At 42.3% G+C, this 72,089-nt stretch overlaps 1 protein-coding gene and 2 long non-coding RNA genes across 3 annotated transcripts in view; 1 reads left to right on the forward strand and 2 right to left on the reverse strand.

Annotated features, from left to right (window-relative positions):
- Positions 1 to 14,268: 14,268 nt before the first annotated feature.
- On the reverse strand, positions 14,269 to 32,387 carry LOC117515024. The gene is made up of 4 exons (XR_004561999.1): positions 32,376 to 32,387; positions 27,060 to 27,069; positions 17,190 to 17,195; positions 14,269 to 14,341 (listed from the first exon to the last, which is right to left on the reverse strand). It is a non-coding gene; the product is annotated as an uncharacterized LOC117515024 (long non-coding RNA).
- Positions 14,272 to 33,661, forward strand: LOC117515023. Its single transcript, XR_004561998.1, has 3 exons — positions 14,272 to 14,367; positions 22,396 to 22,405; positions 33,652 to 33,661. It is a non-coding gene; the product is annotated as an uncharacterized LOC117515023 (long non-coding RNA).
- A 37,542-nt stretch (positions 33,662 to 71,203) lies between these two features.
- Positions 71,204 to 72,089, reverse strand: part of met (MET proto-oncogene, receptor tyrosine kinase) — a 258,333-nt gene continuing 257,447 nt past the window's right edge. The window contains exon 22 of the mRNA XM_034175737.1: positions 71,204 to 72,089. This exon is cut by the window's right edge and continues 889 nt beyond it. The gene's annotated coding sequence lies outside the window, so the exon portion shown is untranslated.

The raw sequence follows: 72,089 nt of genomic DNA on the forward strand, positions 1-72,089 counted from the left end.
GTATTGATTGATTGATTGATTGATTGATCGATCAGAATTGTTCAGACAGTGACACACATTCACACCTGGAAAGTTCCAACTACAACCAGTCTGATCTGCTTGTCAAATACTTCTGCTGGACCATCTTTGTTTAGAGATTAGAGGTTAAATCTCCAGTCACAAGTTACCCTCTCTGACCTTTATATGACCTCTGAAATCATTGATAGTTCTCACAAACAACATATGTGCAAAAGTGTGGCAGTGCACAGAGCAGATGGAGTAAAACGTAAGTGGCAGAAAAATGCCAGCAGAGCTCACACTGAACTCTTTGCTCACCCAAAGCCCACAATCAATGACAATATTTAACTAATGTCCCCGTCTGTCTCTCCTGCCTGTGGAGGACATTGTATTCACTTGTATCTTATCTGTTTGCTGACTGGGGGTTGAGTCACTGAAACAGAGTTCTATACACTCAGTAACAGGTGAGAAAAAGGCTTACAGCGTCATCTAGTGGGAACAGACAAGACATTCGTACAGTACTTATCAATTCAATGGGAAAGTGTATCCAAACTATTGACTGCTAATGTACATAAATACATAGATAAATGCAACTAAACCAAAACCCTGTGGATGACAGGACTTCTCCAAATGTTTACAGAGATGATGAAGAATGAGAAGATGTTCTAATGTTACTAACTGACACTGGTTCATATTAGTTTACATAAGTCAGCCACACAGACACTGAGGACTGTTAAGGGAGGTGCTTCCATAGTGTGAAGCAGATAGGAGTCTGAGACTCTCCCTGTACAGGATGCCAGTCCACCACAGGTTATTTCCCCAACGGAAACTGACACCCATTTAGAACTGTGTGAACTGGAACAAAGCTGACGTGTTGTCTTCTCCAAGGACATAGACAGGTAGCCTTAAGCACAAACCTGGAATCAAACCTAAGTCTATATACTGCTGACCAGCCTCCTCCCCCACAGAGCCACCTGCTATGTTCATATTAAACACCTTCATAACTTCATATTCTGTGTCTGTGTATTTACACTCAACAAAAATATAAATGCAACACTTTTGGTTTTGCTCCCATTTTGTATGAGATGAACTCAAAGATGTAAAACTTTTTCCACATACACAATATCACCATTTCCCTCAAATATTGTTCACAAACCAGTCTAAATCTGTGATAGTGAGCACTTCTCCTTTGCTGAGATAATCCATCCCACCTCACAGGTGTGCCATATCAAGATGCTGATTAGACACCATGATTAGTGCACAGGTGTGCCTTAGACTGCCCACAATAAAAGGCCACTCTGAAAGGTGCAGTTTTATCACACAGCACAATGCCACAGATGTCGCAAGATTTGAGGGAGCGTGCAATTGGCATGCTGACAGCAGGAATGTCAACCAGAGCTGTTGCTCGTGTATTGAATGTTCATTTCTCTACCATAAGCCATCTCCAAAGGCGTTTCAGAGAATTTGGCAGTACATCCAACCAGCCTCACAACCGCAGACCACGTGTAACCACACCAGCCCAGGACCTCCACATCCAGCATGTTAACCTCCAAGATCGTCTGAGACCAGCCACTTGGACAGCTGCTGAAACAGTTGGTTTGCATAACCAAAGAATTTCTGCACAAACTGTCAGAAACCATCTCAGGGAAGCTCATCTGCATGCTCGTCGTCCTCATCGGGGTCTCGACCTGACTCCAGTTTGTTGTCGTAACCGACTTGAGTGTTCAAATGCTCACATTCGCTGGCATTTGGCATGTTGGAGAGGTGTTCTCTTCACGGATGAATCCCAGTTCACGCTGTCCAGGTCAGATGGCAGACAGCGAGTGTGGCGTCGTGTGGGTGAGCAGTTTTCTGATGTCAATGCTGTGGCTCGAGTGGCCCATGGTGGCGGTGGGGTTATGGTATGGGCAGGCGTCTGTTATGGACGAAGAACACAGGTGCATTTTATTGATGGAATTTTGAATGCACAGAGATACCGTGACGAGATCCTGAGGCCCATTGTTGTGCCATACATCCAAGAACATCACCTCATGTTGCAGCAGGATAATGCACGGCCCCATGTTGCAAGGATCTGTACACAATTCTTGGAAGCTGAAAATGTCCCAGTTCTTGCATGGCCGGCATACTCACCGGACATGTCACCCATTCAGCATGTATGGGATGCTCTGGACCGACGTATACAACAGCGTGTACCAGTTCCTGCCAATATCCAGCAACTTCGCACAGCCATTGAAGAGGAGTGGACCAACATTCCACAGGCCACAATTGACAACCTGATCAACTCTATGCGAAGGAGATGTGTTGCACTGCATGAGGCAAATGGTGGTCACACCAGATACTGACTGGTATCCCCCCCAATAAAACAAAACTGCACCTTTCAGAGTGGCCTTTTATTGTGGGCAGTCTAAGGCACACCTGTGCACTAATCATGGTGTCTAATCAGCATCTTGATATGGCACACCTGTGAGGTGGGATGGATTATCTCAGCAAAGGAGAAGTGCTCACTATCACAGATTTAGACTGGTTTGTGAACAATATTTGAGGGAAATGGTGATATTGTGTATGTGGAAAAAGTTTTACATCTTTGAGTTCATCTCATACAAAATGGGAGCAAAACCAAAAGTGTTGCGTTTATATATATATATATATATATATATATATATATATATATATAGTATTTTTTTTTCTCAGCAATAAATAAATTAATTGTTCTCTTGTTGAGCCAGTTCTTGGAAAAAAAACTGTCTGAACCTGTTTTTAAAAAGATGCTTTGATTCGAGTATTAGTTTTGTGCTGAGCAGCTGTAAATTTAAAAGAAGTGACCAAGTCATTCAGGTTTGTTTATTCACTATATTAAACATATGATTTAATTTTAATTAACTTTGAGCTCAACAGACAACATACTGACCATTCTAAAGTCGGCCAGGCCTATGTGGGTCCGGGGGTTGTGCAGAGAGGAGAAAGGGAATGATCTTGTTCTGCATAATCTGCAACCTCCCTTGATTACACTTGGTCAGGCCAGAATACCAGGCTGCACTGGCACAGTCCATGTGACACTAACTACAGTTACATGGACCAGAAGTAATCTGACTGAACAATCAGATCAAAATCACATCATGTAAACAGCTCCATCTGATTAGATTCTGTATCAAAGCTGATGGAAGAAGTTTTTCATATGCAAATCAAAATCTTTGGCCTGTCTGTATAAGAACTTTAATTTTGCATTTGACTTGCTGATCACTTTGTTAGCTATAAGATCGCCAGATAAGGTCTGATCTAAGTCAAGACCAATATATTTTACACAGGATTTACTCATAATTTTATTACCAGCACGTGTCATATTTAATGTGTAATTGTCAAGGATAAAACAGTCTGGGCCCGTATGCATGAAGCAGCCTGAGGCTAAAAATAGCTCCTGGTGACACTATTCTAAGAAAAATCTTAGAATTTCTCAAATTCTTAGACAATTTTCCCTTGGTAAGATGAAAGTTGTCTGCAAAGCACCTTAGGCCTTAAGAGAGCTCCTAAGGTACCAAACTGGTAAAAGTACTGAGGAGGACTTTTAAGAAGCCAACGCGTGTCTTAAGAAGACAAGCTTGTGGAAAAGACAGAGAGCAAGCAGAGATATTCTCCGTATGTAGGATGACAGTGATTCAGTAACACACTACCAGCTTGATCTACGTAATTATTTTATGTTAATTTACTGTCTTAATGTATTTATAAATTGTTTAGGTTCTTGTTATCATATTCACACATTAATATTATCATTATTATTATTATTATTATCAATGATATTAATATTTTATTTTATTATTCTATTTTGTAATTTGATTTTTAAATGGGCAACAATGGAAATAAGTGTTTTCACTTTCCTGTGTGATACATGCAATTTTAATGTATTTACAATTATATTATGTACTTACATTGAACTTATTAATAAACTCATGCATCATGCACACTTTTAATATGTAGATAATTGGCATGTGAATGAGATATGTTCAAACATCTTCAAGCATGAAATAATGAAAGACAAACAAGAGTCTTTTTGGCAAGCGCCACGCAGGGCATAACTAATGTTTTTGTTAGCAGATTAGCTTTTCAGATAACTTTTAAAACCATCAGCAGACCAATTATCTTCTGATAAATTTAATTCCAATAATTTTCAGTCCACTAACATTTTTTTACTGGTAAAGTGAGCAAAGTTTAACGGTGAAAAACATTTGTAAACCCTAAAATCAAACATTTTAGTCAATTTTTCACGTGCACAACACAGTGCGAGCATGTGGAAAGTCACGGACACAGCAGCAGAGGAAAAACATTATCATTCTGCTATTGTAGATAATATTAATAATTAGTGTTAGTAATAAATTATTTTATCTATTTATCTATGTTCGGTTTCAGATGCTACTTTTAAAATGTGTTACGTGCTTTTGCAGCTTTAGTTTTATTGAAATGTTGCTGAAATTTGTATTCCCTGAACTTTTAAACAACAAAAAATTAAATTATTGACAAAAGGTCAAGTTCAGCTATATGATTTATCATTTTGTGTTTCTTTGAGTGTCTGTTGGCCCCTTTAAGTTCACCAGCAGCACGAGAGGGTGAATAATGGCGCCGTCTCACATTTGTAACAGTGATGATGTATGTGGGAGGATCAAACTCTAGGATTTGAAAGCTTTGTAATCTGCCCTGAAGTTGGATGGTCTGCACTGCTGACATTGTGTTGACACTGGCGCTACTCATCACCTCTGGCGACCAAAGTGGGCATTCACAATTAGCATTGTGTGCTTGTGAAAAGGGGCCGCTATGTGACTCAGCCTCAGCCACTCGGATACTCATTACAGTGTTCCCGCTTAGGGAGTAATCACCCAGAGAACTCAAAAGACACAAAACCGCATGGAAGGATGTGAACTATGTAGCATGTCTTGTGTGGACTTGTATCTTTGTGGACAGGCTGTGCTGAGTGAGTGTGCGCCGCTCTCCTCTGTCCAGCAGAGTATGAATGTGAGAAATGTTTGCTTGGCAGTGCATCAAAGTGCATGGAGGCAGTAATGCCACGGGGACGGCTGAGACGGTATTTCCACATCTCCTGTTAGTATCTAATGAGGTCTGCTTTGTGACACCTCAATGCCGCTGTGCTGAAATGTGAGCAGAGATGACACAGGTGGAGGTCGAGTTACACTTCTGAACTTTGGTAATGATTTCCTTCCTGCAGGGAGGAGCACGAGGACCAGGTCAGGGGCATAGAGTTGGATCAAGCGAAACTAGAGAGTGCACTCCCTATACTGCTAACGTAATGCTGCCGTGCCTTCGTGGGGGCATGGCCACCATTACCAAAGAGGGCAAAAAGAACACGAAGTACCCGGATGTGCAATACAAGTGTGTTGTGAAAGTGTAGGTACACGGACCCACAACAGGGGGCGCTAATGAACGGACAATGGAGGAAGTCAAATCACAAAGCTTTACTGTTGTGAACATGCACAACAAACACAACAGATTACAATTATAGCGGTAAGCCGAATTCCAATGGTGTCGTGTGGGCAGGCTCGACGATAGGAGACGTCTGTCCGAGTCGAACCGGAACCACCCGATTTCCTCTGCCACCAAACCCCGGGAATACTGGAGCCGCCAAGTCCCGAACTCCCAGGTGGCCACTGCCTCCGCTCGTTGGATCCGGTACTGCTGGCAAGGAACAGAAACAGTCAGGTGTGGGTGCGGCCGCACCCAGCAACACACGGGGTGGAAACACCACCTCCACCTCTACTCAAAATAGTACTGTAGGATTGGAATGTGAGTACTTATCCTACTTCGTCCAATACGGTCTTCAGCTGACCTAAGCACAAGCAACACAGTATTAATTCTCAGAATGATACAACTGGCTGAGTTCGTTACCTCCTTAGTAGAGCGATATCTCAGCAATGAGGTGGAGATGCCGTCCTGCTGATATACCTCCCTGGTGATTGACATCAGCTGTCTCAGGTGATGGGTGACAGCTGTCACCCTGGCTGCTCCTGTGAGGCGGCAGCGCCCTCCGATGTCTGGAGCCCGCACTCCAGACAGGGCGCCCTCTGGTGGTGGTGGGCCAGCAGTACCTCCTCTTCAGCGGCCCACACAACACAAGTGTGTGTGTTAATTGAATGCGGAAGTCAGAAAACCAGAAAGAAAACAAAAAGAACAAATATAAAAATAAAAACCCAAGACAGACTTTTTGCCCTCTTTGGTAATGGCAGTGCATGCTCCCTGACGGCACACAGCCAGGCGTGAGTCCGCCCTCTAGCTTCGCTATATCCAACTCTATCGTCAGGGGATTTTATTTTCTTTCATAATTTACATATTTGTGATCTTAAATATGTGCAGGGGTGGTGGCCAAGTGGTTAATGCGCTTGGTTTCAGTACAGAAGGTTCCCGGTTCAAATCCCACCCCTGCCACATTTCTCCATGTAATGTGGAGTTGCGTCAGGAAGGGCATCCGGCGTGAAACCTGTGCCAATTCAACATGCAGATCCACCTTGGATTTGCTGTGGCGACCCTGAGTGCAAACAAGGGAGCAGCCGAAGGGACTTACTTTACTGTGATCTTAAATACTGTGACTGGTGGTTGGCTCTCACTGCGGTATTGTATCACTTCCTGTTCCGGAGCACAGTGGTGTTTTGCTGTATCTGTTAGCTGTTTAATCTGCGCAGTTAGATTGATCTAGTTAACTAGATAACGATTTGTTTCACAGTGTAATCTTCACGTGCCTTAACTAAAGCACTCCCTCTGCTGAATCACCTCTAAATTATTTACACATTATTCACTTTGTGTGTTTTTAGGAATCCGCTAGCTTAGTGCAGCTACTAGCTCTTCTTCTTCTTCTGTCTCTCCCGCACTTCTCTGCTCTGGGTGTGAAATGTTTAGTTATTCCTCGGCCTCCTTTAGCAGTAATGGTACTTGTAATAAGTGTAGCTTATTCGTAGCTTTGGAGGCCAGGCTGGGCGAATTGGAGACTCAGCTCCGCACCGTGGAAAATTCTACAGCTAGCCAGGCCCCTGTAGTCAGTGCGGACCAAGGTAGCTTAGCCGCCGTTAGTTCCCTTCGAGCAGATCCTGAGCAGCCGGGAAAGCAGGCCGACTGGGTGACTGTGAGGAGGAAGCGTAGCTCTAAACAGAAGCCCCGTGTACACCGCCAACCTGTTCACATTTCTAACCGTTTTTCCCCACTCGGCAACACACCCGCCAAGGATCAAACTCTGGTTATTGGCAACTCTGTTTTGAGAAATGTGAAGTTAGCGACACCAGCAACCATTGTCAATTGTCTTCCGGGGGCCAGAGCAGGCGACATTGAAGGAAATTTGAAACTGCTGGCTAAGGCTAAGCGTAAATTTGGTAAGACTGTAATTCACGTCAGCAGTAATGACACCCGGTTACGCCAATCGGAGGTCACTAAAATTAACATCGAATCGGTGTGTAACTTTGCAGTGCTTTCAGAAAGCACTCTAACTAGGTTTAAGGATATGATTCCTTCTTTATGTTCTCTAATGCCATATACCAACACAGTGCAGAGTAGCTACCTAAACTCTGTGAGTGAGATAGAGTATCTCGTCAATAGTTTTACATCCTCATTAAAGACAACTTTGGATGCTGTAGCTCCTCTGAAAAAGAGAACCTTAAATCATAAGTGCCTGACTCCGTGGTATAACTCACAAACTCGCAGCTTAAAGCAGATAACCCGTAAGTTGGAGAGGAAATGGCGTCTCACTAATTTAGAAGATCTTCACTTAGTCTGGAAAAAGAGTCTGTTGCGCTATAAAAAAGCCCTCCGTAAAGCTAGGACATCTTACTACTCATCACTAATTGAAGAAAATAAGAACAACCCCAGGTTTCTTTTCAGCACTGTAGCCAGGCTGACAAAGAGTCAGAGCTCTACTGAGCCGAGTATTCCTTTAATACTAGTAATGACTTCATGACTTTCTTTGCTAATAAAATTTTAACTATTAGAGAAAAAATTACTCATAACCATCCCAAAGACATATCGTTATCTTTGGCTGCTTTCAGTGATGCCGGTAATTGGTTAGACTATTTCGCTCAGATTGTTCTGTCTGAGTTATTTTCATTAGTCACTTCCTCCAAACCATCAACATGTCTATTAGACCCCATTCCTACCAGGCTGCTCAAGGAAGCCCTACCATTAATTAATGCTTCGATCTTAAATATGATCAATCTATCTTTATTAGTTGGCTATGTACCACAGGCTTTTAAGGTGGCAGTAATTAAACCATTACTTAAAAAGCCATCACTTGACCCAGCTATCTTAGCTAATTATAGGCCAATCTCCAACCTTCCTTTTCTCTCAAAATTCTTGAAAGGGTAGTTGTAAAACAGCTAACTGATCATCTGCAGAGGAATGGTCTATTTGAAGAGTTTCAGTCAGGTTTTAGAATTCATCATAGTACAGAAACAGCATTAGTGAAGGTTACAAATGATCTTCTTATGGCCTCAGACAGTGGACTCATCTCTGTGCTTATTCTGTTAGACCTCAGTGCTGCTTTTGATACTGTTGACCATAAAATTTTATTACAGAGATTAGAGCATGCCATAGGTATTAAAGGCACTGCGCTGCAGTGGTTTGAATCATATTTATCTAATAGATTACAATTTGTTCATGTAAATGGGGAATCTTCTTCACAGACTAAGGTTAATTATGGAGTTCCACAAGGTTCTGTGCTAGGACCAATTTTATTCATTTTATACGTTTCCCTTAGGCAGTATTATTAGACAGCATTGCTTAAATTTTCATTGTTACACAGATGATACCCAGCTTTATCTGTCCATGAAGCCAGAGGACACACACCAATTAGCTAAACTGCAGGATTGTCTTACAGGCACAAAGACATGGATTACCTCTAATTTCCTGCTTTTCAACTCAGATAAAACTGAAGTTATTGTACTTGGCCCCAGAAATCTTAGAAACATGGTGTCTAACCAGATCCTTACTCTGGATGGCATTACCCTGACCTCTAGTAATACTGTGAGAAATCTTGGAGTCATTTTTGATCAGGATATGTCATTCAATGCGCATATTAAACAAATATGCAGGACTGCTTTTTTGCATTTGCGCAATATCTCTAAAATTAGAAAGGTCTTGTCTCAGAGTGATTCTGAAAAACTAATTCATGCATTTATTTCCTCTAGACTGGACTATTGTAATTCATTATTATCAGGTTGTCCTAAAAGTTCCCTGAAAAGTCTTCAGTTAATTCAAAATGCTGCAGCTAGAGTACTGACAGGGACTAGAAGGAGAGAGCATATCTCACCCATATTTGCCTCTCTTCACTGGCTTCCTGTTAATTCTAGAATAGAATTTAAAATTCTTCTTCTTACTTATAAGGTTTTGAATAATCAGGTCCCATCTTATCTTAGGGACCTCATAGTACCATATCACCCCAATAGAGCGCTTCACTCTCAGACTGCAGGCTTACTTGTAGTTCCTAGGGTTTGTAAGAGTAGAATGGGAGGCAGAGCCTTCAGCTTTCAGGCTCCTCTCCTGTGGAACCAGCTCCCAATTCAGATCAGGGAGACAGACACCGCCTCTACTTTTAAGATTAGGCTTAAAACTTTCCTTTTTGCTAAAGCTTATAGTTAGGGCTGGATCAGGTGACCCTGAACCATCCCTTAGTTATGCTGCTATAGACTTAGACTGCTGGGGGGTTCCCATGATGCACTGAGTGTTTCTTTCTCTTTTTGCTCTGTATGCACCACTCTGCATTTAATCATTGGTGATTGATCTCTGCTCCCCTCCACAGCATGTCTTTTTCCTGGTTCTCTCCCTCAGCCCCAACCAGTCCCAGCAGAAGACTGCCCCTCCCTGAGCCTGGTTCTGCTGGAGGTTTCTTCCTGTTAAAAGGGAGTTTTTCCTTCCCACTGTCGCCAAGTGCTTGCTCACAGGGGGTCGTTTTGACCGTTGGGGTTTTTCCGTAATTATTGTATGGCCTTGCCTTACAATATAAAGCGCCTTGGGGCAAGTGTTTGTTGTGATTTGGCGCTATATAAATGAAATTGATTTGATTTGATTTAAATATGTAAATTATATACTCATGTTGTAAAAACATGCTTAATCACAACATTTACATCAACCCATCAGCCCTCCTTACAGCCATCAACACATTGTCATGAAAACCCAATAATCAAATGGAAAAAACCCAGTAATGGCACCACTTATTTAATTATACGTTATGCTGGACTGAAATTCTCTGGGCCTTCTCTTTCTGTCCTCATCCAGTCTCTTTCCCCCAAAAAGGAAAGACGTCATCATGCAAACCTTTATGCAAAACTACCATTATGCAAATTTGGGGGAGCTGTGTGATCTGTAACAGTTCAGAGGAACGCAGACGCAGGAACAGTTTTCATGTTATTATATCCAACCCCTGAAAAAGTTGGAACGGTATGCAAATTTAAAAAACTCTGCAGTGATCTTTACCTTAAAGTCTGACTTCTGTTTCATTGCAGACAATATGAATCCGAGATATTTCATGTTTGTGTGGTTAACTTCACTTCATTTGTTGTTATTCACCCATTCCTGCATTTCAGGCTTGCAACACATTACAAAAAGTTATGAAGGGCCTAATTTAGGGCTAAGGAAAAACAACGTCTTTCAAACAAGTGATATCAACAAGTGATTCATTTGTAACCATGAGTTAGTACAAAAGCAGTATCCATTAAAGTGAGTCCTTGATTTTGAGCAGAGGATCACCAGTTTTTCAACACATGCATGAGGAAAATTATTGAAATGTTGAAACACACTGTTCCTTGAAGGGATTTCCATATTTTCCCCTCTACAGTGCCTAATATTATTAAGCGATTCAAGGAATTTGGAGGCATTTCAGTGGCGTAAAAGGCAAGGGTGCAAGCGGAACACCTTGATCATCAATCCCTCACATGGCACTGCATCAAGAACCATCATTCATCAATAGATGATATAACCACATGGCCAAGGGATTATTCAGGTTGCCACAAATTAAAAAAATGAAAATCAGTCATACTGTTTGGACAGGATGCCAGTCGATCACAGGGCCACACATAGACAGACAAATTTAGTCTTTCTCTCTCTCTCTCTCTCTCTCTCTCTCTCTCTCTCACACACACACACACACACACGCACGCACGCACGCACGCACGCACGCACGCACGCACGCACGCACGCACGCACGCACGCACACACACACACACACACACACACACACACACACACACACACACACACACACACACACACACACACAGTAAATTTGGAGTCACCAAAATCCCTAGAGCTGCATTATCCCGAGTGGGATAATGCAGGTCTAAGTCTGCACACTTCGACCTCATGTCTATTTACTCGCAGGTCTAGATTGAAATTAATCTTGGCTGCAATGAGTGATATTGTGTTGCTTTACCCAGTGGTTGATGAGCAATGAGGCCTTTGAGAGGGGCATTCATAGGTAATTTTAGCTACTGGCAATGACAGGGCAGGTAGCAAGGACTGTATCAGTCCCTTATGGACTCGGTAACAGTGGTGAAAATGGCTCAGTGCTCCTTCACTTTGCAAATAGTCAGTGGCTCTGAGTTGCTGAATTCCTGTCTCAATGTTCAGTGGCATTCCAAAACCACTGAACATTGTAGTGAAGAAACTTGTTCTTATGGGAGGATGCTGGAGACGCCTGCAGAACTGTAGGGTGCATAGAAGTGTCCAGTTTGTGTTTGTATACTTTTTGCATCTTACTGAAGAATCCAGCAGAATTCTGGCAGATTGCTGTCTTCTCTGTGAGTTAATCTGGCTGGACTTCAAGATCAGAGTTTTTTGAGAGAGTTTTCCTGCACTCCAGGTGGAGGACTTTCAGACATGGCCTGACTGGTGATCCAAACTGAATACAGGAGTTCATTTGGGGAGGTGATGACCTGCAGGGTTTGGAGATGAATAATCAGTTTAATTCCCTATCAGACAGGGAACTCAGTAAGATCCCAAAGTTGTGCATAGTGTGTAGTTGTACACCTTGACCTCCAGCATGGTGACATCAGTGTACCGGTGTATATATTCATTCATTTTCAATATCTGTTTATTCCAATTAAGGGTGATGGGGGCCAGTCACACAGTCACATTAAAGTTCCCTGTTACCTAACCTGCATGTCTTTGGAGGTGGGAAGAAGCTGGTGTCCCACGCAAACATGGGGAGAACATGCAAACTCCACACTACACAGAACATGATCTCAGGACCTTCTTGGTGTGAGGCAACAGTGCTAACCACTCATCCACGCCTTGGTGTGTGTGTGTGTGTGTGTGTGTGTGTGTGAGAGGCATCATTGTAAAGTGCTTTGAGTATCTGCCTCAGATGCAAAAGCTCAATAGAAATGCAATCCATTTATCACATTGAGCTACTGAAAGCTGGCAGGGATTGTGTTGGAGTCACCAGTGTTCACAGGAGGAAGTGTCGGAATAGTCAGAAAAAGAACTCAGCACAATGACCAGGATAAGAGGACAAAGTAACAATGTATTTCTTCAAGGTCTTGTGTGAGGGATGCTGGTCTCTCATCCAGGCAGCATTCATGTGAGGATCTGCTTTGCTTTCTTCATGAGGGAGGGGATTTTAATGAAGTCATCAGGGCACACACTTCAGCTGCATGGACCCACAGACAGGAAAGGTCAACAATCTGCTGTGAGTATTAGCAGCGGTACTGACTGTGTATGTTGCGGGTTTACGGTGCATCTGGAAAGTATTCACAGCACTTCACCTCTTCCTCATTTTGTTATGTTACAGCCTTATTCCAAAATGGATGAAATAAATAAAAAACATTCCTCTAAATTCTACAGACAATACCCCATAATGACAATTTGAAAGAAGTATTTTTGAGATTTTTGCAAATTCATGAAAAAACCTAACAACTAAGAAACCACATCAATGATAATTCACAGCCTTTGCCATGAAGCTCAAAATTGAGCTCAAGTGCATCCTGTTTCCACTGATGATCCTTGAGATGTTTCTACATCTTAATTGGAGTCCACCTGGGGTAAATTCAGTTGATTGGACATAATTTGGAAAGACACACACCTGTCTACATATAAGGTCCCACAGTTGACAGGACATGTCAGAGCACAAACCAAGAATGAAGTCAAAGGAATTGTCAGTAGACCTACGAGGCAGGAATGTCTCAAGGCAAGCCCTAACCCTAACAGATCTGGGGAAGGGTACAGAAATATTTCTGCTGCTTTGAAGGTCTCAATGAGCACAGTGGCCTCCATCATCTGTAAATGGAAGATGTTCAGATCCAATTTCAATTTATTTTCATTTATATAATGCCAAATCACAACAAGGTTGCCTCAAGTTCACACAAGTAAGGCCTAACCTTACCAACCCCCAGAGCAACAGTGGTAAGGGAAAAACTACCTCTGAGGAAGAAACCTCAAGCAGACGAGACTCAAAGGGGTGACCCTCTGCTTGGGCCATGCTACGGTCACAAATTACAGAACAATTCACAAAACGAATATACAGGAAATGTTGCTGGTAGCCAGGATGGTTTCCCTACCCCTACGCCTACCCCTTTAGAACAAGGGGTAAGGCAAAGGGGTATGTCAGCCCTATGAATTGAGACACCCATCTGCCTTAGGGAAAAAACTCTGCCCGACTCATGAGTTTAATGTCATCATGACGCTTAAAGTGCCATCTTCACTGTTTGTCAACATGGCAACCGAACCACAGCTTGTTGCAGTAGCCTGTTTGCTCTTTTTATTTTCTTGCCTTTCTGTGTCAATGTGAAGAAATAGAAGGAGACAGATTTATTCGATGCATCACAGTCATGTCAGAGAATTTGTGGTATGTATTCAGTGTTGATATGCCTTTTCACGGCGCTAGTTTGAGCCAACCTACAATGTTACCGCAGCTGATCAACATGATTACACAATGAGCATCATTTCAACTGCTTAGAGAATCACTCCGTTTTGCATTAATACTGACTTTAATGCAGCGTTGCTTTGTAAAAGTGTATGGTGTGTGTTATAGACATTTACAGATATATAGGTCATCAAAAAATGTGTTGTCCATTAGCATGTTAGTGCTGCACCACGCACAGACATGTGCCTCTCCTCTCTTCCTCCAGACTCGGGGACCTTGATTTCCAAAGAAAATGCAAAATTTACTTTCATCAGAGAACGTAACTTTGACCACTCAGTAGCAGTCCTTTTTTTTGTCTTTAGCCCAGGCAAGACGCTTATGACACTGGCTCTTGTTCAAGAGTGGCTTGACGCAAGGAATGCGACAGCCGAAACCCGTGTCTTGCATACGTCTGTGCGTGGTGGTTCTTGAAGCACTGACTCCAGCTGCAGTCCACTCTTTGCGAATCTCCCCCACATTTTTGAATGGGTTTTGTTTTCACAATATTCTTATTTTCTGAGATACTGAATTTGGGTTTTCATTAGCTGTCAGTTATAATCATTAAAATTAAAATAAATAAACACTTGAAATATATCAGTCTGCATGAAATGAATGTATACATTATACAAGTTTCACTTTTTCAATGGAATTACTGAAATAAATCAACTTTTTCATGATATTCTAATTATATGACCAGCACCTGTATGTATGTTATGGGCTGCATCTAGTTCTGTTAACCTTATATTTCTTTTTCAAATTTTCCCATTTTTTGGAGGCCTGGGAACTGTTGACGACTCCATCCAGCCCTATTTCCTTTAGAAATTTCCTTGACAAAAATAATAGACGTCTATGAGCACAACAGGTTATGTGTTACACATATACTGTACATGTGTGTGTATATATTTTCCAACTTACTTAACGACAATATACGCAGCATGCATCCAGCAGCATACATGTTGCTGTCATAGCCAATTGCCTGTAAAGTTTGTTGGCAAGTTATGACTTTCTAAACAGCGTACTTTGTAATGAAAGCCACTTACGACGTCTGTGAGAAAAGTATCGGACCTTTTTATTTTTTTCAAAAACCATATGGATTTGAATCACGTGTGATTGCATCAGCCAAGCTTGAACCTTCGTGCGCATGCGTGAGTTTTTTCACGCCTGTCGGTTGCGTCATTCGCCTGTGAGCAGGATTTGTGTGAGCACTGGTCCACCCCTCTCGTTGGATTTTTATTGCTAATAAATGTCTGAACAATTTGGAGCTTTGCTGCATCAATTTTTTTCCAGAAACTGTGAGAGACCTCCAGGTGGACACTGTTCGGAAAATTAATATGGCTTTCAGGGATGATTTTATGGGGATTATGCAGATTAAGGAGTGTTACTGCCGCTTTAAGGACAGCCCACAACTGCTGAGAGCGCGGCGCACTCCCAGCGCCGATCGACATGCTCAGACCCCGCTGAAACAACCAGATCATTTCCAACGTGAAGGCTTTGTTGATCCGGGACCTCGTCTGACTTTCACAAAAAGGCAGGAGACGTGGACATCAGCACTTTTTCGGCACATTCCACTATTACAGGAGTTTTTTTCGTGGAAAGAAAAGCGGAGGGACGCGCCACAGAGCCGTTCATTACGCGGGACAAAACCACCTCGGTGTTGGTCTCACAGGACGGCTTTCAGCTGGATTCTGGTTGCTTTTCAGTTGTGTGATTATCCGATTGTGATTGTGCATGAGCTGGACATGCTCCAACATGTCCTGGAAGGCTTCATCACGGCGTTGGTTTGCGCCATGCGACTCCACCGCAATGCTCCTCTTTCTTACAAAAACTCCTGTAACAGTGGAATGTGCCGTTCATTTCTAAACTGGACGCTGTCTTGATCCGGTATGTCGTCTGACTAGCACAGGAATTGTGAAAAGACGGGGACTTCAGCACTTTTTCAGCACATTAAGACAGTGGTGGAGCCGCATGGCGCAAAGCAACGCCACGATGAAGCCTTCCAGGACATGTTGGGGCATGTCCAGCTCATGCACAATCACAATCGGATAATCACACGACTGAAAAGCAACCGGAATCCATCTGAAATCCACCTGAAAGCCGTCCTGTGAGACCAACACTGAGGTGGTTTTGTCCCGCGTAATGAACGGCTCTGTGGCGCGTCCCTCCGCTTTTCTTTCCATGAAAGAACTCCTGTAACAGTGGAATGTGCCGAAAAAGTGCTGATGTCCACGTCTCCTGCCTTTTTGTGAAAGTCAGATGAGGTCCCGGATCAACAAAGCCTTCACGTTGGAAATGATCTGGTTGTTTCAGCGGGGTCTGAGCATGTCGATCGGTGCTGGGAGCGCGCCGCGCCCTCAGCAGTTGTGAGCCGTCCTTAAAGCGGCAGTAACACTCCTTAATCTGTATAATCCCCATAAAATCGTCCCTGAAAGCCATATTAATTTTCCGAATGGTGTCCACCTGGAGGTCTCTCACAGTTTCTGGAAAAAAATTGATGCAGCAAAGCTCCAAATCATTCAGACATTTATTCGAAATAAAAATCCGACGAGAGGGGTGGATCACTGCTCATACAAAGCCTGCTCACAGGCGAATGACGCAACCGACAGGCGTGAAAAAACTCACGCATGCGCACGAAGGTTCAAGCTTGGCTGATGCAATCACACGTGATTCAAATCCATATGGTTTTTGAAAAAAATAAAAAGGTCAGATACTTTTCTCACAGACCTCGTACATTTGTGTGGCTCTTTCAGCGCCATGTTTGTTTCTTCGGAGACAGCGGTAAGCTCCTCCTACCCCTCTAAACGGCATGTGCATCCAGATTCACTCCATTTGAAGGGGTTTGTAGCCCTCAAGAGACTTGGGATACCCCTCTGTCTCTCGTGCCCATGCAAAATGGAGGGTAAGGGGTAAGGGGAAGGGAAGGGCCGAGGGGTAGAATTGAGATTCAGCCTTAGACAACAAGAAACAAAATTCTCTGGTCTGATGAGACAAAGATTGGATTGTTTGGCATGAATGCCAGGTGTCATGTTTGGAGGAAACCAGCCACCATCCCTACAGTGAAGCATGGTGGTGGCAGCATCATGCTGTGGGGATATTTTTCAGCAGCAGGAACTGGGAGACTAGTCAGGATTGAGGGAAGATTAATGCAGCAAGAGACATTCTGGATGAAAACCTGCTCCAGAGCACTCTTGACCTCAGACTGGGGTGACAGTTCATCTTTCAGCAGGACAATGACCCAAAGCACACATCCAAGATATCAAAGGAGTGGCTTCAGGACAACTCTGTGAATGTCCCTGAGTGGCCCAGCCAGAGACCAGACCTGAATCTGATTGAACATCTATGGAGAGATTTGAAAATGGCTGTGCACTAACGCTCCCCATCCAACTTGATGGAGCTTGAGACGTGCTGCAAAGAGGAATGTGCAAAACTGCCCAAAGCTAGGTGCACCAAGCTTGTGGCATTATATTAAAGACTTGAGGCTGTAATTGCTGCCAAATGTGCATTGACAAAACATTGCGCAAAGGGTGTGAATACTTATGTTCATGGGATTCCTTAGTTTTTTACATCCACCAAGGATGTAATAAAGTCATCAGCGTTTATGTATTTATTTATTTATTTGGCTGTCTGTTATACCCCCATCACACATAGCCAGAATCTCGCAGAATGTTGACACGACTAATTGGCGCACATCCAAAAAGTGTCACATTTCAGTTACAAAACATTGACAGCCATCTGTGGAAGTCCACACAGTTAGTCAAAATCCAGCCCTGAGTGTGATGCACATGTTCAAAACCCTCCGGGAGCCGTCGAGATGAGACACCTATCCGACGGCGGTCCATGTGCAATCTGAGGACCATACACATTCTGACGGCATCAAAACAGCATCTGAAAAGATCTGATCGCGGTTGATTGAGCTCTGTGTTTGAATGGTCACAGCGAAGCCTGCCTACATGCTGTGCCACATTTGTCCACCTCCACTGGACCCCGGCCAGGGAGGGTGAAGGAAATGTTGATATGTAATAACATGTATGTGGCACTGTGCATGCGTCAGAGGCTCAGTGCAGCGCCCAGCAACGCAGCTGAACTGGATGTCACCACTGTAATGCATGTGTTATTACATGTTCACCTCCTAAGTCTGTAGCAGGTATGATGTGGAAATGTTTCCTCAGCCCATCACAACATAAATAAACATATAACTCACCTCCGGTACCCTGTGTTCCACAGCGCAGCACAGACAGCTGGTGAAGTCCCTTTCACCCGGCTGCGCTGTGTGCTGGCAATATCGATCAGTTGCCGAATACATAATCCACCTCTGGTATAAATAAATCCCATGTGAAGTGCCATCCCACAACAATAATCCAATTACAGTTGTGTTAAGATGCGTATCAAGTAAAATGACAATAACAACAAAAAACAGTATAAAAAAAAAGAGAAAAGAGAAAGTCCAATGGCTGCATCTGAATGTTGTGAACATGTGGGAAGTTGGTGCACTGACAGCACAGTACAACAGCACTTATGGAGTCCAGCCAGACAAATAAAATCTAGCAAAGCAAGTATATACTGATCAACAGTGGTGGGCACAGTTCAGCTAATCTGATAGCAGCTAATTATCAAAGCTAATGTTTTTACTAGCAGATTAGCTTTTCAGATAAGTTTTAAAACTGCCCAGGAGCTCTGTCTAGATACATTGAATTATAATAATTCTGCTAACCACCCCTTCGAATCTGAAAATGATCCTGATACCTTTTTCAGTGAGAATATTGTGAGACAGTGCAAATATTTTACAGAAGAACTATTCAAAAATTATAAAATCAATGAAGATTTTTCAATTATACATTTCAACAGCAGAAGTCTTTCTCATAATCTGTCCACTATTAATGATTGTTTGAAAACATCCAAAAAAGTTTTTCAGTTATTGCAATTTCGGAAACATGGTTAAATGAGGATAATAAAGATCTGGTATATCTTGATGGTTATGAATTGTTCCTGGTTAATAGGCAGACGAGAAGGGGCGGAGGCGTTACATTGTATGTAAGGTCAGATTATAACTGTAAACTCATTAACAACATGTCATTTACAGTGGACAACATCATGGAATGTGTTACCATAGAAATTACATCTATAAACTCCAAAAACATAGTTGTTAGTTGCATTTACAGAGCTCCTGGGACAAATATTGACACCTTTGAAGACATTATCTTAGGAATGTACAACAAAATCAACAGAAATAAGCATTTATTTGTCTGTGGAGATTTCAATATAGATTTTTTAAACCCTCACACTCATTCACAAATCACTTCATTTATAAACACCTTGTACTGTTTAGGACTGTTTCCAACCATCATTCATCCTAGCAGAATAACTATGGATACAACAACTCTCATTGACAATATTTTAACTAACGTTATATCCGGTAATCTTAGTGGGGGACTACTGGTCAGTGATATCAGTGATCACTTGCCAGTTTTCTCAGTCTTTGCATTGGAGGGTTGTTGTATGTATCGAAGCAATATCAAATTCATGAGTAGAAAAGTAACACCTGAAACAATTGATAATTTAAGGGAGGATTTATCAAGTCAGAATTGGTCAGATGTTTTTGTTGATGATGTTGACAGGTCATATGATGCTTTCATTTCCATTTTTTCCAGTTTGTATAATAAACACTGTCCATTTGTTGACAAAATATACAGAAATTGATATAGCAATAAACCATGGATAACTAAGGGACTTCAGAGGGCATGTAAAAAGAAAAAACTTACTATATAAACAATTCATAAAACTACGAACTAAGGAAGCTGAAAGTAAGTATAAAACATATAAGAATAAGTTAATCAATATCATGAGACTCAGTAAAAAAGATATTATAATGAGTTACTTGTCAAAAATAGAAATAACATCAAAAACACATGGAACATATTAAATGAAATAGTAAAAAAGAATAGAGTAACTAGAGATTATCCTTCATTTTTTCAGAGTAACAACTACATCACGATTGATAACGACGAGTCTATTGCTGAACACTTTAATGAATACTTCGTTAATGTGGGTAAAAATCTTGTCAGTAAAATTGACTCATCAACTAATAACCTCTGGGTAAATAATTCAGCATTTAACAAATCTGTTTCAATGTTCATTGGTGGTACTCACGAAAGGGAAATACTTGATCTGGTTCATGGTTCAAAAAGTAAGAAATCGACTGATTTTAATTATTATTATTAAAAAAGTTATTAAAAAAAGTTATTGATTGTATAGTAAAACTGTTCAATTACATTTGCAATATGTCACTAAGTACTGGTAAATTTCCTTCTTAAATGAAAATAGCCAAAGTAATTCCTCTGTTTAAAACTGGTGACAAACACACATTTTCTAATTATAGACCTATATCACTCCTGCCACAATTTTCCAAAATTTTGGAAAAAATATTTGCTAAAAGATTAAATGATTATTTACTGAAGCATAACATCATTTGTGAAGAACAATATGGATTCAGAAGGTCTCAAACTACATCACAGGCTTTGATGGACTTTGTGGAAAGTATAGCAACTGCAATTGACAATAAACAATATACAGTAGGTGTTTTTTTTTTTTGATTTACAGAAAGCATTTGACACAATTAACCATGGAATACTATTAACTAAACTGCAGAAATATGGAATCAGAGGTCTGGCATATGAATGGATAACTAGTTATTTACCTGGCAGATTTCAGTATGTTCAATTCAATAATACAAATTCTGAACTCAGGGAAGTCACATGTGGGGTGCTGCAGGGCTCAGTGCTGGGTCCTTTGTTGTTTATAATCTATATAAATGATATAAGTTGGGTGTCGAGTTCACTGAGATGTGTCCTTTTTGCGGATGATACAACTGTGTTCTGTAGCGGTGAAAATCTTGAACAGCTTCTGGACATAGTGGAGAAAGAACTGGAAAAATGTAAGGTTTGGTTTGACGCTAATAAGTTGTCACTCAACCTTGGGAAAACCAAATGTATTATATTTGGAAATAAACAGGTACCCAAATGTAAAAATTTAACTAAAAACATAAGGAAATTGAGTTAGTAAGAGAGAATAAATTTTTAGGTGTTATAACTGATAATAAACTTAGCTGGAAACCACATATAAATTATGTGAAATCAAAATTGTCAAAAACTATAGCCATTTTGTATAAAGCCAAAGATGTATTGCCACAAGAAGGGTTACTTACTTTATATCATTCTCTGATGATACCATATATGACATATTGTGTTGAGTCATGGGGAAACACTTACAAATCAAACACCAATCCAATATTCCTTTTGCAAAAACGAGCCATACGAATCATCTGCAGTAAACATTATTGTGAACCAACTCATTCTCTATTTGTGTCTTTAAATTTATTAAAATTCATAGATTTGGTCGATTAGAAGCAAATATAATTTGATTTATAGGGAATGTTCAATTTATAAGTGGGATTTATTGTATATTTGAATGTGTGGGTATGTATATGCGTATGTAGATATATGGGTAGGTGTATATGTATATATGTATATAAGTGACCGTGTATATGTATGTATATATATATATATGTATATATTTATGTATGTAAAGTATATATGTATGTTTTATAGGTATATATGGCACAGCCCAAGCAGAGGGTCACCCCCAAGAGCCTGGTCTGCTTGAGGTTTCTTCCTTACAGGGAGTTTTTCCTCACCACAGTTGCCTAGTGCTTGTTCTGGGGTTGGTTGGTAAGGTTAGTCCTTACTTGCGTAAAGTGCCTTGATTTGACTTTCTTGTGATCTGGTACTATATAAATATAATTATAAGTGAATAGTATATTGATGTGTATGTCTGTGTGTCGACATGTAGTAGTGAATTTGTATTTATGTAAATATGACTGATTAGAATTGATGGACTTGTACTAGCAGGGGTGGGTGCTAATAAGCTTTGCTTCAGCCCACACCCTTTCGGACTCACTAGTTTTGTTTATGTGTTTGTGGAATTGTTCATTTTTTTCTATTTGAATATTTTGTGTGCTGAATAAAACTTTGTTACTTAAAACCATCATTGGACCAAGTATCTTCCGATAAATTTAGTTTCGATAACTTTCTGTCGGATAACATTTTTTTTTTGCTGGTAAGGTGAGCAAAGTTTAATAGTCAAAAACATTTGTAAACCCTAAAATCAAACATTTTAGTCCATCTGTTGTGTGTTTATTTATGGCAGACTGGCTTACCACAAAACATGACTGGCTGGTTGACACTGGGAGCATTGTGGGTAGTGTAGTTCAGGTTCATTTAGGATGTTACAGTGCTGTCCCTTGCAAATCTGCAGCCAAACCCATCACACATCGTGCAAAAAGAATTATTTAAATATCTAAAGGATACTGGATTACTACATTGCATCTCAACAAATGACTATGGCTGCCAGGAGTTAAGGTTTTGTAAAATCTCAGCGATCACTCACCAGCCCGGTAGGTAGTGGTAAAAGCACCTTAAGATGGTGCTGTCTGCCATTGGATCTGAAAGAAGAAGAGGAAGAAGAAGAAGGAGTGCTATTGTCTGCTTGACTCCAAAACAAAACTAATTTTAACATTATTTATTTTATTTCTTTGTGGCTGATGGTATCACCAAGACTCGGTGGGAGAGAGGAGCTCTCACGGTGCATCTGTGTACAGACTGGGACGTTTCTTCACTGATTAGAGCGTTTTGGATAATCTCAGGACAATTATTTTTTCAGATGAATCCCACTGAAACTAACAGGTAAGAATTTATATTTACTCCGTGTGTTTTACTCTGTCAATCAGTGCATTAATGGACGTATATCGGTTGTTTAAGCCACAGGGTTCAAAGTGTGTGAATAAAGCAGAAGCTTTTACTGCTTTTGAAAGGTGATGACAGTGTTTGAGATCCTATTTTTTTAATTCATTCATTTTTCATGCGTTCTTGTGTGTTTGTGATAAGCCCCTGCGGCACTTAAAGTAAAAACTGGTTTATCAGAAGCTGACAGTGTAATTTGATGTGGCCGCGTCCAAATCAATACTAAAAGTTATCGGTTATCTGTAATAAAGATACATTTTTTAGCAGTGTATTGTCATAAAAAATAACTTTTCAGTTATCTGATTAATGGTTATCGAAGCTAACTTTTTGTTTAGCTGTGCCCACCACTGCTGATCAAACACATAAAGGGATTTTTTACCGGACTGTACAACAGCATGTGATCACTGACAGCTGCCAGCCTTTTTTTGCGCTCTCTGACTGGACAGCTCCTTTATGAACACACATACATGCAGCTGAGTGAACATTTCGGCCACACACTCGCACACTGCTTTGATCACCTGTTCTACACACGCAGGCATTGCACATGCGCAGCAGCTCATTCAGCCATTGTGAACACACATGCAGCTGAGTGGACACTTCATCTGGCCACACATTCGCATGCTGTCTGGATCACCGCGCGCCCTCCATCATGTGAGATACACACTGAGGAGAGGTCAGTATAGCGCTTGGAATGTGAGGACAAGCAGAGATTTGATTGCGTGGGTGAGTGAGTGAGTGGATGAGTGACAGCTCCAATGTTGGTGCCGTCTGACAGCAGTCTGTGTCATCTGACTGTTGTCTGAAATATGTTTGGGCTGCATCCTGCAGGTGTGCACGAGGCAGTCCGCATGCGTTCTGACATGGCTAACCATGCCTCTTTTCCTCCCAACTGTGTCGGATTATGGCAATATTTGCCGTATCTGGCATGGTTCCTCCACATTCTTGCTGTATGTGATGGAGGCTTTAGCAGGATTATGTCAAAACTACTGCACAGATTTTGAAGGTGATCCAGATTCTGGATTAAGATTTCACTTTATATACGCTTTGAAGGATTACATCAAAATTATTTCACAAATTGTCAAATCAAATTAAATATATTAATTTATATAACGCCAAATTGTGACGAGGTCGCCTCAAGGTGCTTCACAGAACATCATTTAAAAAGCAGAACAAGTTGAATTAGAAGATTAAAAACACAATAAAAGAATAAAAACATAAATAAATAAAAAGAATAAAAGAAGACATGCAGTAACATAAAATACTAGTGATAAAACAGGGAAAGTCTCCACAGAGTCTGATTGACAGATCTGTGCGGGCAGATCATTCCACAGAGCTGGGGCACGGTAAGAAAATGCTCTGTAACCCGCCAACTTTTTATTCACCCTGGGGACACACAGCAGACCTGCACCCTGCGAACACAGGGCCCGAGCCGGTACATAGGGCTCAACCAGGTCGGCCAGGTAGGGAGGTGCCAGTCTGTGAACAAGTTTATAGGCCAGTAACAACACCTTAAAGTCCGATCTCAGAGAGACTGGAAGCTAATGAAGGGATGGCAAAACTGGTGTAATATGGTCAAGCCTTCTGCTTCGTGTCAGAAGTCTGGCAGCAGCATTTTGAACCAGTTGAAGACCCCTGATGCTGGACTGAGGTAAACCAGAAAACAGAGCATTGCAATAGTCCAATCTGGGAGAGATCAAAAATTACCCCAAGATTCCTCACTTTGTCTGTATGATGTATAACACATGAACCCAAGCTAAGCACTAGCTGATCAAATTGATACCAATGTCTTGCTGGACAAAGAACCATCAATTCAGTCTTATCAGAGGTTAAAAGTATAAAGTTACTAGACATCCAACTTCTCACTGCTGCAAGGCAGTCTTCTAAGATTTTATGTGGACAAGATTACCAGCAGTTATTGGCATGTACAACTGAGTATCATCAGCATAGCAATGAAAGGCAATCCCAAAACACTGCAATATACGAGTATTCCCTCATATTCCCAAGGGGTGCTACATAAAGGGAAAAAAGCAGGGGGCCTAAAACAGATCCCTGCGGAACCCCAAACTTCATGCCCCTAAGATCAGAAGTAGTGTCATTGCACAAAACACAGTGAGAACGACTGGACAGGTATGACGTCAACCACGCAAGGGCAGTTTCAGTGATCCCGAAATGATTCTCCAACCTATCAAATAAAATATGATGATCAAAGGTATCAAACGCAGCACTGAGATCCAACAGCACCAAGACTGTAGTGGTATCCGAATCTGTTGCTCACAGAAGATCATTCACTACTTTAAAAAGCACTGTCTCTGTGGAGTGATATTTTCTAAAAGCAGAATGCAGTGGCTCAAAAACATCATTCTCAGTAAGGTGGTCCACCTTACTGAAACCACCTTTTCCAGAATTTTAGAGGAGAATGATAGATTTGATATCAGCCTATAATTTTTCAATACACCAGGGTCAAGATTGGATTGCTTAAATAATGGTTTAACCACTGCAGATGTAAAACATTTTGGAACAGCTCCAAAAGTTTGTGAAAGGTTAACAATTTCCAGCACAGTCGGCCTAAGAATGGGCCATAGATCCTTGAACAGTTTTGTTTGTATGGGATCAAATAAACAAGTTGTAGACATCACAAGTTTCATCAGCACACCTAGTGAAAAAATATTTAAATTCCATAAATCTAGGTAACACCTCACTGGTAGCCCCCACTGCAATAACTGGATGCAGTGAATGGACCATGGTATGCTGAGATATGCTCAACCTAATATCTTCTATTTTCTTCTCGAAATAATCCAGGAAGTCCTGCTTATAATCTAAAATAGCATCATGCCATGCAAGGTGGAACACCTCTACTTTGGAACTACGCCATTTCCGTTCCAAACCTCTAGCCTTCTGCCTAAAATCACGCAAGTAACCGCTAAAACCAATGTGACTGTGAAGGCATGGCCTTAATAGAGGAGGCGCAACCTTATCCAGTGTGGTTTTTAGCGCTGAATTCAAGCTATCCACAAGACTGTCCACTGACTGAACATTCACCAAACTTGAAGTTAAAATTTCAGGCAGTCTAGCTTCAAGTTCAGTCATAGTTGAAGGTTTAATGTTATGTGTCGGACGCGGTCGGAGCACCGACCCAGCGTTTGAAAGGACCCAGCACGAAATAAGCAGAGCACGGTTCAAAAGATAACAGAATTTAATAAACATAACAGTGGGTGAAGTGCTAAACAACTAAAACGTCCGCGGTCTGGTGAGGTGGAAACACAGCGCGCTCTCAACAGCGCAAACGGTCCGGAGCCACAGCAGTTCGGACCCAGGGACCCCGCCGACACCCCCCAGGTGGCCGCGACAAACCAAGTCTGTGAAGAAAGAAAACATGGAGGTGAGTCCAACTCCACACAGAGAGACACAACTCAAAGGTGCAACGCAATCAGCAAACACTTCCTGGCTTAAATCTATACATCAGCTTCTCACCCTGCAGGCACGGAATAACTCAGTTCAAATCTCCACTGCAGCAGAAGCTGATTAGACAATTAGCATAACGTGACAGCTCACTAACACAAGGTGTGAGGGACACCAAATCCACTGTCATTACTTCATAAAAGTCACCAAAACCAAATTACCTCAGGAAGTGTGCTGAAGAGCATGAGACCTCACCCAATCCTCCTTCACAGACTGTGGCGTCAAACCTGGAGCGGTCTCTGCATCCGTGATGGTGAGATTGTTCTCCTGACGTCGATCTCACACGTCTGCTCACAAGGTCGAGTCTCTGGCAATCACACACTGTGCATTCAAGGTTTAAATGCAGCAATCTCTGATCAAGACAAAATACACCACAGCTGTGAGTCCTGATGACCTGCACGTGAAAACAAGCCTCAGGTGTTCAGGGTGAGGTCCTAATGCTCAGCCACTCAGTCCTGAATGCATACCACCTGGTGGGAGAAACAGAAAACAAAAACCAAGCCAGCCAAACACCCCAGCCCACAACAGTACCCCACCCTCACGGGAAGCCTCCCGGCGACCACACTGACCTGGGCCAGAAAAAACAAAGCCCCCTCCAGGGACCATGGCTGGAATGTTGGCTGGGAACAAAAAACACCTCCTGCAGCTTCAGTTTCAGCTCCTTGTGCTGACGATCCAGCTGGGAAAGGCCCGTCTCCAGGAGCTGTGCATTACTGTGCTCTGACAACAGCTCCATCATCAGCTGCTCAACCTGCAATGTTAATTTCTTCATGCAGTCATTGATCATCTCAATGTTGAGCTTCTCTAGTTCTTCCTTCAGCTGGATAATGCACGCTTCCAGCCGCCTCTTCTCTGTCAACAGGGAACTTGTGCCGAGACTATCACTCTCATCCTGGAGCTCATCCTTTCTCACCCTGAGCCTGTCTGCAGTAGACTGCTCTGCAGCTGACACTCCAGTGCAGAGATATCCTTTGTTGACTTTAATGGTCTTGCTCTTTGTTTCATTTAGCAAACCTGTTAGAGTCTCCACCTCTGACTGCATCTTTGCGTTCATTCCTGTCGACTCTTACTTTAGTTGTTCACTTTGCATAATTTTGGCCAGGAGTTCTTGAACCTGTGCACTCAGCCTTCTTCCGACTGTGTGTTAAAGTCTGCTTAGTCATAAGACAAAAAAAAAGAAAAAAAAAAAAGACAAACACAAACAACCATACCAACCCCCCCTCCCCAGAGGACTGTCCCATCAAACCCCGGGAAGAGGAGAAAAGAAAAAACACAACCCAAACTTAAGCTTGCAAAAAAAAAAACAAAACTCATACACTCCCCCCCCGGACGACATGTAGGGACCAACACCCCCCAGAGGACATCCCGCCAGCTCCAGGAGTAATAACCACAGCCGAGGTCCCTCTGGATCCAAAGTCACCCACGGGGACTCCCAGAGGACCGTTCCATCAAACCCCCGGAGGCGCCCCCCCCCCCATGACTAACAGACCCAGCCCCGGCCGTCTACGGCTAGATGGACCCACAGTCCTTTCCCCCCCAGAGGACACCACAGTCACACCTGACGGCGGAAAAAACAAAACAAAACACAAACACAACCCCAACCCCACCCCCTCAGCGCAGTGGAAACTGGAAGTACGTCCAGTGTCCACCACCACGACTATACCCCAAAAGTCAACCGGGAGGAGTGGAAAAGCGGTAATGGCATACGGCACAAGACGGCGCCACCCCTCCGACTTTTAAACACCAGCCACCAGCTGCTGGCATATTCCACTGCCCCAAACCTCAGCTACGCCGATGGCATACGGCTCAAAGGCGCGCTGAAGCCGGAGGTGGAACAGGGAATCAACAAAAAAACAACACCCCGAACCCCCCCCCCCCTCCCGGATGCAGAGGTTATCTGGGAAACGCCCCAGCACAACCAACTGCACCACTCCAGCAACACTGACAACGTAGGCTCACACGGCTGGAGCCAGAGGAGAAAGAGGGAACAACAAAAACAAAAAAAAAAAAAGAAAAAAGAAAAACACCCAATTACCCCCCCCATCACCCCCCAGGAGGACCCGACCCATCAAACCTGGGAGGTGAAACCAAAAGAAATAAAAAAGACCACAGACAAACATAAAGTCACCTGGGTCCATGCCATGCTCCAGACAGCCTGTATTTCAACTCCAGACCACTGACAGTGCTATAATCCACAAAAACAACAAATTAACACCTGATAAAAACACCACATACTAAAACAAGAAACAGATAATAGACCAATAAAAAAAACTAACATTGGCCTACATCGTCAAGTGCAAAGAATGGAAAAACGTATTTTCCATCCTTTGAAGCTAAATGGTAATGTGACTCTGTCACCAACAGAGGGAGCCAAAGTGCCAAATAAGAAAATCCCTGTGGTAACAGAGTAAAAACCAATACAGACTGCTGTAAACGACAGCAGGTTATACCAAACAGCTTAAAGTGCAAACTAAATACCACCGGGGCTGCTACAACCAGGCGTCGGAGCCAGCTGCACGGGAGGAGACGGGGCTACAGCCGTAACAGCGGGGTGCGACGCGACCCAAGCTGTAAACTCCACCATGCGCGCACCAACGCGCACAACCCGGGCGGAGAGCACCCGCAACTGATCCCGGATCAACTCCAACATCTGCTGCAGCCTTCCCGGCAAGAATACAGTCTCTGCTTCCGCTGGTCCATTGTTAAATGGCCAGAGACTACTGTTATGTGTTGGACACGGTCGGAGCACCGACACAGCACGAAATAAGCAGAGCACAGTTCAAAAGATAACAGAATTTAATAAACATAACAGTGGGTGAAGTGCTAAACAACTAAAAAGTCCGCGGTCTGGTGAGGTGGAAACAGCGCGCTCTCAACAGCGCAAACGGTCCGGAGCCACAGCAGTTCGGACCCAGGGACCCCGCCGACACCCCCCAGGTGGCTGCGACAAACCAAGTCTGTGAAGAAAGAAAACATGGAGGTGAGTCCAACTCCACACAGAGAGACACAACTCAAAGGTGCAACGCAATCAGCAAACACTTCCTGGCTTAAATCTATACATCAGCTTCTCACCCTGCAGGCACGGAACAACTCAGTTCAAATCTCCACTGCAGCAGAAGCTGATTAGACAATTAGCATAACGTGACAGCTCACTAACACAAAATGTGAGGGACACCAAATCCACTGTCATTACTTCATAAAAGTCACCAAAACCAAATTACCTCAGGAAGTGTGCTGAAGAGCGTGAGACCTCACCCAATCCTCCTTCACAGACTGTGGCGTCAAACCTGGAGCGGTCTCTGCATCCGTGATGGTGAGATTGTTCTCCTGACGTCGATCTCACACGTCTGCTCACAAGGTCGAGTCTCTGGCAATCACACACTGTGCATTCAAGTTTAAATGCAGCAATCTCTGATCAAGACAAAATACACCACAGCTGTGAGTCCTGATGACCTGCACGTGAAAACAAGCCTCAGGTGTTCAGGTGAGGTCCTAATGCTCAGCCACTCAGTCCTGATGCATACCACCTGGTGGGAGAAAACAGAAAACAAAAACCAAGCCAGCCAAACACCCCAGCCCACAACATTTAATAGGTCGCTGCGATAATTGACAAAGTTGTTTGCTCCACTAAACGCGGCAGCGTAAATGTAAACCTAATAAGCGAGTGGTCAGAGACCATTGATGCAAGAGGCAAGATATCGATATTCATGACAGTGAAGCCACGTGCGAGAACCAAATCCAGGGTATTTCCACTAATATGCGTTGAATCCTGAATGTATTGCTGGAATCCCAATGCATTCACAATTTCCTTAAATGATTTACAGAGGGCATCAGAAGGCTTATTTATATGAATGTTAACGTCACCAAAAATCAAGATCTATCTATAAGATTTATAAGATCTAAGATTATCTGCACTAGTTGACAGACTAGAGATGAACGCACCAAATTCATCTAAGAAATCAGAATATGGGCCAGAAGGCCTATTTACAGTGACAATATAACATAACTGATTTCCATTTTATAACCCTGACAATACTTAGCATCATGAGATCAGATGCTCAAATGAATTATATTATGACCCCCAACAGTTAATAAGGTAAACCCGGTTTTATAATTACTGTAAAAGCAACACCCCTGCCTTCCTCACATCACGAGAAACGTGACTAAAGGTGTACGCCGGTGGGCAGGCCTCATTCAGAGAAAGGACAGCTGTGGATTTAAGCCAGGCAGGTTTTACATAACCCAAGCATATCTAGATGATGGACCATAATTAAATCATTCACCAGCAATGAGTTCAGAGACAATGATCTGATGTTATTGAGACCCAAACTAAGGATCTCGGTGGGATCAGCAGATTCTGGTGAAGCCATGCGCAGATTCAGCTCCTCAGCAGCCAGTGATGCAGGCACATTCAGCGGCCGAAGGAGCTCAAGTAAACTGGCTCATCTGCGGGCCCGCAGCTGACAGCACCAATGTAGAAACTTCACAGCCTGGCAAGAGGAAGCAACAGAAAGCTCCATGAAAGATGGGCACAGGTTGGGCGAGCCAGTCCGGTCCATCGGAGACGATGGTCCAGGGAAAACAGGATGAATGCAGCAGCCCCTCTTGCGCAGTGAGTGCCCCCATGCCCCAAAATATTGTCCATCCCAGAGGAGGCGAGGATCAGACACTACAACGAAGGCTGCCGGGTAGGCCTTAAATTTCACTGACACACCGCTCTGATTTCCGCACCTTGTCACGTGCCTTCTCCGGAAAGGAGCACAAGAAACGGAGCAGGTGCACCGGGACTGCTGCAAGCACAGGTGGCAGATCAGGTTGAGTCTTTCTGGACCCAGATGACAGCAGCGGCTGACAAAGAGCACTAATGTCCATAAGAGTCTGGTGGTTATAAATGACCAAAGCTGAGACATCCAGGCAAAAGACACAAAGCAAAATGATGACTGCAAACACCAAAAAAAATCCAGCGAACGAGATAGAGATGGCTGACGGCATGCCACCACAGGCACCATCTTGGAACTCCAAATCCTTAGTCAACAAATTTGCACCGCAGATAGATATTAGGACATTGATGACTCCACTGAATTTTGGATGTGATCTGAATCCAGATTCTGGATCAAGATTTTACTTTATATAGACTTTGAAGGATTACGTCAAAACTACTTTGATTCTCATCAAATTTGCACCGCAGTTAGATATTAGGGCATGGACGTGCCCACTGAATTTTGGAGGTTATCTGGATCTGGATCCGGATTCTGGATCAAGATTTCACTTTATATAGGCTTTGAAGGATTAAGACAAAACTACTTTATGGATTCTCACCAAAGTTACACCACAGAGAGCTATTAGGGCATGGAAGAGTCCACTGAATTTTGGAGGTGATGCAGATCTGGATTGGTGGACTTCAGAAATCTTGGATTGCTCATTTTTAATAAATTTGCAAAAATAATAATAATAAAAAAGACATTTTCATGTTGTCATTATGGGGTGTTGTGAGTAGAATTTTGAGGGGAAAAATTAATTAGGCTGTAACATAACAAAAATGTGGAAAAAGTGTAGTGCTGTGAATTTTTACCTTGTGCAAAATGTTTCTGCTCATCTTTTCATCAACACTTTTAGATGTGAGCATATTAACCCTGCACTTTACTGACTTCACTGTCTTCCATTCATTTTAGAATCAATTTTAAGATTTTGATATTTGTTTTTAGATCCATTGCCCTGTCCTTGCCCCGTCTTACCTGTCTAAAATTTTAACTCACCACAGATGCAGTAGGGCATAGTGGTCATCTGGTCAACTTTATCTGTAAGTCCTAAGGTCAACATATAACCTTTTGTTATGGTTATACAGAGAAAACCCCAAGGTAGTGCACACAACACAAGGGAAGCAGGTAAAATGATTTATTCACAGATTCAGAAGGACTGTGGAAGTGTGCAGGCAGCAATTGGGGAAAGGCGCAGACTGATGTCTGGACTACGCTTTCAAGAAGACTGGTGAGATAGTTTGAGATACTTACAGACAACATAAACAGGGTGGAAACCAAGCAGAATTACTCCTCTTCACCAATGTGCAGGCTGGTCAGCAGTTTCACAATCTATATTTTAAAAGCAAAGTGGCTTCTGTGTACGTATAAGTGTGCATGCATGAGTGTGTGTAACTTTGATCATGGAGAAAACTGGGGAGAGCTGACATTTGTTGTTTGGTATGCTTATGTATGTAAAGGATGAATACTGCAAAAACGTAAAGTTGATAGGACTAATATTTTGGGGGAAGTTAGGGATATTAGATAAAAACAGTGAACAATGGACATTGATATCACCGTTAATCGGTCCCTGGTAGCCTGACAAGCTCTGAACAAAGGAAATATCTCAACCTTGCCAGTTGAAAAACATGACATCAATTCAATGTGCCAAATAATAAATACAGTTATTCACAAAACTTTCATTTTCATTTCCTTCACTTTCAGTTAAAATCATTATATAGAAACTTGCACCATTTATTACCACCCTTGAAAAATGCCATCTACCTATTTTAAAAACACTGCCCAATCTAGAACCCGTGGATCTCCACGCTAGTCAACAATAATCCTCTTCACTGCAGTCAAACTTATAATTTAGAGTAATTCACTTTGTTTGGCAGTCAGGGTTCAGCAGTCTATGTCAGGCCAGAGGTCAGAACCGGGGAATCTGATTTGCGGACAATCTGTGAATGCATAACAAACACGTCACGTAAACCCAAAGTACTATATGTGGCATAAAGTGACATACCTGCCAGTCAGTACTGTCCGGCTCTGTGAATCCACAAAGACGTAGCTGCGCAATCAGGTCTCCTCCAGGACTTTTATTTAACACCAACAAAAGGAAGAGTTGCTGTTTAGCCACAACTTACACTGAAGTCTGTTTCTGTGACACTCTCAAAAAACAAACAAAAAAAACAACAAAAAAACAACCGTCTCACACCCTGAGCGGCTTCCGCCCTCCGCTCCCCAAACTCATGAACAGTTAACCCTCGCATGACAACATGCACATTAAACTCTGTGATCAACTTGTCCAAGTCCAGCACTTGCTCCAGAGGCTGTATTGTTGGTGTGAATAGTGATGCCGAAAGGCCCGACTTATTTATGACCGCAATGCAGATGCCGTGCACGCGCAACATGTGCACGATGCATTCATAATACACCCGTAATACTGCCGTGATAATCTCAATGTGTCGGATCAGTTTCCTCACTACATGCGTTATACAAGGTCTGTCCATAAAGTATAGGTCCTTTTAGTTTTTTCAAAAACTATATGGATTTCATTCATATGTTTTTTACGTCAGACATGCTTGAACCCTCGTGCGTATGCGTGAGTTTTTTCCACGCGTGTCGGTGACGTCATTCGCCTGTGAGCACGCCTTGGGAAGGACTGGTCCTGCCCCCTTGTCGGAATCCTTTGTCTGAGAAGTTGTTGAGAGACTGGCGCTTTGTTTGGTCAAAATTTTTCAAAACTGTGTGAGGCACATCGAAGTGGACACGGTTCAAAAAAATTCAGCTGGTTTTCGTTGAAAATTTAATGGATGATGAGAGATTTTGAAGTGATTCTGTCACTTTAAGGACTTCCCACGGAGCGGGACGTCGCGCAGCGCTCCCAGGCGCCGTCTTCAGCCTGTTTCAAGCTGAAAACCTCCACATTTAAGCCTCTGTTGACCCGGGACGTCGTGAGAGAACAGAGAAGTTTCAGAAGAAGTCCGGTTTCAAGCAGTTTATCCGGATACTCCACTGTTAAAGGAGATTTTTTTAATGAAAGAACGTGCGGGCGGATTCGCACGTCGGCTTGCAGCCGCCGCGATGTGCCGCCCCAGAAAAACCCCTCCGTGTTGATACCATGTGTAAAATCCAGGCGGCTTTTGATGGCTTTCAGTGGAGTGAGTATCTGAGAAATTGTTTAAACAGTCGGGCATGTTCCAACTTGTCCTTAAGGCTTCCTAACAGGAGGTGTTTTTCCTGTTGTGCCGCGCCGGCTGCAAGCCGACGTGCGAATCCGCACGCACGTCTTTCATTAAAAAAATCTCTTTTAACAGTGGAATATCCGGATAAAATGCTGAAACTGACTTCTTCTGAAACTTCTCTGTTCTCTTACGACGTCCCGGGTCAACAGAGGCTTAAATGTGGAGGTTTTCAGCTTGAAACAGGCTGAGAACAGTGCCTGGGAGCGCTGCGCGACGTCCCGCTCCGTGGGAAGTCCTTAAAGCGACAGAATCACTTCAAAATCTCTCATCAGCCGTTAAAATTTTCACCGAAAACCACCTGAATTTTTCGAACCATGTCCACTTCGATGTGCCTCACAGGTTTTGAAAAATTCTATTCTAGAATTAATAGGAAGCCAATGGAGAAGCCAATATGGGTGAAATATGCTCTCTCCTTCTAGTCCCCACCAGTACTCTAGCTGCTTCATTTTGAATTAACTGAAGGCTTTTCAGGGAACTTTTAGGACAACCTGATAAAAATGAATTACAATAGTCCAACCTAGAGGAAATAATGCATGAATTAGTTTTTCAGCATCACTCTGAGACAAGACCTTTCTAATTTAGAGATATTGCGCAAATGCAAAAAAGCAGTCCTACATATTTGCTTAATATGCGCATTGAAGGACATATCCTGATCAAAAATGACTCCAAGATTCTCACAGTATTACTAGAGGTCAGGGTAATGCCATCCAGAGTAAGGATCTTGTTAGACACCCATGTTTCTAAGATTTGTGGGGCCAAGTACAATAACTTCCGTTTTATCTGAATTTAAAACAGGAAATTAGAGTCATCCATGTCTTTATGTCTGTAAGACATTCCTGCAGTTTAACTAATTGGTGTGTGTCCTCTGGCTTCATGGATAGATAAAGCTGGGGTATCATCTGTGTAACCAATGAAAATTTAAGCAATGCGTTCTAATAATACTGCCTAAGGGAAGCATGTATATAAAGTGAATAAAATTGGTCCTAGGCACAGAACCTTGTGGAACTCCATAATTAACCTTAGTCTGTGAAGAAGACTTTACATGAACAAATTGTAATCTATTAGATAAATATGATTCAAACCACCGCAGCGCAGTGCCTTTAATACCTATGGCATGCTCTAATCTCTTACGACGTCCCGGGTCAACAGAGGCTTAAACTGTGGAGGTTTTCAGCTTGAAACAGGCTGAGAACAGTGCCTGGGAAGCGCTGCGCGACGTCCCGCTCCGTGGGAAGTCCTTAAAGCGACAGAATCACTTCAAAATCTCTCATCAGCCGTTAAAATTTTCACCGAAAACCACCTGAATTTTTCGAACCATGTCCACTTCGATGTGCCTCACAGGTTTTGAAAAAATTTTGATCAAACAAAGCGCCAGTCTCTCAGCAACTTCTCAGACAAAGGAATTCTGACGAGGGGCTGGACGACTCCTCCCACAAGGAGTGCTCACAGGCGAATGACGTCACCGACAGGCGTGGAAAAACTCACGCATGCGCACGAGGGTTCAAGCATGTCTGACGTACAAACATATGAATGAAATCCATATAGTTTTGAAAAAAAAAAAAAGGACCTATACTTTATGGACAGACCTCGTATAACCATGATTGTTCATCATATATTCACTATATATTATTAATATATCCGTAATTCATACTGGGACATTTGTCATTTTTCGCCATTTTTGTTGCGGACGACAACGAACGCCGTACTTTTGTATACTCAATTCATGCGCAATTGATCCTCTCCCCAGTGGGGACAGCCCCTAAAAAAGAAGTTACAGGTCTGTGAGAGCCAGAAATCTTGCTTGTGGGTGACCAAATACTTATTTTCCACCATAATTTACAAATAAATTCTTTAAAAATCCTACAATGTGATTTCCTGGATTATTTTCATTTTTTCTCTCATAGTTGAAGTGTACCTATGTTGAAAATTACAGACGTCTCTGTTGTGTGGGCCGCTGAAGAGGAGGTACTGCTGGCCCACCACCACCAGTCGACGCCCTGCTTGGAGTGCGGGCTTCAAGCATGAGAGGGCGCAGAGACAACAGAGAGTGACAGCTGTCACTCATTTACACCAGCTGTCACCAATCACCACCTTCCCTACAAAAGCCGGATTATTACTCCACCTCCTCGCCAAGAAATCAGCTACCGTTTAAGGTAATTCTCTGCAAGTCATACTTTTTGAGACTAATTATTGTTCTGTGTGCAGCCGTATTCCTGAGGTCTGTCATAATTGGATTGGCGTGCAGTGAGAGTCTGCGACGTCTTCGCCTCTCACTCCATCCAAGGAGCAACTGTCAGGAGCTGCACGGGTGATTCTGTATCAGAGGTGGAGGTTTTCCCTCCCTGAAGACCTGTGGGTGAAGGATTACTGGGTGTGGGATACACACTCACCATTAACTGTTTTCATCTTCTGCCAGCAGTACCAGGGTCTGCAACAGAAGACGGTGACCACCTGGGGACTCAGGACTTGGCGGCTCCGGTGTTCTTCAGGCCGTTGGTGGTGGAAGCTGTGTGGGTCCCGGCTCTTCGATCGCCAGAGGTCTCCTATCTTCGAGCCTGCCTGCACGTCACCTTGTGTTTAATTGGCATTATATATTTTTGTCTGTATCCAGTTGTGCGTTTCACAACATTAAATTGTTACTCTTTGTCTTATCCATTGTCCGTTCATTTGCGCCCCCTGTTGCGGGTCTGTGTTACGACACCTTCCCAACAGTCTCTCATCTTTCTAATTAGGAGAACTTGCACAATCAGGGGCTGAGTAAATACTTTTTGGCCCCACTGTATCTAAATATCAAAAAAAAAAAAAAAAAAGTAGAAGAGTAGAATAGAGTAGAGTAGAGCCACTTAGGTGCCTGGTCTTAAGAACCAGGGGTGGTTTTATATTCATGGTTCATTTATTTTACCTTATTATTATTATTTTATAATATTTATATATTATTTTATTACTTATTATTTTATATTATTTCAAACAATTTTATATTCATGGTTCATATTATTTTATACGCAGGACAAACTATCGCAGCCTTCGCTGCAATAGTTCAGGTCGTGCTTCAATGGAATTTCACAGCTTCAGGTTGTGCTGAAGTGTATTCCAGGTGGAAGGGCCTGACAAGGAAAAAGCCTTTAAAAGAAACAAAATCCTGGGAGCGCAGGGGTGGTGGCCAAGTGGTTAATGCGCTTTGTTTCAGTTCAGAAGGCTCCAGGTTCAAATCCCACCCCTGCCACATTTCTCCATGTAATGTGGAGTTGCGTCAGGAAGGGCATCTGGCGTAAAATCTGTGCCAATTCAACATGCAGATCCACCTTGGATTTGCTGTGGCGATCCCAAGTGCAAAACAAGGGAGCAGCCGAAGGGACTTACTATTAAAACAATTAGAGAATGGGTCTATAGCAGGGGTGGGCAATCATGTGCCATGAAGGGCCGAAGCACTGCAGCTTTTCCTTGCTACCAATCACCTCAGCAGGTGATTTCATTAATGTTCAGGTGTTTCAGCAGGTGATTTCATTGACAACCAGGTGTTTATGTTCAAGGGAGAAGCTCATCAGCAACCCACCTGCTGAGGTGATTGGTTGCAAGGAAAACCTGCAGTGTCTCGGCCCTCGTTGCCCACCCCTGGTCTATAGGAAACTGTTGTTGCTTTAGTTACCTCTGCCAAGGAGGTTATGTTTTTGGTCGTGTTTGTTTGTTTGTCTGTCTGTTTGTCAGCAGGATAACTCAAAAAGTTTTGAATGGATTTTGATGAAATTTTGTGGAGTGGTTGGAACTGACAAGAGGAACAAGTGATTAAATTTTAGTGGTGATCCGGATCACGATCCGGATCCAGGAAGTTTTTAAATGATTCTTCACCATTGCGGGATAGGGGGAATTTTGACATTCTAGTTTCTAACTCCACAAAAACAAGGCAGAAAGGCTTGAAAAAAATAGGGTGTAACATGTGCTATAAAAAAGCCCTCCGTAAAGCTAGGACATCTTTACTCATCACTAATTGAAGAAAATAAGAACAACCCCAGGTTTCTTTTCAGCACTGTAGCCAGGCTGACAAAGAGTCAGAGCTCTACTGAGCCGAGTATTCCTTTAATACTAGTAATGACTTCATGACTTTCTTTGCTAACAAATTTTAACTATTAGAGAAAAAATTACTCATAACCATCCCAAAGACATATCGTTATCTTTGGCTGCTTTCAGTGATGCCGGTAATTGGTTAGACTATTTCGCTCAGATTGTTCTGTCTGAGTTATTTTCATTAGTCACTTCCTCCAAACCATCAACATGTTATTAGACCCCATTCCTACCAGGCTGCTCAAGGAAGCCCTACCATTATTAATGCTTCGATCTTAAATATGATCAATCTATCTTTGTTAGTTGGCTATGTACCACAGGCTTTTAAGGTGGCAGTAATTAAACCATTACTTAAAAAGCCATCACTTGACCCAGCTATCTTAGCTAATTATAGCCAATCTCCAACCTTCCTTTTCTCTCAAAAATTCTTGAAAGGGTAGTTGTAAAACAGCTAACTGATCATCTGCAGAGGAATGGTCTATTTGAAGAGTTTCAGTCAGGTTTTAGAATTCATCATAGTACAGAACAGCATTAGTGAAGGTTACAAATGATCTTCTTATGGCCTCAGACAGTGGACTCATCTCTGTGCTTTTCTGTTAGACCTCAGTGCTGCTTTTGATACTGTTGACCATAAAATTTTATTACAGAGATTAGAGCATGCCATAGGTATTAAAGGCACTGCGCTGCAGTGGTTTGAATCATATTTATCTAATAGATTACAATTTGTTCATGTAAATGGGGAATCTTCTTCACAGACTAAGGTTAATTATGGAGTTCCACAAGGTTCTGTGCTAGGACCAATTTTATTCATTTTATACGTTCCCTTAGGCAGTATTATTAGACAGCATTGCTTAAATTTTCATTGTTACAGATGATACCCAGCTTTATCTGTCCATGAAGCCAGAGGACACACACCAATTAGCTAAACTGCAGGATTGTCTTACAGCAAAAGACATGGATTACCTCTAATTTCCTGCTTTTCAAACTCAGATAAAACTGAAGTTATTGTACTTGGCCCCAGAAATCTTAGAAACATGGTGTCTAACCAGATCCTTACTCTGGATGGCATTACCCTGACCTCTAGTAATACTGTGAGAAATCTTGGAGTCATTTTTGATCAGGATATGTCATTCAATGCGCATATTAAACAAATATGCGCATTGCTTTTTGCATTTGCGCAATATCTCTAAAATTAGAAAGGTCTTGTCTCAGAGTGATTCTGAAAAACTAATTCATGCATTTATTTCCTCTAGACTGGACTATTGTAATTCATTATTATCAGGTTGTCCTAAAAGTTCCCTGAAAAGTCTTCAGTTAATTCAAAATGCTGCAGCTAGAGTACTGACAGGGACTAGAAGGGAGAGCATATCTCACCCATATTGCCTCTCTTCACTGGCTTCCTGTTAATTCTAGAATAGAATTTAAAATTCTTCTTCTTACTTATAAGGTTTTGAATAATCAGGTCCCATCTTATCTTAGGGACCTCATAGTACCATATCACCCCAATAGAGCGCTTCACTCTCAGACTGCAGGCTTACTTGTAGTTCCTAGGGTTTGTAAGAGTAGAATGGGAGGCAGAGCCTTCAGCTTTCAGGCTCCTCTCCTGTGGAACCAGCTCCCAATTCAGATCAGGGAGACAGACACCGCCTCTACTTTTAAGATTAGGCTTAAAACTTTCCTTTTTGCTAAAGCTTATAGTTAGGGCTGGATCAGGTGACCCTGAACCATCCCTTAGTTATGCTGCTATAGACTTAGACTGCTGGGGGGTTCCCTGATGCACTGAGTGTTTCTTTCTCTTTTTGCTCTGTATGCACCACTCTGCATTTAATCATTGGTGATTGATCTCTGCTCCCTCCACAGCATGTCTTTTTCCGGTTCTCTCCCTCAGCCCCAACCAGTCCCAGCAGAAGACTGCCCCTCCCTGAGCCTGGTTCTGCTGGAGGTTTCTTCCTGTTAAAAGGGAGTTTTTCCTTCCCACTGTCGCCAAGCTTGCTCACAGGGGGTCGTTTTGACCGTTGGGTTTTTCCGTAATTATTGTATGGCCTTGCCTTACAATATAAAGCGCCTTGGGGCAAGTGTTTGTTGTGATTTGGCGCTATATAAATGAAATTGATTTGATTTGATTTAAATATGTAAATTATATACTCATGTTGTAAAAACATGCTTAATCACAACATTTACATCAACCCATCAGCCCTCCTTACAGCCATCAACACATTGTCAAAACCCAATAATCAAATGGAAAAAACCCAGTAATGGCACCACTTATTTAATTATACGTTATGCTGGACTGAAATTCTCTGGGCCTTCTCTTTCTGTCTCATCCAGTCTCTTTCCCCCAAAAGGAAAGACGTCATCATGCAAACCTTTATGCAAAACTACCATTATGCAAATTTGGGGGAGCTGTGTGATCTGTAACAGTTCAGAGGAACGCAGACGCAGGAACAGTTTTCATGTTATTATATCCAACCCCTGAAAAAGTTGGAACGGTATGCAAATTTAAAAAACTCTGCAGTGATCTTTACCTTAAAGTCTGACTTCTGTTTCATTGCAGACAATATGAATCCGAGATATTTCATGTTTGTGTGGTTAACTTCACTTCATTTGTTGTTATTCACCCATTCCTGCATTTCAGGCTTGCAACACATTACAAAAAGTTATGAAGGGCCTAATTTAGGGCTAAGGAAAAACAACGTCTTTCAAACAAGTGATATCAACAAGTGATTCATTTGTAACCATGAGTTAGTACAAAAGCAGTATCCATTAAAGTGAGTCCTTGATTTTGAGCAGAGGATCACCAGTTTTTCAACACATGCATGAGGAAAATTATTGAAATGTTGAAACACACTGTTCCTTGAAGGGATTTCCATATTTTCCCCTCTACAGTGCCTAATATTATTAAGCGATTCAAGGAATTTGGAGGCATTTCAGTGGCGTAAAAGGCAAGGGTGCAAGCGGAACACCTTGATCAATCCCTCACATGGCACTGCATCAAGAACCATCATTCATCAATAGATGATATAACCACATGGCCAAGGGATTATTCAGGTTGCCACAAATTAAAAAAATGAAAATCAGTCATACTGTTTGGACAGGATGCCAGTCGATCACAGGGCCACACATAGACAGACAAATTTAGTCTTTCTCTCTCTCTCTCTCTCTTCTCTCTCTCTCTCACACACACACACACACACCGCACGCACAGCACGCACGCACGCACGCACGCACGCACGACGCACGCACGCACGCCAACACAAACACACACACACACACACACACACACACACACACACACACACACACACACACACACAGTAAATTTGGAGTCACCAAAATCCCTAGAGCTGCATTATCCCGAGTGGGATAATGCAGGTCTAAGTCTGCACACTTCGACCTCATGTCTTTACTCGCAGGTCTAGATTGAAATTAATCTTGGCTGCAATGAGTGATATTGTGTTGCTTTACCCAGTGGTTGATGAGCAATGAGGCCTTTGAGAGGGGCATTCATAGGTAATTTTAGCTACTGGCAATGACAGGTAGCAAGGACTGTATCAGTCCCTTATGGACTCGGTAACAGTGGTGAAAATGGCTCAGTGCTCCTTCACTTTGCAAATAGTCAGTGGCTCTGAGTTGCTGAATTCCTGTCTCAATGTTCAGTGGCATTCCAAAACCACTGAACATTGTAGTGAAGAAACTTGTTCTTATGGGAGGATGCTGGAGACGCCTGCAGAACTGTAGGGTGCATAGAAGTGTCCAGTTTGTGTTTGTATACTTTTTGCATCTTACTGAAGAATCCAGCAGAATTCTGGCAGATTGCTGTCTTCTCTGTGAGTTAATCTGGCTGGACTTCAAGATCAGAGTTTTTTGAGAGAGTTTTCCTGCACTCCAGGTGGAGGACTTTCAGACATGGCCTGACTGGTGATCCAAACTGAATACAGGAGTTCATTTGGGGAGGTGATGACCTGCAGGGTTTGGAGATGAATAATCAGTTTAATTCCCTATCAGACAGGGAACTCAGTAAGATCCCAAAGTTGTGCATAGTGTGTAGTTGTACACCTTGACCTCCAGCATGGTGACATCAGTGTACCGGTGTATATATTCATTCATTTTCAATATCTGTTTATTCCAATTAAGGGTGATGGGGGCCAGTCACACAGTCACATTAAAGTTCCCTGTTACCTAACCTGCATGTCTTTGGAGGTGGGAAGAAGCTGGTGTCCCACGCAAACATGGGGAGAACATGCAAACTCCACACTACACAGAACATGATCTCAGGACCTTCTTGGTGTGAGGCAACAGTGCTAACCACTCATCCACGCCTTGGTGTGTGTGTGTGTGTGTGTGTGTGTGAGAGGCATCATTGTAAAGTGCTTTGAGTATCTGCCTCAGATGCAAAAGCTCAATAGAAATGCAATCCATTTATCACATTGAGCTACTGAAAGCTGGCAGGGATTGTGTGGAGTCACCAGTGTTCACAGGAGGAAGTGTCGGAATAGTCAGAAAAAGAACTCAGCACAATGACCAGGATAAGAGGACAAAGTAACAATGTATTTCTTCAAGGTCTTGTGTGAGGGATGCTGGTCTCTCATCCAGGCAGCATTCATGTGAGGATCTGCTTTGCTTTCTTCATGAGGGAGGGGATTTTAATGAAGTCATCAGGGCACACACTTCAGCTGCATGGACCCACAGACAGGAAAGGTCAACAATCTGCTGTGAGTATTAGCAGCGGTACTGACTGTGTATGTTGCGGGTTTACGGTGCATCTGGAAAGTATTCACAGCACTTCACCTCTTCCTCATTTTGTTATGTTACAGCCTTATTCCAAAATGGATGAAATAAATAAAAAACATTCCTCTAAATTCTACAGACAATACCCCATAATGACAATTTGAAAGAAGTTTTTGAGATTTTTGCAAATTCATGAAAAAACCTAACAACTAAGAAACCACATCAATGATAATTCACAGCCTTTGCCATGAAGCTCAAAATTGAGCTCAAGTGCATCCTGTTTCCACTGATGATCCTTGAGATGTTTCTACATCTTAATTGGAGTCCACCTGGGGTAAATTCAGTTGATTGGACATAATTGGAAAGACACACACCTGTCTACATATAAGGTCCCACAGTTGACAGGACATGTCAGAGCACAAACCAAGAATGAAGTCAAAGGAATTGTCAGTAGACCTACGAGGCAGGAATGTCTCAAGGCAAGCCCTAACCCTAACAGATCTGGGGAAGGGTACAGAAATATTTCTGCTGCTTTGAAGGTCTCAATGAGCACAGTGGCCTCCATCATCTGTAAATGGAAGATGTTCAGATCCAATTTCAATTTATTTTCATTTATATAATGCCAAATCACAACAAGGTTGCCTCAAGTTCACACAAGTAAGGCCTAACCTTACCAACCCCCAGAGCAACAGTGGTAAGGGAAAAACTACCTCTGAGGAAGAAACCTCAAGCAGACGAGACTCAAAGGGGTGACCCTCTGCTTGGGCCATGCTACGGTCACAAATTACAGAACAATTCACAAAACGAATATACAGGAAATGTTGCTGGTAGCCAGGATGGTTTCCCTACCCTACGCCTACCCCTTTAGAACAAGGGGTAAGGCAAAGGGGTATGTCAGCCCTATGAATTGAGACACCCATCTGCCTTAGGGAAAAAACTCTGCCCGACTCATGAGTTTAATGTCATCATGACGCTTAAAGTGCCATCTTCACTGTTTGTCAACATGGCAACCGAACCACAGCTTGTTGCAGTAGCCTGTTTGCTCTTTTTATTTTCTTGCCTTTCTGTGTCAATGTGAAGAAATAGAAGGAGACAGATTTATTCGATGCATCACAGTCATGTCAGAGAATTTGTGGTATGTATTCAGTGTTGATATGCCTTTTCACGGCGCTAGTTTGAGCCAACCTACAATGTTACCGCAGCTGATCAACATGATTACACAATGAGCATCATTTCAACTGCTTAGAGAATCACTCCGTTTTGCATTAATACTGACTTTAATGCAGCGTTGCTTTGTAAAAGTGTATGGTGTGTGTTATAGACATTTACAGATATATAGGTCATCAAAAATGTGTTGTCCATTAGCATGTTAGTGCTGCACCACGCACAGACATGTGCCTCTCCTCTCTTCCTCCAGACTCGGGGACCTTGATTTCCAAAGAAAATGCAAAATTTACTTTCATCAGAGAACGTAACTTTGACCACTCAGTAGGCAGTCCTTTTTTTTGTCTTTAGCCCAGGCAAGACGCTTATGACACTGGCTCTTGTTCAAGAGTGGCTTGACGCAAGGAATGCGACAGCCGAAACCCGTGGTCTTGCATACTGTCTGTGCGTGGTGGTTCTTGAAGCACTGACTCCAGCTGCAGTCCACTCTTGCGAATCTCCCCCACATTTTTGAATGGGTTTTGTTTTCACATATTCTGATTTTCTGAGATACTGAATTTGGGTTTTCATTAGCTGTCAGTTATAATCATTAAAATTAAAATAAATAAACACTTGAAATATATCAGTCTGCATGAAATGAATGTATACATTATACAAGTTTCACTTTTTCAATGGAATTACTGAAATAAATCAACTTTTTCATGATATTCTAATTATATGACCAGCACCTGTATGTATGTTCTGGGCTGCATCTAGTTCTGTTAACCTTATATTTCTTTTTCAAATTTTCCCATTTTTTGGAGGACTGGGAACTGTTGACGACTCCATCCAGCCCTATTTCCTTTAGAAATTTCCTTGACAAAAATAATAGACGTCTATGAGCACAACAGGTTATGTGTTACACATATACTGTACATGTGTGTGTATATATTTTCCAACTTACTTAACGACAATATACGCAGCATGCATCCAGCAGCATACATGTTGCTGTCATAGCCAATTGCCTGTAAAGTTTGTTGGCAAGTTATGACTTTCTAAACAGCGTACTTGTAATGAAAGCCACTTACGACGTCTGTGAGAAAAGTATCGACCTTTTTATTTTTTCAAAAACCATATGGATTTGAATCACGTGTGATTGCATCAGCCAGCTGAACCTTCGTGCGCCTGCGTGAGTTTTTTTCACGCCTGTCGGTTTGCGTCATTCGCCGGTGAGCAGGATTGTGTGAGCACCGGTCCACCCCTCTCGTTGGATTTTTATTGCTAATAATGTCTGAAACAATTTGGAGCTTTGCTGCAATCAATTTTTTCCAGAAAACTGTGAGAGACCTCCAGGTGGACACTGTTCGGAAAATTTAATATGGCTTTCAGGGATGATTTTATGGGGATATGCAGATTAAGGAGTGTTACGCCGCTTAAGGACAGCCCACAACGCTGAGAGCGCGGCGCACTCCCAGCGCCGATCGACATGCTCAGACCCCGCTGAACAACCAGATCATTTCCAACGTGAAGGCTTTGTTGATCCGGGACCTCGTCTGACTTTCACAAAAAGGCAGGAGACGTGGACATCAGCACTTTTTCGGCACATTCCACTATTACAGGAGTTTTTTTCGTGGAAAGAAAAGCGGAGGGACCGCGCCACAGAGCCGTTCATTACGCGGGACAAACCACCTCGGTGTTGGTCTCACAGGACGGCTTTCAGCTGGATTCTGGTTGCTTTTTCAGTTGTGTGATTATCCGATTGTGATTGTGCATGAGCTGGACATGCTCCAACATGTCCCTGGAAGGCTTCATCACGGCGTTGGTTTGCGCCATGCGACTCCACCGCAATGCTCCTCTTTCTTACAAAAAACTCCTGTAACAGTGGAATGTGCCGTTCCATTTCTAAAACTGGACGCTGTCTTGATCCGGTATGTCGTCTGACTAGCCACAGGAATTGTGAAAAGACGGGGACTTTCAGCACTTTTTCCAGCACATTAAGACAGTGGTGGAGCCGCATGGCGCAAAGCAACGCCATGATGAAGCCTTCCAGGACATGTTGGGGCATGTCCAGCTCATGCACAATCACAATCGGATAATCACACGACTGAAAAGCAACCGGAATCCATCTGAAATCCCCTGAAAGCCGTCTGTGAGACCAACACTGAGGGGGTTTTGTCCCGCGTATGAACGGCTCTGTGGCGCGTCCCTCCGCTTTTCTTTCCATGAAAGAACTCCTGTAACAGTGGAATGTGCCGAAAAAGTGCTGATGTTCCCCGTCTCCTGCCTTTTTGTGAAAGTCAGATGAGGTCCCGGATCAACACAGCCTTCACGTTGGAAATGATCTGGTTGTTTCAGCGGGGTCTGAGCATGTCGATCGGTGCGGGAGCGCGCCGCGCCCTGCAGCAGTTGTGAGCGTCCTTAAAGCGGCAGTAACACTCCTTAATCTGTAATAATCCCCATAAAATCGTCCTGAAAGCCCTATTAATTTCCGAATGGTGTCCACTGGAGTCTCTCACAGTTTCTGGAAAAAAATTGATGCAGCAAAGCTCCAAATCATTCAGACATTTATTCGAAATAAAAATCCGACGAGAGGGGTGGATCACTGCTCATACAAAGCCTGCTCACAGGCGAATGACGCAACCGACAGGCGTGAAAAAACTCACGCATGCGCACGAAGGTTCAAGCTTGGCTGATGCAATCACACGTGATTCAAATCCATATGGTTTTTGAAAAAAATAAAAAGGTCAGATACTTTTCTCACAGACCTCGTACATTTGTGTGGCTCTTTCCAGCGCCATGTTTGTTTCTTCGGAGACAGCGGTAAGCTCCTCCTACCCTCTAAACGGCATGTGCATCCAGATTCACTCCATTTGAAGGGGTTTGTAGCCCTCAAGAGACTTGGGATACCCCTCTGTCTCTCGTGCCCATGCAAAATGGAGGGTAAGGGGTAGGGGAAGGGAAGGGCCGAGGGGTAGAATTGAGATTCAGCCTTAGACAACAAGAAACAAAATTCTCTGTCTGATGAGACAAAGATTGGATTGTTGGCATGAATGCCAGGTGTCATGTTTGGAGGAAACCAGCCACCATCCCTACAGTGAAGCATGGTGGTGGCAGCATCATGCTGTGGGGATATTTTCAGCAGCAGGAACTGGGAGACTAGTCAGGATTGAGGGAAGATTAATGCAGCAAGAGACATTCTGGATGAAAACCTGCTCCAGAGCACTCTTGACCTCAGACTGGGGTGACAGTTCATCTTTCAGCAGGACAATGACCCAAAGCACACATCCAAGATATCAAAGGAGTGGCTTCAGGACAACTCTGTGAATGTCCCTGAGTGGCCCAGCCAGAGACCAGACCTGAATCTGATTGAACATCTATGGAGAGATTTGAAAATGGCTGTGCACTAACGCTCCCCATCCAACTTGATGGAGCTTGAGACGTTGCTGCAAAGAGGAATGTGCAAAACTGCCCAAAGCTAGGTGCACCAAGCTTGTGGCATTATATTAAAGACTTGAGGCTGTAATTGCTGCCAATGTGCATTGACAAAACATTGCGCAAAGGGTGTGAATACTTATGTTCATGGGATTCCTTAGTTTTTACATCCACCAAGGATGTAATAAAGTCATCAGCGTTTATGTATTTATTTATTTATTTGGCTGTCTGTTATACCCCCATCACACATAGCCAGAATCTCGCAGAATGTTGACACGACTAATTGGCGCACATCCAAAAAGTGTCACATTTCAGTTACAAAACATTGACAGCCATCTGTGGAAGTCCACACAGTTAGTCAAAATCCAGCCCTGAGTGTGATGCACATGTTCAAAACCCTCCGGGAGCCGTCGAGATGAGACACCTATCCGACGGCGGTCCATGTGCAATCTGAGGACCATACACATTCTGACGGCATCAAAACAGCATCTGAAAAGATCTGATCGCGGTTGATTGAGCTCTGTGTTTGAATGGTCACAGCGAAGCCTGCCTACATGCTGTGCCACATTTGTCCACCTCCACTGGACCCCGGCCAGGGAGGGTGAAGGAAATGTTGATATGTAATAACATGTATGTGGCACTGTGCATGCGTCAGAGGCTCAGTGCAGCGCCCAGCAACGCAGCTGAACTGGATGTCACCACTGTAATGCATGTGTTATTACATGTTCACCTCCTAAGTCTGTAGCAGGTATGATGTGGAAATGTTTCCTCAGCCCATCACAACATAAATAAACATATAACTCACCTCCGGTACCCTGTGTTCCACAGCGCAGCACAGACAGCTGGTGAAGTCCCTTTCACCCGGCTGCGCTGTGTGCTGGCAATATCGATCAGTTGCCGAATACATAATCCACCTCTGGTATAAATAAATCCCATGTGAAGTGCCATCCCACAACAATAATCCAATTACAGTTGTGTTAAGATGCGTATCAAGTAAAATGACAATAACAACAAAAAACAGTATAAAAAAAAGAGAAAGAGAAAGTCCAATGGCTGCATCTGAATGTTGTGAACATGTGGGAAGTTGGTGCACTGACAGCACAGTACAACAGCACTTATGGAGTCCAGCCAGACAAATAAATCTAGCAAAGCAAGTATATACTGATCAACAGTGGTGGGCACAGTTCAGCTAATCTGATAGCAGCTAATTATCAAAGCTAATGTTTTTACTAGCAGATTAGCTTTTCAGATAAGTTTTAAAACTGCCCAGGAGCTCTGTCTAGATACATTGAATATAATAATTCTGCTAACCACCCCTTCGAATCTGAAAATGATCCTGATACCTTTTTCAGTGAGAATATTGTGAGACAGTGCAAATATTTTACAGAAGAACTATTCAAAAATTATAAAATCAATGAAGATTTTTCAATTATACATTTCAACAGCAGAAGTCTTTCTCATAATCTGTCCACTATTAATGATTGTTTGAAAACATCCAAAAAAGTTTTTCAGTTATTGCAATTTCGGAAACATGGTTAAATGAGGATAATAAAGATCTGGTATATCTTGATGGTTATGAATTGTTCCTGGTTAATAGGCAGACGAGAAGGGGCGGAGGCGTTACATTGTATGTAAGGTCAGATTATAACTGTAAACTCATTAACAACATGTCATTTACAGTGGACAACATCATGGAATGTGTTACCATAGAAATTACATCTATAAACTCCAAAACATAGTTGTTAGTTGCATTTACAGAGCTCCTGGGACAAATATTGACACCTTTGAAGACATTATCTTAGGAATGTACAACAAAATCAACAGAAATAAGCATTTATTTGTCTGTGGAGATTTCAATATAGATTTTTTAAACCCTCACACTCATTCACAAATCACTTCATTTATAAACACCTTGTACTGTTTAGGACTGTTTCCAACCATCATTCATCCTAGCAGAATAACTATGGATACAACAACTCTCATTGACAATATTTTAACTAACGTTATATCCGGTAATCTTAGTGGGGGACTACTGGTCAGTGATATCAGTGATCACTTGCCAGTTTTCTCAGTCTTTGCATTGGAGGGTTGTTGTATGTATCGAAGCAATATCAAATTCATGAGTAGAAAAGTAACACCTGAAACAATTGATAATTTAAGGGAGGATTTATCAAGTCAGAATTGGTCAGATGTTTTTGTTGATGATGTTGACAGGTCATATGATGCTTTCATTTCCATTTTTTTCCAGTTTGTATAATAAACACTGTCCATTTGTTGACAAAATATACAGAAATTGATATAGCAATAAACCATGGATAACTAAGGGACTTCAGAGGGCATGTAAAAAGAAAAAACTTACTATATAAACAATTCATAAAACTACGAACTAAGGAAGCTGAAAGTAAGTATAAAACATATAAGAATAAGTTAATCAATATCATGAGACTCAGTAAAAAAGATATTATAATGAGTTACTTGTCAAAAATAGAAATAACATCAAAAACACATGGAACATATTAAATGAAATAGTAAAAAAGAATAGAGTAACTAGAGATTATCCTTCATTTTTTCAGAGTAACAACTACATCACGATTGATAACGACGAGTCTATTGCTGAACACTTTAATGAATACTTCGTTAATGTGGGTAAAAATCTTGTCAGTAAAATTGACTCATCAACTAATAACCTCTGGGTAAATAATTCAGCATTTAACAAATCTGTTTCAATGTTCATTGGTGGTACTCACGAAAGGGAAATACTTGATCTGGTTCATGGTTCAAAAAGTAAGAAATCGACTGATTTTAATTATTATTATTAAAAAAGTTATTAAAAAAAGTTATTGATTGTATAGTAAAACTGTTCAATTACATTTGCAATATGTCACTAAGTACTGGTAAATTTCCTTCTTAAATGAAAATAGCCAAAGTAATTCCTCTGTTTAAAACTGGTGACAAACACACATTTTCTAATTATAGACCTATATCACTCCTGCCACAATTTTCCAAAATTTTGGAAAAAATATTGCTAAAAGATTAAATGATTATTTACTGAAGCATAACATCATTTGTGAAGAACAATATGGATTCAGAAGGTCTCAAACTACATCACAGGCTTTGATGGACTTTGTGGAAAGTATAGCAACTGCAATTGACAATAAACAATATACAGTAGGTGTTTTTTTTTTTTTGATTTACAGAAAGCATTTGACACAATTAACCATGGAATACTATTAACTAAACTGCAGAAATATGGAATCAGAGGTCTGGCATATGAATGGATAACTAGTTATTTACCTGGCAGATTTCAGTATGTTCAATTCAATAATACAAATTCTGAACTCAGGGAAGTCACATGTGGGGTGCTGCAGGGCTCAGTGCTGGGTCCTTTGTTGTTTATAATCTATATAAATGATATAAGTTGGGTGTCGAGTTCACTGAGATGTGTCCTTTTTGCGGATGATACAACTGTGTTCTGTAGCGGTGAAAATCTTGAACAGCTTCTGGACATAGTGGAGAAAGAACTGGAAAAATGTAAGGTTTGGTTTGACGCTAATAAGTTGTCACTCAACCTTGGGAAAACCAAATGTATTATATTTGGAAATAAACAGGTACCCAAATGTAAAAATTTAACTAAAAACATAAGGAAATTGAGTTAGTAAGAGAGAATAAATTTTTAGGTGTTATAACTGATAATAAACTTAGCTGGAAACCACATATAAATTATGTGAAATCAAAATTGTCAAAAACTATAGCCATTTTGTATAAAGCCAAAGATGTATTGCCACAAGAAGGGTTACTTACTTTATATCATTCTCTGATGATACCATATATGACATATTGTGTTGAGTCATGGGGAAACACTTACAAATCAAACACCAATCCAATATTCCTTTTGCAAAAAACGAGCCATACGAATCATCTGCAGTAAACATTATTGTGAACCAACTCATTCTCTATTTGTGTCTTTAAATTTATTAAAATTCATAGATTTGGTCGATTAGAAGCAAATATAATTTGATTTATAGGGAATGTTCAATTTATAAGTGGGATTTATTGTATATTTGAATGTGTGGGTATGTATATGCGTATGTAGATATATGGGTAGGTGTATATGTATATATGTATATAAGTGACCGTGTATATGTATGTATATATATATATGTATATATTTATGTATGTAAAGTATATATGTATGTTTTATAGGTATATATGGCACAGCCCAAGCAGAGGGTCACCCCCAAGAGCCTGGTCTGCTTGAGGTTTCTTCCTTACAGGGAGTTTTTCCTCACCACAGTTGCCTAGTGCTTGTTCTGGGGGTTGGTTGGTAAGGTTAGTCCTTACTTGCGTAAAGTGCCTTGATTTGACTTTCTTGTGATCTGGTACTATATAAATATAATTATAAGTGAATAGTATATTGATGTGTATGTCTGTGTGTCGACATGTAGTAGTGAATTTGTATTTATGTAAATATGACTGATTAGAATTGATGGACTTGTACTAGCAGGGGTGGGTGCTAATAAGCTTTGCTTCAGCCCACACCCTTTCGGACTCACTAGTTTTGTTTATGTGTTTGTGGAATTGTTCATTTTTTTCTATTTGAATATTTTGTGTGCTGAATAAAACTTTGTTACTTAAAACCATCATTGGACCAAGTATCTTCCGATAAATTTAGTTTCGATAACTTTCTGTCGGATAACATTTTTTTTTTGCTGGTAAGGTGAGCAAAGTTTAATAGTCAAAAACATTTGTAAACCCTAAAATCAAACATTTTAGTCCATCTGTTGTGTGTTTATTTATGGCAGACTGGCTTACCACAAAACATGACTGGCTGGTTGACACTGGGAGCATTGTGGGTAGTGTAGTTCAGGTTCATTTAGGATGTTACAGTGCTGTCCCTTGCAAATCTGCAGCCAAACCCATCACACATCGTGCAAAAAGAATTATTTAAATATCTAAAGGATACTGGATTACTACATTGCATCTCAACAAATGACTATGGCTGCCAGGAGTTAAGGTTTTGTAAAATCTCAGCGATCACTCACCAGCCCGGTAGGTAGTGGTAAAAGCACCTTAAGATGGTGCTGTCTGCCATTGGATCTGAAAGAAGAAGAGGAAGAAGAAGAAGGAGTGCTATTGTCTGCTTGACTCCAAAACAAAACTAATTTTAACATTATTTTATTTTATTTCTTTGTGGCTGATGGTATCACCAAGACTCGGTGGGAGAGAGGAGCTCTCACGGTGCATCTGTGTACAGACTGGGACGTTTCTTCACTGATTAGAGCGTTTTGGATAATCTCAGGACAATTATTTTTTCAGATGAATCCCACTGAAACTAACAGGTAAGAATTTATATTTACTCCGTGTGTTTTACTCTGTCAATCAGTGCATTAATGGACGTATATCGGTTGTTTAAGCCACAGGGTTCAAAGTGTGTGAATAAAGCAGAAGCTTTTACTGCTTTTGAAAGGTGATGACAGTGTTTGAGATCCTATTTTTTTAATTCATTCATTTTTCATGCGTTCTTGTGTGTTTGTGATAAGCCCCTGCGGCACTTAAAGTAAAAACTGGTTTATCAGAAGCTGACAGTGTAATTTGATGTGGCCGCGTCCAAATCAATACTAAAAGTTTCGGTTATCTGTAATAAAGATACATTTTTTAGCAGTGTATTGTCATAAAAAATAACTTTCAGTTATCTGGATTAATGGTTATCGAAGCTAACTTTTGTTTAGCTGTGCCCACCACTGCTGATCAACACATAAAGGGATTTTTTACCGGACTGTACAACAGCATGTGATCACTGACAGCTGCCAGCCTTTTTTTGCGCTCTCTGACTGGACAGCTCCTTTAGAACACACATAATGCAGCTGAGTGAACATTTCGGCCACACACTCGCACACAGCTTTGATCACCTGTTTCTACACACGCAGGCATTGCACATGCGCAGCAGCTCATTCAGCCATTGTGAACACACATGCAGCTGAGTGACACTTCATCTGGCCACACATTCGCATGCTGTCTGGATCACCGCGCGCCCTCCATCAGGTGAGATACACACTGAGGAAGGTCAGTATAGCGCTTGGAATGTGAGGACAAGCAGAGATTTTGATTGGCGTGGGTGAGTGAGTGAGGGGATGAGTGACAGCTCCAATGTTGGTGCCGTCTGACAGCAGTCTGTGTCATCTGACTGTTGTCTGAATATGTTTGGGCTGCATCCTGCAGGTGTGCACGAGGCAGTCCGCATGCGTTCTGACATGGCTAACCATGCCTCTTTTCCTCCCAACTGTGTCGGATTATGGCAATATTTGCCGTATCTGGCATGGTTCCTCCACATTCTTGCTGTATGTGATGGAGGCTTTAGCAGGATTATGTCAAAACTACTGCACAGATTTTGAAGGTGATCCAGATTCTGGATTAAGATTTCACTTTATATACGCTTTGAAGGATTACATCAAAATTATTTCACAAATTGTCAAATCAAATTAAATATATTAATTTATATAACGCCAAATTGTGACGAGGTCGCCTCAAGGTGCTTCACAGAACATCATTTAAAAAGCAGAACAAGTGAATTAGAAGATTAAAAACACAATAAAAGAATAAAAACATAAATAAATAAAAAGAATAAAAGAAGACATGCAGTAACATAAAATACTAGTGATAAAACAGGGAAAGTCTCCACAGAGTCTGATTGACGATCTGTGCGGGCAGATCATTCCACAGAGCTGGGGCACGGTAAGAAAATGCTCTGTAACCCGCCAACTTTTTATTCACCCTGGGGACACACAGCAGACCTGCACCCTGCGAACACAGGGCCCGAGCCGGTACATAGGGCTCAACCAGGTCGGCCAGGTAGGGAGGTGCCAGTCTGTGAACAAGTTTATAGGCCAGTAACAACACCTTAAAGTCCGATCTCAGAGAGACTGGAAGCTAATGAAGGATGGCAAAAACTGGTGTAATATGGTCAAGCCTTCTGCTTCGTGTCAGAAGTCTGGCAGCAGCATTTTGAACCAGTTGAAGACCCCTGATGCTGGACTGAGGTAAACCAGAAAACAGAGCATTGCAATAGTCCAATCTGGGAGAGATCAAAATTACCCCAAGATTCCTCACTTTGTCTGTATGATGTATAACACATGAACCCAAGCTAAGCACTAGCTGATCAAATTGATACCAATGTCTGCTGGACAAAGAACCATCAATTCAGTCTTATCAGAGGTTAAAAGTATAAAGTTACGTAGACATCCAACTTCTCACTGCTGCAAGGCAGTCTTCTAAAGATTTTATGTGGACAAGATTACCAGCAGTTATTGGCATGTACAACTGAGTATCATCAGCATAGCAATGAAAGGCAATCCCAAAACACTGCAATATACGAGTATTCCCTCATATTCCCAGGGGTGCTACATAAAGGGAAAAAAGCAGGGGCCTAAAACAGATCCCTGCGGAACCCCAAAACTTCATGCCCCTAAGATCAGAAGTAGTGTCATTGCAACAAACACAGTGAGAACGACTGGACAGGTATGACGTCAACCACTGCAAGGGCAGTTTCAGTGATCCCGAAATGATTCTCCAACCTATCAAATAAAATATGATGATCAAAGGTATCAAACGCAGCACTGAGATCCAACAGCACCAAGACTGTAGTGGTATCCGAATCTGTTGCTCACAGAAGATCATTCACTACTTTAAAAAGCACTGTCTCTGTGGAGTGATATTTTCTAAAAGCAGAATGCAGTGGCTCAAAACATCATTCTCAGTAAGGTGGTCCACCTACTGAAACCACCTTTTCCAGAATTTTAGAGAGAGAATGATAGATTTGATATCAGCCTATAATTTTTCAATACACCAGGTCAAGATTGGATTGCTTAAATAATGGTTAAACCACTGCAGATGTAAAACATTTTGGAAACAGCTCCAAAAGTTGTGAAAGGTTAACAATTTCCAGCACAGTCGGCCTAAGAATGGGCCATAGATCCTTGAACAGTTTTGTTTGTATGGGATCAAAATAAACAAGTTGTAGACATCACAAGTTTCACTCAGCAACACCTAGTGAAAAAATATTTAAATTCCCATAAATCTAGGTAACACCTCACTGGTAGCCCCCACTGCAATAACTGGATGCAGTGAATGGACCATGGTATGCTGAGATATGCTCAACCTAATATCTTCTATTTTCTTCTCGAAATAATCCAGGAAGTCCTGCTTATAATCTAAAATAGCATCATGCCATGCAAGGTGGAACACCTCTACTTTGGAACTACGCCATTTCCGTTCCAAACCTCTAGCCTTCTGCCTAAAATCACGCAAGTAACCGCTAAAACCAATGTGACTGTGAAGGCATGGCCTTAATAGAGGAGGCGCAACCTTATCCAGTGTGGTTTTAGCGCTGAATTCAAGCTATCCACAAGACTGTCCACTGACTGAACATTCACCAAACTTGAAGTTAAATTTCAGGCAGTCTAGCTTCAAGTTCAGTCATAGTTGAAGGTTTAATGTTATGTGTCGGACGCGGTCGGAGCACCGACCCAACGTTTGAAAGGACCCAGCACGAAATAAGCAGAGCACGGTTCAAAAGATAACAGAATTTAATAAACATAACAGTGGGTGAAGTGCTAAACAACTAAAACGTCCGCGGTCTGGTGAGGTGGAAACACAGCGCGCTCTCAACAGCGCAAACGGTCCGGAGCCACAGCAGTTCGGACCCAGGGACCCCGCCGACACCCCCCAGGTGGCCGCGACAAACCAAGTCTGTGAAGAAAGAAACATGGAGGTGAGTCCAACTCCACACAGAGAGACACAACTCAAAGGTGCAACGCAATCAGCAAACACTTCCTGGCTTAAATCTATACATCAGCTTCTCACCCTGCAGGCACGGAATAACTCAGTTCAATCTCCACTGCAGCAGAAGCTGATTAGACAATTAGCATAACGTGACAGCTCACTAACACAAGGTGTGAGGGACACCAAATCCACTGTCATTACTTCATAAAAGTCACCAAACCAAATTACCTCAGGAAGTGTGCTGAAGAGCATGAGACCTCACCCAATCCTCCTTCACAGACTGTGGCGTCAAACCTGGAGCGGTCTCTGCATCCGTGATGGTGAGATTGTTCTCCTGACGTCGATCTCACACGTCTGCTCACAAGGTCGAGTCTCTGGCAATCACACACTGTGCATTCAAGGTTTAAATGCAGCAAATCTCTGATCAAGACAAAATACACCACAGCTGTGAGTCCTGATGACCTGCACGTGAAAACAAGCCTCAGGTGTTCAGGGTGAGGTCCTAATGCTCAGCCACTCAGTCCTGAATGCATACCACCTGGTGGGAGAAACAGAAAACAAAAACCAAGCCAGCCAAACACCCCAGCCCACAACAGTACCCCACCCTCACGGGAAGCCTCCCGGCGACCACACTGACCTGGGCCAGAAAAAACAAGCCCCCTCCAGGGACCATGGCTGGAATGTTGGCTGGGAACAAAAAACACCTCCTGCAGCTTCAGTTTCAGCTCCTTGTGCTGACGATCCAGCTGGGAAAGGCCCGTCTCCAGGAGCTGTGCATTACTGTGCTCTGACAACAGCTCCATCATCAGCTGCTCAACCTGCAATGTTAATTTCTTCATGCAGTCATTGATCATCTCAATGTTGAGCTTCTCTAGTTCTTCCTTCAGCTGGATAATGCACGCTTCCAGCCGCCTCTTCTCTGTCAACAGGGAACTTTGTGCCGAGACTATCACTCTCATCCTGGAGCTCATCCTTTCTCACCCTGAGCCTGTCTGCAGTAGACTGCTCTGCAGCTGACACTCCAGTGCAGAGATATCCTTTGTTGACTTTAATGGTCTTGCTCTTTGTTTCATTTAGCAAACCTGTTAGAGTCTCCACCTCTGACTGCATCTTTGCGTTCATTCCTGTCGACTCTTACTTTAGTTGTTCACTTTGCATAATTTTGGCCAGGAGTTCTTGAACCTGTGCACTCAGCCTTCTTCCGACTGTGTGTTAAAGTCTGCTTAGTCATAAGACAAAAAAAAAGAAAAAAAAAAAGACAAACACAAACAACCATACCAACCCCCCCTCCCCAGAGGACTGTCCCATCAAACCCCGGGAAGAGGAGAAAAGAAAAAACACAACCCAAACTTAAGCTTGCAAAAAAAAAACAAAACTCATACACTCCCCCCCCGGACGACATGTAGGGACCAACACCCCCCAGAGGACATCCCGCCAGCTCCAGGAGTAATAACCACAGCCGAGGTCCCTCTGGGATCCAAAGTCACCCACGGGGACTCCCAGAGGGACCGTTCCATCAAACCCCAGGAGACGCCCCCCCCCCCCATGACTAACAGACCCAGCCCCGGCCGTCTACGGCTAGATGGACCCACAGTCCTTTCCCCCCCAGAGGACACCACAGTCACACCCTGACGGCGGAAAAAACAAAACAAAACACAAAACAACAACCCCAACCCCACCCCCTCAGCGCAGTGGAAACTGGAAGTACGTCCAGTGTCACCAACCACGACTATACCCCAAAAGTCAACCGGGAGGAGTGGAAAAGCGGTAATGGCATACGGCACAAGACGGCGCCACCCCTCCGACTTTTAAACACCAGCCACCAGCTGCTGGCATATTCCACTGCCCCAAACCTCAGCTACGCCGATGGCTATACGGCTCAAAGGCGCGCTGAAGCCGGAGGTGGAACAGGGAATCAACAAAAAAAACAACACCCGAACCCCCCCCCCCCTCCCGGATGCAGAGGTTATCTGGGAAACGCCCAGCACAACCAAACTGCACCACTCCAGCAACACTGACAACGTATGGCTCACACGGCTGGAGCCAGAGGAGAAAAGAGGGAACAACAAAAACAAAAAAAAAAAAGAAAAAAGAAAAAACAACCCAATTACCCCCCCCATCACCCCCCAGAGGACCGACCCATCAAACCCTGGGAGGTGAAACCAAAAGAAATAAAAAAGACCAACAGACAAACATAAAGTCACCTGGGTCCATGCCATGCTCCAGACAGCCTGTATTTCAACTCCAGACCACTGACAGTGCTATAATCCACAAAAACAACAAATTAACACCTGATAAAAACACCACATACTAAAACAAGAAACAGATAATAGACCAATAAAAAAAACTAACATTGGCCTACATCGTCAAGTGCAAAGAATGGAAAAACGTATTTTCCATCCTTTGAAGCTAAATGGTAATGTGACTCTGTCACCAACAGAGGGAGCCAAAGTGCCAAATAAGAAAATCCCTGTGGTAACAGAGTAAAAACCAATACAGACTGCTGTAAACGACAGCAGGTTATACCAAACAGCTTAAAGTGCAAACTAAATACCACCGGGGCTGCTACAACAGGCGTCGGAGCCAGCTGCACGGGAGGAGACGGGGCTACAGCCGTAACAGCGGGGTGCGACGCGACCCAAGCTGTAAACTCCACCATGCGCGCACCAACGCGCACAACCCGGGCGGGAGAGCACCCGCAACTGATCCCGGATCAACTCCAACATCTGCTGCAGCCTTCCCGGCAAGAATACAGTCTCTGCTTCCGCTGGTCCATGTTAAATGGCCAGAGACTACTGTTATGTGTTGGACACGGTCGGAGCACCGACACAGCACGAAATAAGCAGAGCACAGTTCAAAAGATAACAGAATTTAATAACATAACAGGGGTGAGTGCTAAACAACTAAAAAGTCCGCGGTCTGGTGAGGTGGAAACAGCGCGCTCTCACCAGCGCAAACGGTCCGGAGCCACAGCAGTTTCGGACCCAGGGACCCCGCCGACACCCCCCAGGTGGCTGCGACAACCCAGTCTGTGAAGAAAGAAAACATGGAGGTGAGTCCAACCTCCACACAGAGAGACACAACTCAAGGTGCAACGCAATCGCAAACACTTCCTGGCTTAAATCTATACATCAGCTTCTCACCCTGCAGGCACGGAACAACTCAGTTCAAATCTCCACTGCAGCAGAAGCTGATTAGACAATAGCATAACGTGACAGCTCACTAACACAAAATGTGAGGGACACCAAATCCACTGTCATTACTTCATAAAAGTCACCAAAACCAAATTACCTTCAGGAAGTGTGCTGGAAGAGCGTGAGACCTCACCCAATCCTCCTTCACAGACTGTGGCGTCAAACCTGGAGCGGTCCTCTGCATCCGTGTGATGTGAGATTGTTCTCCTGACGTCGATCTCACCGTCTGCTCACAAGGTCGAGGTCTCTGGCAATCACACACTGTGCATTCAAGGTTTAAATGCAGCAATCTCTGATCAAGACAAAATACACCACAGCTGTGAGTCCTGATGACCTGCACGTGAAAACAAGCCTCAGGTGTTCAGGGTGAGGTCCTAATGCTCAGCCACTCAGTCCTGAATGCATACCACCTGGTGGGAGAAACAGAAAACAAAAACCAAGGCCAGCCAAACACCCCAGCCCACACATTTAATAGGTCGCTGCGATAATTGACAAAGTTGTTGCTCCACTAAACGCGGCAGCGTAAATGTAAACCTAATAAGCGAGTGGTCAGAGACCATTGATGCAAGAGGCAAGATATCGATATTCATGACAGTGAAGCCACGTGCGAGAACCAAATCCAGGGTATTTCCACTAATATGCGTTGAATCCTGAATGTATTGCTGGAATCCCAATGCATTCACAATTTCCTTAAATGATTTACAGAGGGCATCAGAAGGCTTATTTATATGAATGTTAACGTCACCAAAAATCAAGATCTATCTATAAGATTTATAAGATCTAAGATTATCTGCACTAGTTGACAGACTAGAGATGAACGCACCAAATTCATCTAAGAAATCAGAATATGGGCCAGAAGGCCTATTTACAGTGACAATATAACATAACTGATTTCCATTTTATAACCCTGACAATACTTAGCATCATGAGAATCAGATGCTCAAATGAATTATATTTATGACCCCCAACAGTTAATAAGGTAAACCCGGTTTTATAATTACTGTAAAAGCAACACCCCTGCCTTTCCTCACATCACGAGAAACGTGACTAAAGGTGTACGCCGGTGGGCAGGCCTCATTCAGAGAAAGGACAGCTGTGGATTTAAGCCAGGCAGGTTTTACATAACCCAAGCATATCTAGATGATGGACCATAATTAAATCATTCACCAGCAATGAGTTCAGAGACAATGATCTGATGTTATTGAGACCCAAACTAAGGATCTCGGTGGGATCAGCAGATTCTGGTGAAGCCATGCGCAGATTCAGCTCCTCAGCAGCCAGTGATGCAGCACATTTCAGCGGCCGAAGGAGCTCAAGTAAACTGGCTCATCTGCGGGCCCGCAGCTGACAGCACCAATGTAGAAACTTCACAGCCTGGCAAGAGGAAGCAACAGAAAGCTCCATGAAAGATGGGCACAGGTTGGGCAGAGCCAGTCCGGTCATCGGAGACGATGGTCCAGGGAAAACAGGATGAATGCAGCAGCCCCTCTTGCGCAGTGAGTGCCCCCCATGCCCCAAAATATTGTCCATCCCAGAGGAGGCGAGGATCAGACACTACAACGAAGGCTGCCGGGTAGGCCTTAAATTTCACTGACACACCGCTCTGATTTCCGCACCTTGTCACGTGCCTTCTCCGGAAAGGAGCACAAGAAAACGGAGCAGGTGCACCGGGACTGCTGCAAGCACAGGTGGCAGATCAGGTTGAGTCTTTCTGGACCCAGATGACAGCAGCGGCTGACAAAGAGCACTAATGTCCATAAGAGTCTGGTGGTTATAAATGACAAAGCTGAGACATCCAGGCAAAAGACACAAAGCAAAATGATGACTGCAACACCCAAAAAAAAATCCAGCGAACGAGATAGAGATGGCTGACGGCATGCCACCACAGGCACCATCTTGGAACTCCAAATCCTTAGTCAACAAATTTGCACCGCAGATAGATATTAGGACATTGATGACTCCACTGAATTTTGGATGTGATCTGAATCCAGATTCTGGATCAAGATTTTACTTTATATAGACTTTGAAGGATTACGTCAAAACTACTTTGATTCTCATCAAATTTGCACCGCAGTTAGATATTAGGGCATGGACGTGCCCACTGAATTTTGGAGGTTATCTGGATCTGGATCCGGATTCTGGATCAAGATTTCACTTTATATAGGCTTTGAAGGATTAAGTCAAAACTACTTTATGGATTCTCACCAAAGTTACACCACAGAGAGCTATTAGGGCATGGAAGAGTCCACTGAATTTTGGAGGTGATGCAGATCTGGATTGGTGGACTTCAGAAATCTTGGATTGCTCATTTTTAATAAATTTGCAAAAATAATAATAATAAAAAAGACATTTTCATGTTGTCATTATGGGGTGTTGTGAGTAGAATTTTGAGGGGAAAAATTAATTAGGCTGTAACATAACAAAAATGTGGAAAAAGTGTAGTGCTGTGAATTTTTACCTTGTGCAAAATGTTTCTGCTCATCTTTTCATCAACACTTTTAGATGTGAGCATATTAACCCTGCACTTTACTGACTTCACTGTCTTCCATTCATTTTAGAATCAATTTTAAGATTTTGATATTTGTTTTTAGATCCATTGCCCTGTCCTTGCCCCGTCTTACCTGTCTAAAATTTTAACTCACCACAGATGCAGTAGGGCATAGTGGTCATCTGGTCAACTTTATCTGTAAGTCCTAAGGTCAACATATAACCTTTTGTTATGGTTATACAGAGAAAACCCCAAGGTAGTGCACACAACACAAGGGAAGCAGGTAAAATGGATTTATTCACAGATTCAGAAGGACTGTGGAAGTGTGCAGGCAGCAATTGGGGAAAGGCGCAGACTGATGTCTGGACTACGCTTTCAAGAAGACTGGTGAGATAGTTTGAGATACTTACAGACCAACATAAACAGGGTGGAAAACCAAGCAGAATTACTCCTCTTCACCAATGTGCAGGCTGGTCAGCAGTTTCACAATCTATATTTTAAAAGCAAAGTGGCTTCTGTGTACGTATAAGTGTGCATGCATGAGTGTGTGTAACTTTGATCATGGAGAAACTGGGGAGAGCTGACATTTGTTGTTTGGTATGCTTATGTATGTAAAGGATGAATACTGCAAAAACGTAAAGTTGATAGGACTAATATTTTGGGGGAAGTTAGGGATATTAGATAAAAACAGTGAACAATGGACATTGATATCACCGTTAATCGGTCCCTGGTAGCCTGACAAGCTCTGAACAAGGAAATATCTCAACCTTGCCAGTTGAAAAACATGACATCAATTCAATGTGCCAAATAATAAATACAGTTATTCACAAAACTTTCATTTTCATTTCCTTCACTTTCAGTTAAAATCATTATATAGAAACTTGCACCATTTATTACCACCCTTGAAAAATGCCATCTACCTATTTTAAAAACACTGCCCAATCTAGAACCCGTGGATCTCCACGCTAGTCAACAATAATCCTCTTCACTGCAGTCAAACTTATAAATTTAGAGTAATTCACTTTGTTTGGCAGTCAGGGTTCAGCAGTCTATGTCAGGCCAGAGGTCAGAACCGGGGAATCTGATTTGCGGACAATCTGTGAATGCATAACAAACACGTCACGTAAACCCAAAGTACTATATGTGGCATAAAGTGACATACCTGCCAGTCAGTACTGGTCCGGCTCTGTGAATCCACAAAGACGTAGCTGCTGCAATCAGGTCTCCTCCAGGACTTTTATTTAACACCAACAAAAGGAAGAGTTGCTGTTTAGCCACAACTTACACTGAAGTCTGTTTCTGTGACACTCTCAAAAAACAAACAAAAAAAACAACAAAAAACACCGTCTCACACCCTGAGCGGCTTCCGCCCTCCCGCTCCCCAAACTCATGAACAGTTAACCCTCGCATGACAACATGCACATTAACTCTGTGATCAACTTGTCCAAGTCCAGCACTTGCTCCAGAGGCTGTATTGTTGGTGTGAATAGTGATGCCGAAAGGCCCGACTTATTTTATGACCGCAATGCAGATGCCGTGCACGCGCAACATGTGCACGATGCATTCATAATACACCCGTAATACTGCCGTGATAATCTCAATGTGTCGGATCAGTTTTCCTCACTACATGCGTTATACAAGGTCTGTCCATAAAGTATAGGTCCTTTTTAGTTTTTTCAAAAACTATATGGATTTCATTCATATTTTTTACGTCAGACATGCTTGAACCCTCGTGCGTATGCGTGAGTTTTTCCACGCGTGTCGGTGACGTCATTCGCCTGTGAGCACGCCTTGGGAAGGACTGGTCCTGCCCCTTGTCGGAATTCCTTTGTCTGAGAAGTTGTTGAGAGACTGGCGCTTTGTTTGGTCAAAATTTTTTCAAAACTTGTGAGGCACATCGAAGTGGACACGGTTCAAAAAATTCAGCTGGTTTTCGGTGAAAATTTTAATGGCTGATGAGAGATTTTGAAGTGATTCTGTCACTTTAAGGACTTCCCACGGAGCGGGACGTCGCGCAGCGCTCCCAGGCGCCGTCTTCAGCCTGTTTCAAGCTGAAAACCTCCACATTTAAGCCTCTGTTGACCCGGGACGTCGTGAGAGAACAGAGAAGTTTCAGAAGAAGTCGGTTTCAGCAGTTTATCCGGATACTCCACTGTTAAAGGAGATTTTTTTAATGAAAGACGTGCGGGCGGATTCGCACGTCGGCTTGCAGCCGCCGCGATGTGCCGCCACAGGAAAAACACCTCCGTGTTGATAACCATTTGTAAAATCCAGGCGGCTTTTGATGGCTTTCAGTGGAGTGAGTATCTGAGAAATTGTTTAACAGTCGGGCATGTTCCAACTTGTCCTTAAGGCTTCTAACGGAGGTGTTTTTCCTGTTGTGCCGCGCCGGCTGCAAGCCGACGTGCGAATCCGCACGCACGTCTTTCATTAAAAAAATCTCTTTTAACAGTGGAATATCCGATAAAATGCTGAAACTGACTTCTTCTGAAACTTCTCTGTTCTCTTACGACGTCCCCGGGTCAACAGAGGCTTAAATGTGGAGGTTTTCAGCTTGAAACAGGCTGAGAACAGTGCCTGGAGCGCTGCGCGACGTCCCGCTCCGTGGGAAGTCCTTAAAGCGACAGAATCACTTCAAAATCTCTCATCAGCCGTTAAAATTTTCACCGAAAACCACCTGAATTTTTCGAACCATGTCCACTTCGATGTGCCTCACAGGTTTTGAAAAATTCTATTCTAGAATTAATAGGAAGCCAATGGAGAAGCCAATATGGGTGAAATATGCTCTCTCCTTTCTAGTCCCCACCAGTACTCTAGCTGCTTCATTTGAATTAACTGAAGGCTTTTCAGGAACTTTTAGGACAACCTGATAAAAATGAATTACAATAGTCCAACCTAGAGGAAATAAATGCATGAATTAGTTTTTCAGCATCACTCTGAGACAAGACCTTTCTAATTTTAGAGATATTGCGCAAATGCAAAAAAGCAGTCCTACATATTTGCTTAATATGCGCATTGAAGGACATATCCTGATCAAAAATGACTCCAAGATTTCTCACAGTATTACTAGAGGTCAGGGTAATGCCATCCAGAGTAAGGATCTTGTTAGACACCATGTTTCTAAGATTTGTGGGGCCAAGTACAATAACTTCCGTTTTATCTGAATTTAAAAGCAGGAAATTAGAGGTCATCCATGTCTTTATGTCTGTAAGACATTCCTGCAGTTTAACTAATTGGTGTGTGTCCTCTGGCTTCATGGATAGATAAAGCTGGGTATCATCTGTGTAACAATGAAAATTTAAGCAATGCTTTCTAATAATACTGCCTAAGGGAAGCATGTATATAAAGTGAATAAAATTGGTCCTAGCACAGAACCTTGTGGAACTCCATAATTAACCTTAGTCTGTGAAGAAGACTTTACATGAACAAATTGTAATCTATTAGATAAATATGATTCAAACCACCGCAGCGCAGTGCCTTTAATACCTATGGCATGCTCTAATCTCTTACGACGTCCCGGGTCAACAGAGGCTTAAATGTGGAGGTTTTCAGCTTGAAACAGGCTGAGAACAGTGCCTGGGAGCGCCTGCGCGACGTCCGCTCCGTGGGAAGTCCTTAAAGCGACAGAATCACTTCAAAATCTCTCATCAGCCGTTAAAATTTTCACCGAAAACCACCTGAATTTTTCGAACCATGTCCACTTCGATGTGCCTCACAGGTTTTGAAAAAATTTTGATCAAACAAAGCGCCAGTCTCTCAGCAACTTCTCAGACAAAGGAATTCTGACGAGGGGCTGGACGACTCCTCCCACAAGGAGTGCTCACAGGCGAATGACGTCACCGACAGGCGTGGAAAAACTCACGCATGCGCACGAGGGTTAAGCATGTCTGACGTACAAACATATGAATGAAATCCATATAGTTTTGAAAAAAAAAAAAGGACCTATACTTTATGGACAGACCTCGTATAACCATGATTGTTCATCATATATTCACTATATATTATTAATATATCCGTAATTCATACTGGGACATTTGTCATTTTTCGCCATTTTTGTTGCGGACGACAACGAACGCCGTACTTTTGTATACTCAATTCATGCGCAATTGATCCTCTCCCCAGTGGGGACAGCCCCTAAAAAAGAAGTTACAGGTCTGTGAGAGCCAGAAATCTGCTTGTGGGTGACCAAATACTTATTTTCCACCATAATTTACAAATAAATTCTTTAAAAATCCTACAATGTGATTTCCTGGATTATTTTCATTTTTTCTCTCATAGTTGAAGTGTACCTATGTTGAAAATTACAGACGTCTCTGTTGTGTGGGCCGCTGAAGAGGAGGTACTGCTGGCCCACCACCACCAGTCGACGCCCTGCTTGGAGTGCGGGCTTCAAGCATGAGAGGGCGCGAGACAACAGAGAGTGACAGCTGTCACTCATTTACACCAGCTGTCACCAATCACCACCTTCCCTACAAAAGCCGGATTATTACTCCACCTCCTCGCCAAGAAATCAGCTACCGTTTAAGGTAATTCTCTGCAAGTCATACTTTTTGAGACTAATTATTGTTCTGTGTGCAGCCGTATTCCTGAGGTCTGTCATAATTGGATTGGCGTGCAGTGAGAGTCTGCGACGTCTTCGCCTCTCACTCCATCCAAGGAGCAACTGTCAGGAGCTGCACGGGTGATTCTGTATCAGAGGTGGAGGTTTTCCCTCCCTGAAGACCTGTGGGTGAAGGATACTGGGTGTGTGGATACACACTCACCATTAACTGTTTTCATCTTCTGCCAGCAGTACCAGGGTCTGCAACAGAGACGGTGACCACCTGGGGACTCAGGACTTGGCGGCTCCGGTGTTCTTCAGGCCGTTGGTGGTGGAAGCTGTGTGGGTCCCGGCTCTTCGATCGCCAGAGGTCCTCCTATCTTCGAGCCTGCCTGCACGTCACCTTGTGTTTAATTGGCATTATATATCTTTGTCTGTATCCAGTTGTGCGTTTCACAACATTAATTGTTACTCTTTGTCTTATCCATTGTCTGTTCATTTGCGCCCCCTGTTGCGGGTCTGTGTTACGACACCTTCCCAACAGTCTCTCATCTTTCTAATTAGGAGAACTTGCACAATCAGGGGCTGAGTAAATACTTTTTGGCCCCACTGTATCTAAATATCAAAAAAAAAAAAAAAAAAAGTAGAAGAGTAGAATAGAGTAGAGTAGAGCCACTTAGGTGCCTGGTCTTAAGAACCAGGGTGGTTTTATATTCATGGTTCATTTATTTTACCTTATTATTATTATTTTATAATATTTATATATTATTTTATTACTTATTATTTTATATTATTTCAAACAATTTATATTCATGGTTCATATTATTTTATACGCAGGACAAACTATCGCAGCCTTCGCTGCAATAGTTCAGGTCGTGCTCAATGGAATTTCACAGCTTCAGGTTGTGCTGAAGTGTATTCCAGGTGGAAGGGCCTGACAAGGAAAAAGCCTTTTAAAAGAAACAAAATCCTGGGAGCGCAGGGGTGGTGGCCAAGTGGTTAATGCGCTTTGTTTTCAGTTCAGAAGGCTCCAGGTTCAAATCCCACCCCTGCCACATTTCTCCATGTAATGTGGAGTTGCGTCAGGAAGGGCATCTGGCGTAAAATCTGTGCCAATTCAACATGCAGATCCACCTTGGATTTGCTGTGGCGATCCCAAGTGCAAAACAAGGGAGCAGCCGAAGGGACTTACTATTAAAACAATTAGAGAATGGGTCTATAGCAGGGGTGGGCAATCATGTGCCATGAAGGGCCGAAGCACTGCAGCTTTTCCTTGCTACCAATCACCTCAGCAGGTGATTTCATTAATGTTCAGGTGTTTCAGCAGGTGATTTCATTGACAACCAGGTGTTTATGTCAAGGGAGAAGCTCATCAGCAACCCACCTGCTGAGGTGATTGGTTGCAAGGAAACCCTGCAGTGTCTCGGCCCTCGTTGCCCACCCCTGGTCTATAGGAAACTGTTGTTGCTTTAGTTACCTCTGCCAAGGAGGTTATGTTTTTGGTCGTGTTTGTTTGTTTGTCTGTCTGTTTGTCAGCAGGATACTCAAAAAGTTTTGAATGGATTTTGATGAAATTTTGTGGAGTGGTTGGAACTGACAAGAGGAACAAGTGATTAAATTTTAGTGGTGATCCGGATCACGATCCGGATCCAGGAAGTTTTAAATGATTCTTCACCATTGCGGGGATAGGGGGAATTTTGACATTCTAGTTCTAACTCCACAAAAACAAGGCAGAAAGGCTTGAAAAAAAATAGGGTTGTAACATAGTCAAATGTTCTATCAACAAAGTTTGGTGATGATCGGATCCGGATTCCAGATCTGGTGATTCAGAATATGCAAAAATATAGGGAAAATAGAAAATGTGTCAGTGTGAGGTGGACAAATGAAGCTAGAGATGCACAACTAACACCAAATTGTAGCTGAATCTGTACTGATTCAGTGAGGTGTCATCAGATTTTGATGTAGCTTCAAATGTTTGGAGCTAGATCCAGAAGAAACCGCCATTACCAAAAAAATCGTTTTTATACAATAACTTTTGAACTAATAAAGACATAAAAGTGATTCCAAGTTCTAGTGGTATGTTTTCATGGTCAAGGAGGTCAAATATAAAGGAAAGAAAAGTGTATGTATCATAGTTTTGGTTGTAACACTGAATTGTTGAATAGATCACTGTGCCAAGGAGGGAATCTCTTTAGGGTCAGTGACCCTATGGCCTTGTTTAGAGAAGTGTTTCATAAATGTTACACAATTCATATATTTGCAGTTTAGTTGAATAATAATTGAATTTTGTTTCTTATTTGTTTTTGTCTATAAGCACATGCATATCAATATCAGTGCTCAGATGACAGTAGCTTCTGGGAAAGGTGCAAGTTGCAATAAACTGTGATGCCAAGAGCTAAGGATACATGCTATCCAGTCACAGCAGATGAAGTTTTTTTACTACTGAGCAAACAATCATTGTTAGACTTTTTTAGGTTCAATGATTCCACGGCGTGTAGATGTTATGGCGTTCAGTGACCCCATGGCCTTGGCGGAGGTTTGCACTCTTTGAGTGCTTCTAGTTAGATATTTTATTTAACGCTGTTGCTTTTCCTTCCCACTGTAGCCAAGTGCTTGCTCATAGGGGGGTCGTTTTGATCGTTGGGGTTTTTCATCAATTATTGTATGGCCTTGCCTTACAATATAGAGCGCCTTGGGGCAACTGTTTGTTGTGATTTGGCGCTATATAAAAAAAAAGTTGATTGATTGATTGATTGATTTGTGATATTTGTCCAATGTTGTTGTAATACTGGTTTTTGTAAATGTTGTAATTTGTATATGTGACACATGTCTCTCTTGCAAATGAGGCATTGAGTCTCAAGGGACTGCCCTCTATCAATAAAGGATAAATAAATAAATATATAAAAGGACATGAATGCCAAATAATGAGAAAGTCAGGAGGCAGGACCACAACAGCTTTGGGTGATTGTGCTTTTGCGGTAGCTGGCCCCAAACTCTGGAATAGTTTACCCCCTGATTTACACAGTATTCTGACCTAGCATTTTTTTAAATCAAAGCTCAAGACGTATTTATTTAAAAGGCTTTTAATACCTTGTGGCGCTGTGACATGTTTATTTTTATTTCTGTGAATGTTATTCCTTGATTTTACTGTAAAGCACTTTGGTCGCCTTTTGGCTGCTGTTAAAGGGCAATGTAAATAAAGATGATTGATTGACTATTTAAATCTAAATTTCTTCAGTCCCGCTTTCTTTGTTCATCAAAAGTTTGCTTGTCTTGTCAAAGACAATATCTTGAAAAAGCAGGCATTAAGTCTGATAATATAGCTTTATTTTACTGTCAAAGTCAATGTGACATTACATAAAACATGTACCTTCTGGATTTATGCAATAAACAAATCCCCCAAACACAGAATAGACAGTGTTAAACACAATGTGGTGGAGTTTATCAAAGCTACGGCGCGACACTACGCTCTTCACCATAGCACAAAGATGTCATGGTAAAAAGGTCAAAGAGCACTGGGACACACCCACACAAGCACGATCCCTTATTTCTATTTACAAATCGGCCGCAGTACACAACACTGTTCACTCGGCGCTGCTCTCTTTAAAGCTCATCAATATAAAAATATAGTACAGCAATTTTCTTGTCATAGCAAACATTCATACCTGTCTGTGAACGGCCCAGTGTCAACAGCAGCCGTTCAAAAAGGAACAAAACACCATCGTCTACACAAAAACAAAAAGTGGGCGTCTGCAAAACTCACCTTTTCTCGAACATTTTTCAAGATCAAATTCAGCTGCCTTGTGTTTTCCGGTAAATATGTTTTATCCTCGACAGAACAAGCTGCGAGAAACTCATAATCATATGGTGTGTCAGAATAATCTGTTGCTTTGTGGAGAGAAAGTAGAAGTGTGTAAAAGTAGGCGTAAGGCCCAGGACACAGCATGAATTCATGAAGCGTTGCCAACCATTTGAGATTAAGACGAAAGCTTTGACACGGTGGGTTCTGCAGTCATGGCGGTGCTAATCATCGTCTAATTAAAGCTAAAATATGGAGTCAAATCACAAATGGCGTAGTACATACATGCTAACACTAGCTTATTATCCTAATGGTTACATGCATACTGCTGTTTTGTTTCCAATCTATCTCTTGTTAACAGTGTGTATGCTATTTCAGCCTGGGTATATGCATGAAAGTAGTTCAAATGGAATATTTTCCAAAATAGGAGAAGAAATACTGTGAGCACTTCTGTGTCCCACTTTGTTCAACTTCATTCAAATTTAACCACATGCTAAGCTTTTATAGCTTTTCTGATGCGGTCAGACAGCCTGTTAGCAGTAGCGTGTAGCTTCTGCCCCCAGACAAACAACAGACTTCTGTAAATGGCAACGAAGAGTGACCAGTGCATCTTACACAGCAGATTATATTTTAGTTTAATGTGGTAGAGAATTTAACCTAGTGAACAACATATACAGGACAGTGACCAAAAGCTAGCATTTGATGTTAGCTCACATTACTTAGCTAATTGTTTTTTTCTTCATGTTGTAGTTGTGTGTATGTAGCGAAACATATAATTTAAATCCATGTTTTTATTTGCTGATTTAGGCTTTCATCGTCATGCAAATCCAATGAACATTGTGGTTAAATTTTGGGAGCTCTCACAGGCAGCCGGTGTAAAATGTTACCATTGTTGGACTGGAAACAATGGAGCAGTATAAAACAGAATGTGGACGTGACTGTACAAGTAACCCATTGTGAGCCAGATTTTACTTTAAAGAACAGTTGTAACAAACACACTCATATTATAAATAACAGTTTGATTTGGGAAATTTATAATGTGATGGAGCAGAATCTGATGAAACGAGGAGGCTGCGTTTCTTGTTTTACTGTCTGAAGTGGAAATTTGCAGTTTGGGACACCATTTAAAAAAAATCTAGATTTTTTTTGTTCATACTTTTTTTGGCTGTGAAACTATTTTGTTCTTACTATTATTGCATTAGTGTTGCTGTCAATGAATACTCGCAGGAAAAAAGTAAAGTAATTTCACAAGCAAAAATACCAAAACTTTTCTGAATGCAGCTTCCCTAATGTGACAATAATTTTTTTTTATTTTATATCACTGTATTTGAAGTATTTTTGCATTTTAAACTAATTGAAATTATTTGGGCAGATAACAAGACCTCTGATGATGCTCATCATCTCATGTTTTTAGCTCTACTTAAATGAACAAAACCTGAGTTAAGCCCCACCTGTCTACAAGCCCTCGTGTATTTTATTTTATTTTTTTTACCACAGACAACATTTAATCAGACACAGTGTATTCTTTGTCAATAAATGCACATCACACAAAAAACACAAACACTGGACAAACTGTAAGTGATCTGAATCATTTTTCATCCAACAAATTTTCATCACTCTGTTCTTTCCAAGAACACGTCAGCGCATGTTAGTGCGTTCATATTGTCAGATTTTACTGTTTTGACAAGTCAGTGGTACAACACGAACATCAGGAGTCCACACGGGTGAGGCACAAATACCATGATCCAAATAAAGCATCCAGTGAGCTGCACGCAGGCAGCAGGTTGTTTTTTTTTTTTCTACACCTTATTTTACACCTA

The sequence above is a fragment of the Thalassophryne amazonica genome, chromosome 8 (assembly GCF_902500255.1).
Source record: "Thalassophryne amazonica chromosome 8, fThaAma1.1, whole genome shotgun sequence".
Lineage (NCBI taxonomy): Eukaryota > Metazoa > Chordata > Actinopteri > Batrachoidiformes > Batrachoididae > Thalassophryne > Thalassophryne amazonica.